Source organism: Pogona vitticeps, chromosome 5 (genome assembly GCF_051106095.1).
Source record: "Pogona vitticeps strain Pit_001003342236 chromosome 5, PviZW2.1, whole genome shotgun sequence".
NCBI lineage: Eukaryota > Metazoa > Chordata > Lepidosauria > Squamata > Agamidae > Pogona > Pogona vitticeps.
Window position 1 is genome coordinate 120995335 of NC_135787.1, and position 72089 is coordinate 121067423.

Sequence of the window (72089 nt, forward strand, 5' to 3'; positions counted from 1 at the left end):
ACTCACAAGTATGTTTTTTAAAACAGAATAATAATCAGAAGCTCACTCAAACTATGAAATTACTGTTTTGTTTTGTTTTAAATTTTGTGGCTGGGTATGACCTCAAAGCAAGTTTTTCCTGGTATACTTATGATTACGTTTACCGAGATTATTCACAAGTCAGTTTACCTGCTTTATTCGCTAGTAAATTAACCCAGTTTACTTGCAAGTATTAATTTTTTTAAAGAAAAACAGAATAGTATTCAACGACTCACTCATTGAAGATGTGAAAATATTGTGTTTTTTTTTTGCTTTGTGACTAGGGATTATTTTAAACAAGGTTTACTGGTTTCCTCACAAATTTACCTAATTTACTCGTGAGTAAGGATACAGTAGTAACAGTATCCAATGGCAGCAGCTATATGAGGGGAGAATATTGGGCTGAAGGTTAGGGAGACATAAGGGAGGTAGGAACCTCCTTTCCCCCCTCCTTTGTCACTCTACATGAGTTACTGATTTCCTAGATGCCCTATCATTAAGAGCTCTGCTCAGATCTTGAAAATAAACATCTCACATTAGGCTGTTCTAGGTTCCTGCTGCCTCTCCCTTTCAGTATTTCATTCTGGGCACTTTTGTTTTCCATGATATGGACATGGTAGGATAGGCCCAGGCTTCTCATGTTTGCTCGTGTGAGAGATCAGGCTTGATGTGCTTGAGCACTCACTTTACTGCCTTTTTTTTGGCTATCTGTAGTATTTGTGCCAACACATTTCAAATGAATTGATTTTTGTCCCTATCTTTCTTCATTATCTTTCTCTGACATAGTATGGATGAGGTTGACCTTCTTTTCCAGTGACGTTCTTGGCTAACACCAACCTCTTCTTCTTCTTCTTCTTCTTCTTCTTCTTCTTCTTCTTCTTCTTCTTCTTCTTCTTCTTCTTCTTCTTCTTCTTCTTCTTCTTCTTCTTCTTCTTCTTCTTCTTCTTCTTCTTCTTCTTCTTCTTCTTCTTCTTCTTCTTCTTCTTCTTCTTCTTCATGTTCTTCTTGGATTGTGGGGATTGTGGGGAGTGGGTTGCTTTCTTCAGTGCTGTTAGGAAGGGAGTTGTCCTCTTCTCTTTTTTCTTCATTTTCTCCTCCTTCTTTAACCGGCAAGGGAGCAACTCTTGTCGTCCTTTTTCTCATGAAGGAGATTACTCGTCTCAGCTTAGGAGAGAAGGTGAGAAAGAGGGTTTACCACTTCCTCTGGTACTAATGTTGTCCTTAGGCTGCTAGATTATAGAAGCCATGTAAAAAAGGAGACATACTTACTTTTTTGCCCATGCTTCTCTTTAACACACGAATAAACAAGATTTTTTAAAAAAAATCAATTAGCTAAAAGTCCTAAATAACTAAAAACCAAATTATTACTACGGATAATTCTGCAACTATAGGAAGAAAAATGATCCTCAAACAACAGGTTGTTTCTCAAAACAAGAGACAAACTGCTCTTGCGGAGTATCAGCACGAATAGTGGCGCTCAGGGTTGCCAGGGGAGCTCTGTCCTTCTGACAGGTAAGCAGGCAGGTCTGGAGGTCACAAAGGAAGATGTGTCATACTGGCTTTGCCAAGATGATTCACTTCTGGACATGATTACTCTTGTTGATCAAGGCTCATCATCCACATTAAATCTTTCAATTTTAGGGTTGTTGTTTTAAATTAATCAAATCGCAACATTCTGCTAGGATTTCATATGTGTCCAAGCAGAATCACATACATTGTCCTAGCTACCTCATGAGGTGCTGGTCATATGTTGATCACATCCCAGCTATGTGGCCCACATGTCATTTAGCCACAATTATTCTTGTTCATGTCTAAAACCCCAACAGGATTTTTACCAATATTTGTGTTTTAATGCAGAATACCTCTACGGTTCGTCAAAGTAGTGGATGAATTAATGTTTGTACGGAATTTTTCTTGAATTAATGCTTTTTAAATTCACACGCTCCCTGAAGCCTTTTTGATCTCTCTCTTTACTCCGATTTTCCCTGAGTTGCTTCACAAATGTATCTACAGCAGAATCTCCTTAGAGAGAAAAAAGAACTGTCTTTCATGGTTAGAGGGAGCACATCTTTATGTGGTTGCTATGTAATCCAGTTCTCTCCAACAAGATGAAAGACGACAACCTAGCCTCTTCTCCCCCCTCTGCAGCGTCCCTTTCTCCACATGGAAAGTGATGTGTCTGCAACAGAGAGGTTCCTGACCAAGAATCCTGATTTTCTAGGGTTCCACCTTGTATGGAAGCAGCCTTTTGACTATCAGTTATTACTGCTGCACAAGTGTGCAGCAATATAGTGTTCTGGCAGCACCATACAACACTCCATAAGCAAACCTAAAGAATATGGATGCCCCAAATAAAAAACTATGAAACTGGACCTCGGATGAGCACCAAATTTGTCATGGATGTAACAGAAGGTCTGTTCGTAGTGTGTGCTAAATTTGGAGATGTTTGGATAAAGGGCTTTGAAGTTATGATTTTAAAAAAGTTAGATTGTTTAACCCTTGCAGAACCATGTGACCTGGAACTCTGGCTGATTTAAGACAGATGAAATTCATTGATAAGACAAAATTTGCATACCTGAAAAACACACCTCTATTTTAGTCTCTCTCTCTTTTTTTAAAAATTACCCGGTAAGGCTCTAAACCACAGATTGAAAAGCTCTGAAATTTACTATTTTAATACTCTGAATGTTCTAAAGCAGTGGTTCTTAACCTTTTTGAAAGAAACATCCCCTTGAGCCATTGAGGAAGTTATCATCGCCCCCCTCCCCGCACTGATATCTTATTGATTGATTGATTGATTGATTGATTGATTGATTGATTGATTGATTGATTGATTTAAGACACTTAAATCCAATGACCCCTGAAAACAAAATTCAATTCCAAGAAAATGAAATGCCCCCAAAAAGTAACATGTAATGATTTAGTTGGAAGTGAATTTTAAGACACAAAAAGAAATATAAAAAGGGCATAAAAACAAACTGTAATGCAGGAACTAAAAATTTCAAGACGAAAACTCTGAAACTAAATTAAGATTGGAGGAAAATATATATTCATGCACACTGTAAAAGGGCTACAGCCATCTTCACAGGTTTGGCTTGCTCCAGCGCCCCCTCCTGCCCCTTTTCGTTTTACCGCCCCCCTGAAAAATGAAATCGCCCCCTGGGGGGCATTATTGCCCACGTTAAGAACCACTGTTGTAAAGCACAAAACTATTTGCATAGCATAGCATTCTGACCAATCAGAATGATTTTGGCCTTAGCCAGGCGACTATGCAGGGCAGGTGTTAGAGGTATGTCATTTTTAGCCCTGCCATTGAATTCAGTGTGAAAAAAAGCATTTAACTCCTTTCTGGCCAAATCTTTTTATTTTTAAAAATTGATAATAATATTCAGTAGCTCAGTCAGTGAAGTTGTGAAATTATTGAGCAAATTAGTGTTTGCTTTTTGGCTGGGGATTATCTCAAAGCTTATTTTACTTAGCTTACTAATAAGTAGGTTAACCTGGTTTACTCAGGAGTAAGCTTAACTGGTTTACTCACAAGTATGTTTTTTTTAACAGAATAATATTCAGAAGCTCACTCAAACGATGAAATTATTGTTTTTTTTTTTGTTTTAAATTTTGTGGCTTGGTATGACCTCAAAGCAAGTTTTTCCTGGTATAGTTATGATTAAGTTTACCGAGATTATTCACAAGTTGGTTTACCTGCTTTATTCACTAGTAAATTAACCAGGTTTACTTGCAAGTATTAATTTTTTAAAGAAAAACAGAATAATATTCAAAGGCTCACTCATTGAAGTTTTGAAAATATTGTGTGTTTTTTTTGCTTTGTGACTAGGGATTATTTTAAACAAGCTTTACTGGTTTTCTCACAAGTTTACCTAATTTACTCATGAGTAAGGATATAGTGGTAACAGTATCCCATGGCAGCAGCTATATGAGGGGAGAACATTGGGGGGAAGGTTAGGGAGACATAAGGGAGGTAGGAACCTCCTTTCCCCCCCATCTTTGTCACTCTACTTGAGTTACTGACTTCCAAAATGCCTTATCATTAAGAGCTAGATTATACAAGCCATGTAAAAAAGGAGATATACTTACTTTTTTACCCATGCTTCTCTTTAACACAGAAATAAACAAGATTTTTAAAAAAAAAATTAGCTAAAAGTTCTAAATAACTAAAAAAAACAAATTATTATTACATAGAATTGTGCAACTATAGGAAGAAAAGTGATCTTCAAACAACAGGTTGTTTCTCAAAACAAAAAACAAACTGCTCTCGCGGAGTATCAGCACGAATAGTGGCACTCAGGGTTGCCAGGGGAGCTTTGTCCTTCTGACAGGTAAGCAGGCAGGGCTGGAGGTCACAAAGGAAGATGTGTCATAATGGCTTTGCCAAGATCACTCAGTTCCAGAGTAACATGGTCACTCTTGTTGATCAAGGCTCATCATCCACATTAAATCCTTTAATTTTAGGGTTGTTGTTTTAAATTAATCAAATCGCAACTTTCTGCTAGGATTTCATATGTGTCCAAGCGGCATCACATACATTGTCATAGCTACCTAACGAGGTGCTGGTTATGTGTTGATCACACTCCCACCTATGTGGCCCACATGTCATTTTGCCGGACTTCCAAAATGCCCTCTCATTAAGAGCTCTGCTCAGATCTTGCAAATAAACAACATCTGACATTACGCTGTTCTAGGTTCCTGCTGCCCCCCCCCTTTCCTGCCAGTAGTGACTTTCCAATTAAGTTGTACTCAGATCTTGCAAACTAACAGCTACGGCTTCCTTTACGAAGTCAACCCATCTCATATTAAATCTTCATCTATTTGTCCACCCCATCTTCCAAACAATATATTTCATTCTGGCCACTTTTGTATTCCATGATATGGACATGGTAGGATAGGCTCAGGCTTCTCATTTTTGCTCGAGTGAGAGTTCAGGCTTGATGTGCTTGAGCACTCACTTTCCTGCTCTATTTGGCTATCTGTAGTGTTTGTACCAACACCACATTTCAAATGAGTTGATTTTTTGTCCCTATCTTTCTTCATGATCTTTCTCTCACATAGTATGGATGATGTTGACCTTGTTTTCCAGTGACATTCTTTGCTAACACCAACCTCTTCCTTTTTCAAAAAATTTCAAATAGCTAAAGGACATATTTTGGAAAGCATGCACACAACATTTCTGTAGAGAATTTGGTCCAATATAGGTTTTCTTCCTCAACCTGCCTAACTCAAAGAAAGAGATTAGAAATTGGAACAGATCAAGTTGGGTATCATCACCAAACTGGTAGTACCAGACCACAAAATTCTGGACAACCTGTTTCAGGTTTTTCATGTATATGTGAAATAGTATGAGGACTCATGGAACCCTGAGAAACTTCACAAGTTAATGGTCAAGTTGTTGAAATGGAGTCTCCCAACATCACTATCATTCACAAAGTGACACTGCACACAGGAAAATCCCAGTGGCAGACTCCTTTTTTCATCAGTTAACCACTTCTCATCCAAACACAAACAACTGTCAAGACTATGTTTCAACTGGTGTGAATGGTAAGGAGTGGAACGGGTGTTTGTAGATCGTCTTGACTGGTACCGTTGGTGTTGTCAGCATTTAGACTTTCCTTTGCTATGTAAAGCTTTTTCCTGCTAACAACGTGGGCACGATATTGTGGAGCAATACTGAGCCATTTCCTGGGTTTTGGAATTGTGGGTACACAAGCACAATACTGTATATCACATTCATAAACTGGAGGGTTGTTGTTGTTTTGAAGAATTAAATTTTTTAAGCTATCCTTAGCCTTATTACACCCTAATTTTCATAACTTGCTTTTCATTATTTCCTGTTCTTTAGTGCAGCAGCTCCATAACTTCAGCTGCTTTAGCATCAGCTATCCTAAAGCAGCTTGTATTTTCAGTGGTAGATAGTGGTAGCCTCAGACATTTTGTTACCCAATTCCAAATGAATTAGTTCTAAGGAAAAATTACATCTCTACGTGCTATGAAGATGTGTTAGGAAAGATAAGATCTGCTGTTGACAATAATAAAATATGGATTTCAATAGATAAATCAACTGATGTAAATGGAAGATATGTAGCTAATGAAATTATTGGCACTCTGAAATGTGACAAGGATGGCAAAGTATTTCTTCTAACATGTGAAACTCTACAAAAAGCAAACAATTCCACTATTGCTGTGCTCTTTGATGATTCTATGAAACTACTCTGGCTAAGTGGTGTAAAAAGGGGAAACATCCTCTTCACGCAGGCGCTCGGGTGTATGTGTGAAGGGGTGGGGGAGCGCTCACACTGGTGCTGGCATGTGTTCTCATGCGCAAATCAGCTGTGGAGAGGGAAGTGCATGCGAGGGAGGGCAGGAGGTCTCATCAGACAGAGATTTTGAACCAGCCTGACCCCAATCTATGTTCAAGGTGGAATTTTGGGTTCCACGGCACAATACTCTTTTTGGGGGGGGGGGGGAGGCAAGGCTGGAGCGATTCCTGCATTGATGGAAGGATCATTTTAAGGAAGATTACTCCCAACAAAGTGGCTCTCCGCAGTATGAACAGACAGGATCCTTTCTTGCCATCCGATCACACCTAAATTAGAAATCCTCCCCATGTGCCATTATAGTACGAATACATTGACATACATCTTAGATGGAACATAACACTGGACAGTGAGGTGCATATAACAAAAATTTATTCAAGATACTATTGCTACACAATACATTCCTAAGAATATTAGAAACTACACATATATTACTGGTTGAATTTCTCTTGTGGCACCTTGGAACAGGAGCAAGAAATGTGGCCTTGGGTAAATCATTGTCTTCCACTAACACCTCGGTCCCGGGATATGGTGGGGAATAAATGAAATAAATGCTTTGGGTTCAGAGCACGACCGTGTGCGTCCTGCCAGATATTCATGGGCACAGCTTCCCATCAGCCCCAGCCAGCCTGACCAGTGGTGAAGGATGAGGGAAATTGTAATCTGGATGCCTCTTGAGAATCCCAGGTTCTCCAGTCCTGGCTTGCAGGGCACATGCTGTGCTGAAAACAAAGAAAGGCTAATTGCTCCTCCTTCAGCCTGGAAATACAATAGAAAAGCTGTGCTCTCTCCCACTTCCATTTGAATCAGAACTACAGATCAGTTTTGCTGAATTCCAAATAGTATACTTTGAGGCAACATGTCCTTCCTTTAGACCTCATAGGCCTCTTGGATCCATGAGCACTTGTGGTGGAAAGCTGCGGCAGATGGGATGTCTTGACAGGATTACCTCTACTAAGCCACAGATCCTTGATTGCATCAGTACCTGTAAACCACTGCTTAAGTGGTTTAGGGAAGCAGAAGGTTAGAACAGAAGATGGGGAATATAACAAGAAGGCAGCAAAACAGGAGATAAATGGAGATTGCTGGAGAACCTTGAACGACATTGTAAACAGAAACACCTGGTGCTTCTAAAATCTATTGAAGATGTAAATCTGGGGGAAATAGACATCATATTAATCTACTGGTGTGATCAGGAACAGTGAATGCATCTTAAACCAATGAGCTTCATTAAAGTTCATGTTTCAGAGTGTGAAATAGGCTGTGATATTATGGAGCACACGTTTTATGCAAACCTCCACACAGTCTCTTTGTCCTCATTGTTGCTACACACACATGCAGCAATATGTTGTGCTGCCAGCACCACACAGCAGTCCATAAGTTAAATAAAAAAAGAGATGCCCCCCCCCAAAAAACTGTAACTATGAAATGGGAGAAAAATTTATAACTATGAAACTGCTTCTCCCTGTTGTCCTGCAGGCCAGGATGGCGCTCCATTCTGCCCTTCTCTTTTCTTGGCCTGTCCCTTCCTGAGATGCTTGAATTGATGCAACTCTTGGGATGTTCTTATGAAAAAGAGGCCCTTCTTGGTCACAACCTAGAAAAAAGGAAGGAGAGAGAAAAAGAAACAGGACTTAGAGCTTCCCATTCTACTACACAACTACACTGAAGTCTGAGGCACTTCAGGTTCTAGATGTTACAACCGTTTAAATGACCATGTGTACCGTGAGAACAATGTCAAGTATAACATATGAATTTACTGTGATGGTCACATCACAATTGGCCCCTCATTTGGGTTCTTAGTAGATCTTTGAGTTTGCTGACAAGCTAGTAAGTATAACTGTAATGTGATTTACCCACTTATGGACAGAAGACTGTTCCTCACAGCCAAGGCCAAATAGGATACAGCATCCAGGCAGAAACCATTATATCAGTTGGAGCTTTCTCATCACAGCTGTTGGGGAGTGGGTTGTCTACTTCAAGGACATTGGGGAGCGAGTTGGCTTTTTCAGAGGTAAAGGGGGATGGATTGCCTTGTTCTTGTTGTTCTTGTTGTTCTTCTTCATGTTCTCCTTGGATTGTGGGGATTGCGGGGAGTGGGTTGCTTTCTTCAGTGCTGTTAGGGAGTGAGTTCTCTTCTTCTCTTTTTTCTTCATTTTCTCCTCCTTCTTTAACCGGGAAGGGAGCAACTCTTGCTGTCCTTTTTCTCATGAAGGAGATTACTCGTCTCAGCTTAGGAGAGAAGGGGAGAAAGAGGGTTGACCACTTCCTCCAGTATGTTATCATTAAGTTGCTAGATTATACAAGCCATGTAAAAAAGGAGATATACTTACTTTTTTACCCATGCTTCTCTTTAACACGGAAATAAACAAGATTTTTTTAAATAATTAGAAAAAAGTCCTAAATAACTAAAAAAACAAACTATTACTATGGATAATTCTGCAACTATAGGAAGAAAAATGATCCTCAAACAACAGGTTGTTTCTCAAAAAAAAAAACAAACTGCTCTCGCGGAGTATCAGCACGAATAGTGGCGCTCAGGGTTGCCAGGGGAGCTCTGTCCTTCTGACAGGTAAGCAGGCAGGGCTGGAGGTCACAAAGGAAGATGTGTCATAATGGCTTTGCCAAGATCACTCAGTTCCAGAGTAACATGGTTACTCTTGTTGATCAAGGCTCATCATCCACATTAAATCCTTTAATTTTAGGGTTGTTGTTTTAAATTAATCAAATCGCAACATTCTGCTAGGATTTCATAGATGTCCAAGCGGAATCACATACATTGTCCTAGCTACCTCATGAGGTGCTGGTCATGTGTTGATCACATCCCAGCTGTGTGGCCCACATGTCATTTAGCCACAATTATTCTTGTTCATGTCTAAAACCCCAACAGGATTTTAACCAATATTTGTGTTTTAACGCAGAATACCTCTACGGTTCTTCAAAGTAGTGGATGAATTAATGCCTGTAAGGATTTTTTTTTCTTGAATTAATGCTTTTTAAATTCACACATTCTCCCTGAATCTTCTTGATCTCTTTCTTTACTCTGATTTTCCCTGAGTTGCTTCACAAATGAATCTATGGCAGAATCTCCTTAGAGACAAAAAAGAACTGTGTTTCATGCATCCGGCAGAGGGCCACAGATTACATGGTTAGAGGGAGCACATCTTTATGTGGTTGCTATGTAATCCAGTTCTCTCCAACAAGATGAAAGAAGACAACCTAGCCTCTTCTCCCCCCTCTGCAGCGTCCCTTTCTCCACATGGAAAGTGATGTGTCTGCAACAGAGAGGTTCCTGACCAAGAATCCTGATTTTCTAGGGTTCCACCTTGTGTGGAAGCAGCCTTTTGACTATCAGTTATTACTATATTATGTTCTGGCAGCACCATGCAGCACTCCATAAGCGAAACTAAACAATATGGATGCCCCAAATACAGTGGTGCCTTGCTTAATGGGCACTCCGTTTAGCGACGAAACCACATACCAACGATGTTTTTTCGATCGCTTTTGCAATCGCTTTGCGATGTTCCCTATGGGGAAAAATTGCTTTGCGATGATTGGTCCCCTGTTTCGCTTACCGATCATCGCAAAATAATGATTTTTAACAGCTGATCGGCGGTTCTGAAATGGCCACTGGGTAAACAAAATGGCCACCCGCTATGTTGCCTCGCTTTAGAGGCACCGAAAATGGCCGCCGCAATGGAGGATTTTCGCTTAAGGTTACTTTTCAAGACCATAGGAACACATTAAAGATGTTTTAATGCGTTTCTATGGGCTTTTAAAGATTGCTTAGTGATGTTTTTGGTTAGCAGCGATTTTTGCTGCACAGATTAACATCGATAAGCTAGGCACCACTGTGAAAAATTTTAACTATGATACTGGACCTTGGATCAGCACCAAATTTGTCATGGGTTTAATAGAAGGTCTGTTCGTGCTGTGTGCTACATTTGGAGATGTTTGGATAAAGGGCTTTGAAGTTATGATTTTTTAAATAGTAAAACTGTTTTACCCCTTGCAGAACCATGTGACCTGGAACTCTGGCTGATTTAAGACAGATGAAATGCATTGATAAGACAAACTTTGCATACCCGAAAAACACACCTCTATTTTAGCCTCTTTTTAAAAAAAATTACACGAAAAGGCTTTAAATCTCAGATTGAAAAGCTCTAAAATTTACTATTTTATAACTCTGAATGTTCTAAAGCAGTGGACCTCAACCTTGGGCCTCCAGATGTTCTTGGACTACACTTCTTAGCAGCCTTCATCACCACCTCTGCTGGCCAGGATTTCTGGGAGTTGAAGTCCAAGAACATCTGGAGGCCGAAGGTTGGGAACCACTGTTCTAAAGCACAAAGCTATTTGCATAGCACAGCATTCTGACCAATCAGAATGTGTTTGGAGTTAGCCAGGCACCTATGCAGGGAGGTGTTAGAGGTCTGTCATTTTTAGCCCTGCCCTTGAATTCAGTGTGAAAGAAAGCATTTAACTCCTTTCTGGCCAAATCTTTTTATTTTTAAAAATTGATAATAATATTCAGAAGCTCAGTCAGTTAAGTTGTGAAATGATTGAGCAAATTAGTGTTTGCTCTTTGGCTAGGGATTATCTCAAAGCTTATTTTACTTAGCTTACTAATAAGTAGGTTTACCTGGTATACTCAAAAGTATGTTTTTTAAAACAGAATAATATTCAGAAGCTCACTCAAACTATGAAATTACTGTTTTGTTTTGTGTTAAATTTTGTGGCTGGGTATGTCCTCAAAGCACGTTTTTCCTGGTATACTTACGATTAATTTTACTGAGATTATTCACTAGTCAGTTTACCTGCTTTATTCACTAGTAAATTAACCCAGTTTACTTGCAAGTATTATTTTTTTAAAAGAAAAACAGAATAATATTCAACGGCTCACTCACTGAAGATGTGAAAATATTGTGTTTTTTTGCTTTGTTACTAGGGGTTATCTTAAACAAGGTTTACTGGTTTCCTCACAAGTTTACCTAGTTTACTCATGAGTTAAGATACAGTAGTAACAGTATCCAATGGCAGCAGCTATATGAGGGGAGAATATTGGGCTGAAGGTTAGGGAGACATAAGGGAGGTAGGAACCTCCTTTCCCCCCTCCTTTGTCCATTTACATGAGTTACTGATTTCCTAGATGCCCTATAATTAAGAGCTCTGCTCAGATCTTGAAAATAAACAACATCTCACATTAGGCTGTTCTAGGTTCCTGCTGCCTCTCCCTTTCCTGGCAATAGTGACTTTTCAATTAAGTTGTACTCAGATCTTGCAAACTAACAGCTATGGCTTCTTTTACAAAGTCAACCCATCTCATATTTAATCTTCTTCATCTATTTGTCCACCCCCATCTTCCAAACAATATACAGTATTTCATTCTGGGCACTTTTGTTTTCCATGATATGGACATGGTAGGATAGGCTCAGGCTTCTCATGTTTGCTCGTGTGAGAGTTCAGGCTTGATGTGCTTGAGCACTCACTTTCCTGCTTTTTTTTGGCTATCTGTAGTATTTGTACCAAGACCACATTTCAAATGAATTGATTTTTCTCCCTATCTTTCTTCATTATCTTTCTCTGACAAAGTATGGATGAGGTTGACCTTCTTTACCAGTGACATTCTTTGCTAACACCAACCTCTTCTTCTTCTTCATGTTCTTCTTGGATTGTGGGGATTGTGGGGAGTGGGTTGCTTTCTTCAGTGCTGTTAGGGAGTGAGTTGTCTTCTTCTCTTTTTTCTACATTTTCTGTTCCTTCTTTAACCAGGAAAGGAGCAACTCTTGCCGTCCTTTTTCTCATAAAGGAGATTACTCGTCTCAGCTTAGGAGAGAAGGTGAGAAACAAGGTTTACCACTTCCTCTGGTACTAATGTTGTCCATAGGCTGCTAGATTATAGAAGCCATGTGAAAAAGGAGACATACTTACTTTTTTACCCATGCTTCTCTTTAACACGGGAATAAAAAAAAAATTAAAAAACAATTAGCTAAAAGTCCTAAATAACTAAAAAAACAAACTATTACTACGGATAATTCTGCAACTATAGGAAGAAAAATGATCCTCAAACAACAGGTTGTTTCTCAAAACAAAAAACAAACTGCTCTTGCGGAGTATCAGCACGAATAGTGGCACTCAGGGTTGCCAGGGGAGCTCTGTCCTTCTGACAGGTAAGCAGGCAGGGCTGGAGGTCACAAAGGAAGATGTGTCATAATGGCTTTGCCAAGATGATTCACTTCTGGACATGATTACTCTTGTTGATCAAGGCTCATCATCCACATTAAATCCTTTAATTTTAGGGTTGTTGTTTTAAATTAATCAAATCGCAACATTCTGCTAGGATTTCATAGGTGTCCAAGCGGAATCACATACATTGTCATAGCTACCTAATGAGGTGCTGGTTATGTGTTGATCACACTCCCAGCTATGTGGCCCACATGTCATTTAGCCACAATTATTCTTGTTTATGTCTAAAACCCCAACAGGATTTTTACCAGTATTTGTTTTTTAACGCAGAATACCTCTACGGTTCTTCAAAGTAGTGCATGAATTAATGCTTGTAAGGATTTTTTTCTTGAATTAATGCTTTTTAAATTCACACACACTCCCTGAACCCTTCTTGATTTCCTTCTTTACTCCGATTTTCCCTGAGTTGCTTTACAAATGTATCTATGGCAGAATCTCCTTAGAGACAAAAAAGAACTGTCTTTCATGCATCCGGCAGAGGGCCACAGATTACATGGTTAGAGGGAGCACATCTTTATGTGGTTGCTATGTACTCCAGTTCTCTCCAACAAGATTAAAGAAGCCTCTTCTCTACCCTCTGCAGCGTCCCTTTCTCCACATGGAAAGTGATGTGTCTGCAACAGAGAGGTTCCTGACCAAGAATCCTGATTTTCTAGGGTTCCACCTTGTATGGAAGCAGCCTTTTGACTATCAGTTATTACTGCTGCACAAGTGTGCAGCAATATTATGTTCTGGCAGCACCATACAGCACTCCTAAGCGAAACTAAACAATATGGATGCCCCATATAAAAATTATTTTCAAGACCATAGGAACACATTAAAGATGTTTTAATGCGTTTCTATGGGCTTTTAAAGATTGCTTAGTGATGTTTTTGGTTAGCAGCGATTTTTGCTGCACAGATTAACATCGCTAAGCTAGGCACCACTGTGAAAAATTTTAACTATGAAACTGGACCTTGGATCCGCACCAAATTTGTCATGGATGTAACAGAAGGTCTGTTTGTGCTGTGTTCTAAATTTGGGGATGTTTGGATAAAGGGCATCAAAGTTATGATTTTTTAAAAAGTTAGACTGTTTTACCTCTTGCAGAACCATGTGACCTGGAATTCTGGCTGATTTAAGACAGATGAAATTCACTGATAAGACAAATTTTGCATACCTGAAAAACACACCTCTATTTTATCTTCTTTTTTTAAAAAAATTACATGAAAAGGCTCTAAATCTCAGATTGAAAAGCTCTAAAATTTACTATTTTATAACTCTGATTGTTCTAAAGCACAAAGCTATTTGCATAGCATAGTATTCTGACCAATCAGAATGTGTTTGGAGTTAGCCAGGCAACTATGCAGGGCAGGTGTTAGAAGTCTATCATTTTTAGCCCTGCCCTTCAATTCAGTGTGAAAAATAGCATTTAACTCCTTTCTGGCCAAATCTTTTTATTTTTTAAAATTGATAATAATATCCAGCAGCTCAGTCAGTGAAGTTGTGAAATTATTGAGCAAATTAGTGTTTGCTTTTTGGCTGGCATGTATCTCAAAGCTTATTTTACTGAGTTTACTAATAAGTAGGTTAACCTGGTTTACTCAGGAGTAAGCTTAACTGGTTTACTCACAAGTATGCTTTTTTTAACAGAATAACATTCAGAAACTCACTGAAACTATGAAATTACTGTTTTGTTTTGTTTTAAATTTTGTGGCTGGGTATGACCTCAAAGCAAGTTTTTCCTGGTATACTTATGATTAAGTTTACCGAGATTATTCACAAGTCAGTTTACCTGCTTTATTCACTAGTAAATTAACCAGGTTTACTTGCAAGTATTAATTTTTTAAAGAAAATCAGAATAATATTCAAAGACTCACTCAGTGAAGATGTGAAAATATTGTTGTTGTTTTTTGCTTTGTGACTAGGGATTATCTTAAACAAGGTTTACTGGTTTCCTCAGAAGTGAGTTTACCTAGTTTACTCGTGAGTAAGGATACAATAGTAACAGGATCAATGGCAGCAGCTATATGAAGGGAGAACACTGGGGAGGAGGTTAGGGAGACATAAGGGAGGTAGGAACCTCCTTTTCCCCCATCTTTGTCACTCTACTTGAGTTACTGACATCCAAAATGCCCTACATTAAGAGCTAGATTATACAAGCCATGTAAAAAAGGAGATATACTTACTTTTTTACCCATGCTTCTCTTTAACACAGAAATAAACAAGATTTTTTTCAATAATTAGCTAAAAGTTCTAAATAACTAAAAAACCAAATTATTACTACGGATAATTGTGCAACTATAGGAAGAAAAGTGATCCTCAAACAACAGGTTGTTTCTCAGAACAAAAAACAAACTGCTCTCGTGGAGTATCAGCACGAATAGTGGCGCTCAGGGTTGCCAGGGGAGCTCTGTCCTTCTGACAGGTAAGCAGGCAGGGCTGGAGGTCACAAAGGAAGATGTGTCATAATGGCTTTGCCAAGATCACTCAGTTCCAGAGTAACATGGTTACTCTTGTTGATCAAGGCTCATCATCCACATTAAATCTTTCAATTTTTGGGTTGTTGTTTTAAGTTAATCAAATGCAACATTCTGCTAGGATTTCATATGTGTCCAAGCGGAATCACATACATTGTCATAGCTACCTAACGAGGTGCTGGTTATGTGTTGATCACACTCCCACCTATGTGGCCCACATGTCATTTCCCCGTACTTGCAAAATGCCCTCTCATTAAGAGCTCTGCTCAGATCTTGCAAATAAACAACATCTGACATTACGCTGGTCTATGTTCCTGCTGCCTCCCCCTTTCCTGGCAGTAGTGACTTTCCAATTAAGTTGTACTCAGATCTTGCAAACTAAGAGCTACGTCTTCCTTTACGAAGTCAACCCATCTCATATTAAATCTTCATCTATTTGTCCATGCAGGCACTCGGGTGTATGCGTGAAGAGGTGGGGGAGCGCTCACACTGGTGCTGGCATGTGTGCTCATGTACAAATCAGCTGTGGAGAGGGAAGTGCATGCGAGGGAGGGCAGGAGGTCTCATGAGACAGAGATTTTGAACCAGCCTGACCCCAATCTATGTCCAAGGTGGAATTTTGAGTTCCACGGCACAAAACTCTTTTTTTGGGGGGGGGGGCAAGGCTGAAGCAATTCCTGCATTGATGGAAGGATCATTTTAGGGATGATTGCTTCCAACAAAGCGGCTCTCCGCAGTATGAACAGACAGGATCCTTTCTTGCCATCTGATCACACCTAAATTAGAAATCCTCCCCATGTGCCATTAGAGTAGGAATACATTGACAGACATTTTAGATGGAACATAACACTGGACAGTGAGGTGCTATAAAATAAAAATTTATTCAAGATACTCTTGCTACACAATACATTCCTAAGAATATTAGAAACTACACATATATTACTGGTTGAATTTCTCTTGTGGCACCTTGGAACAGGAGCAAGAAATGTGGCCTTGGGTAAATCATTGTCTTCCACTCACACCTCGGTCCTGGGATATGGTGGGGAATAAATGAAATAAATGCCTTGGGTTCAGAGCACGACCGTGTGCGTCCCGCCAGATATTCATGGGCACAGGTTCCCATCAGCCCCATCCAGCCTGACCAGTGGTGAAGGATGAGGGAAATTGTAATCTGGATGCCTCTTGAGAATCCCAGGTCCTCCTGCTGTGCTGAAAACAAAGAAAGGCTAATTGCTCCTCCTTCAGCCTGGAAATACAATAGAAAAGCTGTGCTCTCTCCCACTTCCACTTGAATCAGAACTACAGATCAGTTTTGCTGAATTCCAGATAGTATACTTTGAGGCAACATGTCCTTCCTTTAGACCTCATAGGCCTCTTGGATCCATGAGCACTTGTGGTGGAAAGCTGCGGCAGATGGGATGTCTTGACAGGATTACCTCTACTAAGCCACAGATCCTTGATTGCATCAGTATCTGTAAACCACTGCTTAAGTCGTTTAGGGAAGCAGAAGTTTAGAACAGAAGATGGGGGATAAAACAAGAAGGCAGCAAAACAGGAAATAAATGGAGATTGCTGGAGAACCTTGAACGACACTGTAAAGAGAAACACCTGGTGCTTCTAAAATCTATTGAAGATGTAAATCTGGGGGAAATAGACATCATATTAATCTACTGGTGTGATCAGGAAAAGTGAATGCATCTTAAACCAATGAGCTTCATTAAAGTTCATTTTCCAGAGTGTGAAATAGGCTGTGATATTATGGAGCACACGTTTTATGCAAACTTCCACACAGTCTCTTTGTCCTCATTGTTGCTACACACACATGCAGCAATATGTTGTGCTGCCAGCACCACACAGCACTCCATAAGTTAAATAAAAAAAGAGATGCCCCCCCCCAAAAAACCTGTAACTATGAAATGGGAGAAAAATTTATAACTATGAAACTGCTTCTCCCTGTTGTCCTGCAGGCCAGGATGGCGCTCCATTCTGCCCTTCTCCTTTCTTGGCCTGTCCCTTCCTGAGATGCTTGAATTGATGCAACTCTTGGGATGTTCTTATGAAAAAGAGGCCCTTCTTGGTCACAACCTAGAAAAAAGGAAGGAGAGAGAAAAAGAAACAGGACTTAGAGCTTCCCATTCTACTACACAACTACACTGAAGTCTGAGGCGCTTCAGGTTCTAGAGTTACTGACTTCCAAAATGCCCTATCATTAAGAGCTCTGCTCAGATTTTGCAAATGAACAACATCTCATATTAGGCTGTTCTAGGATCCTGCTGCCCCCCCCCCCTTTTCCTGGCAATAGTGACTTTTGAATTAAGTTGTGCTCAGATCTTGCAAAATAACAGCTATGGCTTCTTTTACAAAATCAACCCATCTCATATTAAATCTTCTTCATCTATTTGTCCATCCCATCTTCCAAACAACATATTTCATTCCGAGCACTTTTGTAGTCCATGAGATGGACATGGTAGGATAGGCTCAGGCTTCACATTTTTGCTTGAGTGAGAGTTCAGGCTTGATGTGCTTGAGCACTCACTTTCCTGCTTTTTTGGCTATACTATTTGTACCAACACCACGTTTCAAATGAGTTGATTCAGATTTCTTCATTATCTTTCTCTCACATAGTATTTAACAACGAAACCGCATTATGATGATCTTTTTGGGGTTTTTTCGCTTTGTGATGATCTGTTCACTGCTTCAGGAACCGATTCTCGCAAAACGACAATTTTAAAACAGCTGATGCTATGCTCTTTGATGATTCTATGAAACTACTCTAGCTAAGTGATGCAAAAAGGGGAAACATCCTCTTCACGCAGGCGCTCGGGTGTATGCGTGAAGGGGTGGGGGAGCGCTCACACTGGTGGTGGCACATGTGCTCATGCGCAAATCAGCTGTGGAGAGGGAAGTGCATGCGGGGGAGGGCAGGAGGTCTGTCTCTGCAGACCAGGGGTTGACAACCTCTGACTTACATGATCAAGGCAGCCTTAAACTTTTTTTATTCAAAAATGATCCACATCACATGCCAGAGTGACTGAAGAGATTCGAAGCATCTACCTGGATGTAGGTTAAATAATTTTAATTTGGGGGAAATTGTTCATTTAAGCTCCACTTCAAGTATAAAAGTTCAAAAATATTGCTCCTACTTTGGCTCTTTCTCCCCAACCTGTCATGATGTATTGAGGGACTTGGCTGGTTGTACCTATGTATTGTTTCAGAAATTATGATTCCTTGCAGTGAAGAATTTAACTGTCTTGAAACTTTCTCCATCAAGATTGTGCAAGATTCATTTTCTGTCCTTGGCTGGAAACTCGGCATATATAAAATCTTACTTCAGTCAATTATTAAGAGCAATCACCTGCCTTGAAACAGTAGGAATAGAACTTAGTGATGCACTGAAAATTGTGAAACAAACTGCGGGTCATTTAAAGCAAGCAAACTGCTAAGAGTGTTACAATCTAATCTGGGCTATTCGAGATTTTACAAAATAATTAACATTCTAAATGGACTTGAAGGAAAAATTTAATGACTGAGCCAGAATTTTCTTCATATGAGTTGCTGGTTTTCAAATTTGTTCCTATAACCTCTTATGATGTAAAACAGAATTTTTCCAGATACAGTAACATACTGATGGACAAGAGGAGTTTAGAATTTTATAACTTCAAGATGCACATGATTATCCAATGTAATTCTGCTGTTGATGAAAACTAATCCAGGCATGACCATTTTACTCTCAAAATGTTCATTTGATTCCGTCAGTACTAGATTCCTGCACTGGAATCGAAGAAGAATAAACCTTTTAATTTGTGTGTGTGTGTGTGTGTGTGTGTGTGTGTGTGTGTGTGTCTGTGTCTGTGTGTCTGTCTGTGTCTGTGTCTCTCTGTGTGTGTAAGCACAGATTTTTTAAAAATTGGGTGCTAACTTCAGAAGAATGGTAACGCCATATGTTTTGTTTAATTGGTCATATTTAAATTATTTTAAGGTCATAAATGCTTGCAGATTTTTGACATTTTAGGTCATAGAAATCCTTGCCTTAGTTATATTATTAGCCAGAGGTGTGTCATAACAAATCAGCAAGATCAATTTCTAAACCATTTCACCCACCTTGAAATAAGCTCTTTTTTGTTTCAGCTATATTTCAGGGAGAATGCAAAATGCTGTATGAAGGAAGACAATTAGAGCCCTCTCTTTCTTGAAAGCTCTGCTCTGAGATGCTTTTTTTCCTTTAAAGTTGCAATACAGAATGGCTTCAACCCTTTAAAAATGGCTGCCTCTTCTGCCAGTCATGAATCCTTGTAGCAGTTGAATATCTACAGAAAAGCACACAGCTTTCCAGAGTGGGTGGGCAGTTTTCTTTTTATTCAAGGGGCACAATGTTAAATACTCTTCCAGAGAAAGATGACTGAAGTGGGGCTTGTTAAAACTATACAGTCACAGTGTGTAAATCTGTGCAAACCTATTTTAAACCTGAACTGCTGGGGAAAATTCTTTATTCTTTTGAAGACATATAGAAATTTCTTGCAAAAGATGTTCAATTCAAAACCCAGCCCAAAACTGATGAAGGTGCCCCATGTTGAGGCTAATGGGTCAATAGTACACATGGTTAATCCAAACTAAAACCCTTTATGTTCAGTAGCATTTCATCCCAAGGCAAAGTCACTCAGGTATCAGCAGTAAGATTTCTCCTTAAATTCTTGGGTTAAATTCACATATTTTGGTCATATAGCTTTTTCTCCCCCAGTTCTAAAATACGTGTCATGTTGTATTTATAGAACTCACAAAAGAACCATATGAATTCAAGTTGCTGTGTAAATGAAAATAATAATAATAGAAACATAATGTATTGGCAACTATGAAGGGGCAACTATTGAGATGAATTTAACTTGGAATAATCGAAGGATTTGCTTCTGAAGAGCTCTGTGCCAAGTTGAACAGTAAACTCTAAGCATTTTTCTGATCAAGGGTATCGCTCAGCAGTTGATGTGCTGTATGAGCAGATGCAGAGCCAAAATGACCACCTCTCATTTACCATTTGTAAGATACAGCCCCCACCCCGGTCGATATTCTGTATGAGCTGGTTGCTAAAATTGAGCACATCCACTTTGACCTCTTCAGCTGTCTTTCCATCCTGTTGGTCTCTTCTGGCACCTCCTTCTTCCCTTTCTTTATTTGCTACTAGACATGTGATGATTATCTTGTCCTGCTCTAATCTTTCCATACACACCATGGATTCTCTAGACAATTTCTTCCCTACTCTTTATTTTCGTCTGCTCTTCTCTAAGCTCCTGGATCATGCTTGAAACAGAAAATTGAAGAGAAGAGTGAACTCATTTCCTCCACGAATCCATCTGCACAAATCTATACTTGTATTGGTATCAGAGGGAACTTCAAAACTTCAGAGAAGTGATTTTTTTCAGGATCATAGCAGGGACAGAAAGAGTTAAAATGTCCTTCCTTGTTCTCCACAGCTCCAAATGATTGGGCTACACCATAGCATCAGTAGACCCCAGTCATCTTAAATACAACTCTGTGACTCACATAACTGCAGCTTTGACCTAAGTCTCCTGGACAGCTAGAATCTGAGTTTTAATCTACAAATACTATGGGAAGGCAAATTCTGTCCGATATGGCTCTTCTAAGAAATTCCTAGCTTGCGTTTCTGAGAAGTTTCTCCTACAAAAAGTAGAGGAAGAAACTAGAATATTAGTTATCCTTGACTTGATTCTAACCAATAGAGATGATTTGGTGGAAGAAATGGCAATAAGGGGCACTCTGGTGGAAAGTGACCATGTTCTACTTGAGTTCTCGATTTCAAAGAGAGAAAAAAGGCAGAGTAATATGGCTTCACAAAAGGTTCAGAGAGGACCTGAAAATTAAAAAATGATAGATATAGAAAGTGGAAGAAAGGCCAGGCATCAAAGAAAGTAGCAAAGAACTGCAGGGATGGCGTTAGGAAGGCAGAAGCGGAAAAAGAGCTGAGGTTAGCAAGAGACCATAAAAGCAACAAAAAAGCATCATTCAGCTACATGTGAAGCAAAAGACACAGAAAAAAAGATATATATATATAGTTGCTTTTTTAATTTCCAAATTTGCCGTTGCTTGAACAGAAAAAATAACGCAATCTTCAACGTGAAATCCCCCTGCTCCTTTGGCGATCCTGGAGGTAACAGAATTTGAAATACTGATGTGTGTGTATGTGTGTGGAGTTTAAACTTCTTCCCTCTATGTATTCTGGCAGTGATCCATCTTGGGTTTGCACAAGCTTACTTGAATGCAAAAGAGAAAGGTATCTTCAACTATACACAAATATTTAAAGTTTGTTGTTATGTATCCTCAAGTCACCTCCAAATTATGGCGACATTCGAATCATTCTATCCTTAAGAACCCTGCTTAGCTCTTGTAAACCCAAGCTAGTGGCTTTCTTTATGGAATTAATCCATATCTTACTTGGTCTTCCTTTTTTCTGCCATTTCCCAGCATTGTTGTGTTCTTCCAGCGAATCCTGCCTTCTCATCATATGCCCAAAGTAGGACAGCCTCAGTTTCAACATTTTTTGATTCCAGAGATAGTCCAGTCTTGATTTGATCTAGGACCCACTTGTTCGTCTTTATGGCAGTCTATAAAGTTACAGCAAAGTTACTCTACTATTATTTAAGGTTGTATCTATTTGAGCTCTTAGTTCCACAATCATGAGCTGAGATGGTGCTTTGGCTTGGTCTGAAAATTGGGGTTTTGCATGATGTTTATTCCTTTTCCTTGGAAATATCTTATGTCTGTAGTATAAATTGACGAGCCTAGTGCTTAAAGCTTATCTGCAGTAGAGTGAAAAAGAAATTTACAAAAATCAAATCAGCAGGCTTCACCTTTCACTGTTACACTGTGCTTGTAGCAATTTTCTCACTTCAGAGTTGTGAATTTCTACTGCAATTAGTTTCTGTAACAGCTAATTGGGGGGGGGAGCCATTGATTACTTGAATTCTTTGATGGGTGCATAAAAAGGCGTGCAAGTTTGCTGTCATTATTTTTCAAATGCTATCCCTGCTGTTGTTTTAGAGAGATGATAAAAAGAGAGGACGTTTATGTGGGCTGCATTGGCATGGAAGAGCTCCATGATTATGTCTATAAAAAGGTACAGAGCACTTTCATTTAACATCCCCCCCAGCCACTCCCCCAGGAAAAAAAATGTGAATCACTTTTAGGTGGTTTCCAGAGGAATCAGGTATCTATGAAGAGAGAGCCATTAAAGCTAAAACAATTTAAGTAATGCATTGATGGGCTACTCTGAAATCTCAGTTCTGAAAGGTCCTCTCACAGCTATGGGAAGTGCAGCTTGAGAAAGCAATGCATCTTCCAGGAAATGAATGACTTCTCAGCCTATTTGTCAGTTCAGGTACAGTACATTAACAATCCCATGTTAAAGCTAGAACCACTAAAGAAATGATTTATTGATACTTGAGGCTTGTAAGAACAGGTTAATGTCAATACAATTAGCTCTTGGATCAAGTCAGCCTGTCCAGTGAGAAAGCCGAAACTGTGGCACCTAACCAAAAGGCAACCAACACGAAGCCTGCTGTTTCTTGATTCATATTTATATTGTATTTGTAGTTTGAAAACAGCCTTGGTGTGGTTTCCTTCTGGCATTTCTGAAAGAGAATCTTTGGATACTAGACAAAATGGACAGCTTTTTCTTTTTAGTCAGATATTAGAAGAATGGGTTATCTTAGAGTGAGATAGACAGGCAGCAGGAAGGCATTCAGAAATTAGATGTAATCCTCCTCCGGCTTTAGATAAATATTGTCAGCAAAAGAGCCCAGGAGGTCAGCCCTGCTTGCTAACACTGGGTTCTAATTAAATTGACTGGAAGTAATTCTGCTAGGTAAGCAAATGTTCTCTTCTTCCTTTATTATCGAAGTCAATTATGAAAGACCTGGACACAGAGCCAGTTCATAATATTTTAAAGATCACTACTTAGCATCAGAATTAAAATATAACCATCCATTGGTCTTTTTAAAAGCATTTAAAGGAAGGCTGAAAGTCAAATAATTTTGCTATTGGTGTATGTCCAGACTGATGTCCTTCAACTGCTGTTCTGTAGGTAATTTCAAGCCTTTGTTGTTGTTTATACCTCTTCAGAAAGGAGACAGACTTTTGCCTTGGTCAGGACATAGATTTTGAGATAAAACATTACTAACATCCTGTGGCTTTTGATAGCACAGACTATAGTCTTTTTCTGGGTATGTGGGACTTGGGCTCACCATTTGTTTATGCTTACAGAAGGCAATATTGGGGAGACTGATTGAAATTTGACTTTCTTTTTGTTAGTCCATCTTTCTGAAAGTTTCATTGTGTTCCCCATATCATCTATTACCTTTGCGAAATGGAGACGGTCATATAATTTGGGGTTTCAAAGCCACCAGAGGACCCACATGGGGGGAAGGCTGCATTTTTTAATAGCTGGGGGGGATCCAGAGAGGCCTGCCCCAGGCTATAATACCTGTCACTCTGAGGGAAAACGTGAGGTAAACTACAAGTAAAGCTTGAAGATATATTCCCTGAGTTCTTTCTGAGACAAGGGATTAAGGTATTGATGTAGAGATAAGTATGTTACAAATTTGTTCCAGAACCCATCTTCCACATAATGTTTGGGCCCTCTGTGCCACAGATATATTGATTATGAGGTTGAACTGCTAGATAGCTCAGTGGTTTCGGTCTCTGGTTGCAGAGCCAGAGGTTGGGAGTTTAGTTCCTTGTTTGCGTCCTTAACAGGGGCTGGACTCAATGATCCATAGGGTCTCTTCCAGCTTTCCAGTTCTAAGATTATTATATTATATAAGATAAGACCATAATTCTCTTCATCTAGATCAGAGTTTAAGGACTGACCTGGAGAAAACGTTTCAGTCTGCAGTCTGGTTGTTACTCCTTTTAATCTGGTACACATGGGAATCTATATGTGAAGGATCATCTGGACTGTTCCACAGTTTCTAGTGTCTCACAGTGAATGATACCCAAATTTCTATTCTGTATAACAGGAATGTAGGAGATTCACTGCTGAAGAGTCATTCTCTATGGATGAATAAAGCAACATTCAATGCCACAAGATGGAGGAGTGATATGGGATACACTCTGAGCAAAGGTAGCTTGCTGTTCCCCCCCCTTCTCTCAAAATAACGAGGGCTTAATTGGCTCATTTGCAAATTTAGTAGCTTGTAATATCTGATCAGACCAGCATGCATCTGCTTCTGCTTAGTGCCATCAGCAGGTGGGCAGCAAGCAATCAGGAAAGGAACTGATATTTCTTTAATGCCATAGTAAGAGAAAGCCTAAGGCTGCAATCCTAAACTCACTCTCCAGGAAGTCAGTTCCGTATGAATTAGTGGGATTCACATTTCAACCCTATGCAGTACTCAGCTGAAAGCTCCATTGAATTAAAAGAGAATTAATCCCAAGTAATGTACATTGAATGTCACTCTTATTACTTTGGAGCAGTAGAACGTTCTTGTAATTTAGTAGAAACATCGTACCCACCTGTCCTCCTGAATGAGTTATCATTCCCTCTGTTTTCCAAGCTGAGAGGGATGTGTGGCTCTGTTGTGTAGCCAGAAATAACATTATCCACACAAGAGGGGAGAGCTCTATTTTGCAGAGGTAGAAACAGTTAAGCAACCACAGTACTGTAAAATGTATTGGAACCTCAGATTAGACTGGTGAGGACTGTCCCTGCTCATTGGCTGTGGAATGGTGTCTCACCTGGGGAAACAGGACCCAGAAAAATGGATGGGAATGGTAATAGGATGGAGCCCTATGAAGGAGGCCATACTGACTGACTGGAAGACTGATCAGGAACCCCTGCACAAGGCAACACTGTGTTCCTGGACCCACCTGTACAGAACAGAAGTCAGCTTGTTTCACATAGAAGTCCCGTTATTTTTCTGGAGGGGAAAAAAAAAGATATTTCTTAGAAAACAGCTAATGATGGAAATGTTCACATAAACTGCTTAACATATTCATTAAATGTGAAAAGTTACCTGTTGGCTATTCTTACCTGGCATGAGTAATTCCAGCCTGCATTTGTGGATGTACACAAATCACGCCTCAGGCACCCACATGGAGGGCGTGATGATCAAGAAAGGAACCTTGTGCAACTCCGATGAGACAGGGTTCTTGCTCAAGTGAAGGAACTCTGTACAAAAGCAGTGTGCATGATTAAGGCCCACTTTTCACTAAACCTAAAAAGTTGATAGGTGTGTTCTTAGAATTCTTTCACACATAAATTGAATTGAAGGATAATGTTGTTTAAACCAGTGGTTCTTAACCTTGGGTGACTCAGGTGTTTTTGAACTGCAACTCCCAGAAACCCCAGCCAGCACAGTTGGTGGTGAAGGCTTCTGGGAGTTGCAGTCCAAAACTCCTGAGTAACCCAAGGTTAAGAACCAGTGGTTTAAACAATACTTTAAAGGTTGTACTGTATTATTCAGCTCAATAATGTTAAAGACAAGGTGTATGATGGGGTGAAAAAGGACAGATGGTTTAAATCCCAAAGCATGTTTTCAGAAATTTGGCTTCCTATTGCTACGTATTAGAACTACTTTTCTAGATAGCTGTTCTTTGACATATTCATATGGTTGTCAATATGTGGGACTAAATTGGGTTCTAGAGCTCAGAGAGAGTCTAAGTGCTGTTTTGGTCCAATTCTTGTCATCTCCAGAGGAGAGATCTCAGTGTGAAGAACTGGGAAAGATCTTTGCTGGCTATCACCTGTGACTTGAGGACCAAGCTTGGGGTGGTGGTGGTTGCCCCACCACTTTGGTGACTTCATGCTGCCATTGCTCAACATGTTGAGGGCCAGTTCTAGAACAGAGAGTAGTAGAAAAGATAAGAGTAGAAAAGTAGAAATGGCTGACTCTGAATAAGGCAAAACTGGCACATGATGTCAATGGCACAGAATTATTCAAAAAGTTACAATTTGCCGATCAGTTCTTTTGATGGTGAAGGAGAATGGGGGGGGGCAGTAATCTAGTTATATTGTTCTCCTTCTCAATTGGTTGTTTCTGGTTTTAGCATTTAAATAAGATTTCAGGAGTTGGTGTGGGGAAGCGGACATGCTTCACCTGTTTGTCCATATGAGACGTAGGCACATGTGCTTGCAAGTCTATCTAGCACATTGTTTCCTGTTTTATTTACAATAGATGTGTGAAATGTGCACATGCCTGCTTGTATGATGGCGCAAATTCATTCTCCTGCTAACTTCTTTTCCCACATAGTAGTCACAAATCCATACACGGTTAAAATTGTAAAAGCATAAGATTGAATTTCAGTTTTTATCAGACTGTTCTAGCCAGTGTATTGACCTGTGTAAACCATTTTTAGAGTAGAGGCTACATGAACTAGCCCACTATACAATAGAACGGTGTGTTTCCAGGACTCCTTGTTTGTTCAGGGGCAGATTCATCCACATAAGCCACTCAGTCACACTGTCCAAACTTTCCTGGTGTGGTTGATTTCCAGGGGGACTAAATGTGTTGATGGCTGAGGAAAATCTTCCTATCTGATCTCCTCCTAGCACTCTGAGCCATTCTGACTCCTGACTGTTCCAGGGAGTACCAAAGCTCACAAGGTTGCACACTGTGACTTGCATGCTAACCTCACCAGGGAGGAATACAAAAAATACCCACAATTAGAAAGGGGTACAGTAGATGCTTGAGGCAAGACCTGGATTTACTACCAACAAATGATCTTTTCCCAAAATATCCAGATTGCTGTGAAAATTTCATTATTTTATTAAAGATGTTGCAAAATGTAAAAAATGAAATAAAATTCAAAGTTTCAAAACTTAATTCCAAAGGAATAAAAAACATGAAGCTGATACCCATTCCAAAATATTTAACACTAAGCAATTCTAGAACAGTTCTAGAGAAAATAGGAAAACTAGCTATCCTGCACTAATACTTATAACCCAGCAGAATTGAAACATAGTTCCAGAGCATATGCAGAACACTGACTAAGTAACAAGACAGCAAACTAGCATAACTGTCTCCTCAGAGAAGCTAAGCCAAATTAACTAAATTCATTTTAAAAATTCATTTTCATACCCATCATCCATCTTTCCAGACCTTTTGAGGGTATTATACCAATCAAATTCTCAATTGCCTTGAACCTTCCAAAAGAGAGTAACTTTTCTCAAAGTAACTCCACTCGCTTCCTTCTTGCCTGTTCCTGCTGTTCCGCTGAAACCAGTTTTCACTTAATTAATGTGGTACCATGAGAAAAATGTTTTATGACCTTGGATGCAGCTGTCATGTCTTTGACTTAGGACTGGGAAGATGGCGGCAGCATAGAGGAGCTGCAGTCTTTCTTCTCCTAAAATTGGCAGTTTAAAGGAGTTTAAGGAGCTCAAAGGGGACTCAAAACAGCTTTCCTTCAACCTACGACCCTCTACTGCCACAGAATCGCTTCTCGCTGCTTGTTTCTCCTGGATGCTATCTGAATTCTTTGGACCTTGGATGCAGGCCTTCCCACCAGATAACACCTAAATGTAAATTGTCACCCAATTAGTGGGCAGTCTTTTTCACTACTTCCAGCCACTTCTCTCTGGCACAAATCAAGAGGTCTAAATTTCACAGGGCAATGGAAATCTATTAACCCCTTTTTTACCAATTTCATGACAAGTACATTAATACAGTATATAAAATGCAAAAGGATTAAACATAAAATAGTGGCTAGAATCCTACTTAGTTTTACTTTGGAGTAAGTGAAAGGACATCAATTAATGACAATAAATTGCAGCAAATTAACGAGGTTCTGGTTGAAATGCACAGCTACTTTGCTAATTAGCTGTAATTTGCTGCCACAAATTATGCAATTTCACTTACTCTGAAGTAAAATCTCAGCCATTGAGATAAACCATTCTCCCCAGAATGTGTCCCTTCACTTTATGACTTGGGTGTGTCACACGTAGATAGACATATGCAACTGAGTGGAAATATTCTCTGATCTTGTACAGTATCAGTATTATTATTCATGCATTCTTTTTACCGAGATGGGATTTACTTTTTCTCTTTGTTGCAGTCAGTAATGCTAGATCGGTACAATCAGAGGAAGCAGCCAGAAATCAAAACTAATTGATAATGGCATTTTTATGCTATACTTCTTCCTCTGGAAGCAGCACAATTTCCTCTCTTCTCTCATAAAATAAATTTAATGGGGTTGACTTGGAAATTGCAGTTATAGATTAACATTTGTATTCATTATTTCCCCCTGAAAAGCATCTGCTTAGGGGTAAACAGTCACAATTGTCAGGTCCAGTAAAAGCAGGCTAATACAATGGTGACCCACCAAATTGATTATTGCCCACTATCCATAGATTGTGACTTATCTGTTCTTGACAATCTCCTGTTTTTTTGGTCTTGGACAGATGGCAAAAACCAGGGACTTGGTAATCCTCTTTCAGGCTGCCATGCATGGCTGGTGGATTCTGTTCGGTGTGGCTGAGTGAAAGTTTAAGGTAAAACAACAATTGCAGTATCAGTGCTTCCCTCCCTAGCAAGGAAAATAAGTGTTTGATAAAAGGCAATGATTTGATTGCTATAGGAAGACAGAGGGTGAGCCCAGAACTGGACTGTGGAAACCATAGCCCAAGTTACGACAAAAAACCACTACAATTGTCTACCTCACCAAGGAAGATATGTCTGTATTCAACCTTGAAGGTAATGTTGGCAGCCTGAGGCCAGAAATAGACATTAAAGATAGTGCACAACGAGAAGAGGGAGATTCTTAATTAATGTAAATATCAGAGTGTATCAACATGAGCTTCTGTCACCTCTGGGATTATTCTGTGTCTTTAGTAACATTCTTTGGAGCCCTTAGAATAAGTGAGGCAGTAGCCAGGAGCAAGGCAGATACAACACAGTTGGCTCTGCAAAGACAGGACATCTTTATCGAGAGTAACACCCTCTTCATTCACATACACCGATCGAAAGTCGATCAAAGGGGAAAAGGAGTGAATATTGCGCTAGGCAGGTGCTCTATGAACACCGTATGCTCCGTCCTAGCCACTGTAGCATATTTGACTTTCAGGGGCCAGCACCCATGTTATTTTTTGTGCATAGTGATGGGTCATCGTTGACAAATACCAATTTTGGAAATTGACTGACAAGGCGCTACAGCAGTCTGGTGTAGTGGGGCTATGCTTCAGCATGCATTCATTTAGGATAGGAGCAGCCTCAACAGCTGCTGCACTTGGTTATGGTTCTGAGGACATTAAAAGGTTAGGATGCTGGAATTCTGGCTGTCACAGGTGTTATGTCCGTGTTCTCCTTTTGATTTAGGTTCCTTTCTGGCCTTGTTTCTTTTGTTGCAGGTTCCGAGGTTCCAAGGTAGAGACTCCTCATCTTGATTGTAAGTCATAGTTATGTCTTCTTTCGCCATGCTGCGAAATCATCGTGGGGAAGCAATTTAGGCCTTGGGGTCACAGCCCAACTGGAGTGGTTTGGCAAGAGGGGTATGTGGTGGGATGCGTTCCTACATAGCTTTCCTCCCGATGTGTTGGTTGTCGATGTCGGTGGCAACGACTTAGCTAAACGTAGTGGAAGGTCATTAGTAATAGATATTATATGTGATTTGCATTTGCTGAAAACTGAGCACCCTTCAATGATCATTCTGTGGTCCACAATAATCCCCAGAGCGAAGTGGCGGGCAGATTGCCCACTGCAGTGTATTAATACAACCACAGAAGCATTAGTCTGCCGGGCTGTTGAAAGGGGTACGGTTCGGTACAGTTATTGGGCACCATGACATTTGTTTGAATAGGCCTGAGCTTTACAGGCATGATGGAGTACATCTTTCAAACCAGGGATTAATTCAGGATATTCAGAGGGGCCTGCATGTAGTTATTAATAGTTTGGATGGGCAAGGGACTTACTCATGCTAGTCCCTTTCCCGGGGCTAGTAGTGCGGAAGGAAGTTGGATCGGTGAGTCCTAGTAAGAGCACAGTAAGGTTATAGCTCACCTGACATCCCAGCACTGCAGATTGTGAGATTACAGTGTGCGGGGGGGGGGAGGATGCACTGGGACCTCGCATGGACCAAGGGCCACCAAATGTACAGGGGCTTGAGGCCCAGGTGAGGTCAGTGCCCAGCTGGCCGGGGTTGTGCTGTTTATGGGACTGTGCAGGCTTGGGGCAGAGGACTTGCCCGTATTGGCAAAGGGCCCGATGAGACTCAGTTATTCTTTTCCGCACTACAGCAGCCCCCTCTTATTTGTTATAGTTTAATAAAGCATGGTCCTGGTTTAACCCAACTCTTTTATCTCACGTCATTATTCCGGATGGGGTGGCAATGGTATGCTTTTTTTGCCATGCTGTCAGTTACACACCTTCATGTGACTGCTAAGCTGCACAGGCTCTGCCTAATCTTCTGATTTCTTCTAGAAATGTCTACAAACACCTATGAATAAACACAGCCCTCCCTCACTCTTATCTTCTTGATTGTTGTTGTTGTAGTTGTTTAGTCATTTAGTCATGTCCAACCCTTTGTGAGCCCATGGACCAGAGCACGCCAGGCCCTCCTGCCTTCCACTGCCTTCGGGAGTTGGGTCAAATTCATTTTGGTAGCTTTGGTGACACTTTCCAACCATCTCATCCTCTGTCGTCCCCTTCTCCTCCTGCCTTCACACTTTCCCAACATCAAGGTCTTTTCCAAAGAGTCTTCTCTTCTCATCAGATGGCCAAAGTATTGGAGCCTCAGCTTCAGGATCTGTCCTTCCAGTGACCACTCAGGGTTGATTTCCTTCAAAATGGATAGGTTTATTCTCCTTGCAGTCCAGGGTACTCTCAAGAACCTCCTCCAAAACCGCAATTCAAAAGCATCAATTCTTCAACGGTCCGCTTTCTTTATGGTTCAGCTCTTCCATACATCACTACAGGAAAAACCATAGTTTGACTATGCAGATTTTTGTTGGCAAGGTGATGTCTCTGCTTTTTAAGATGCTGTCGAGGTTTATCATCGCTTTCCTCCCAAGAAGCAGGCGTCTTTTAATTTTGTGGCTGCTGTCACCATCTGCTGTGATCATGGTGCCCAAGAAAGTAAAATCTGTCACTGCCTCCTTATCTTCCCCTTCTATTTGCCAGGAGGTAATGGGGCCAATGGCCATGATCTTAGTTTTTTTTGATGTTCAGACTGTTTTTTGCACTCTCCTCTTTCACCCTTATTAAGAGGTTCTTTAATCCCTCCTCACTTTCTGCCTTCAGAGTGGTATCATCTGCATATCAGAGGTTGTTGATATTTCTTAATTCCGGTTTGGGATTCTTCCAGTCCGGCGTTTCGCATGATGTATTCTGCATATAAGTTAAATAAGCTGGGGGACAATATACAGCCTTGTCGTACTCCTTTCCCAATTTTGAACCAATCAGTTGTCCCACATCCAGTTCTAACTGTTGCTTCCTGTCCCACATATAGATTCCTCAGGAGACAGATAAGGTGGTCAGGCACTCCCATTTCTTCAAGGACTTGCCATAGTTTGCTGTGGTCCACACAGTCAATGGCTTTTGCATAGGCAATGAAGCAGAAGTAGATGTTTTTCTGGAACTCTCTGGCTTTCTCCCTAATCCAACGTATGTTACCAATTTGGTCTCTAGTTCCTCTGCCCCTTCGAAATCCAGCTTGTACTTCTGGGAGTTCTTGGTCCACATACTGCTGAAGCCTACCTTGTAGGATTTTGAGCACAACCTTGCTAGTGTGTGAAATGAGTACAATTGTACGGTAGCTGAAGCATTCTTTGGCACTGCCCTTCTTTGGGATTGGGATGTAGACTGATCTTTTCTAGTCCTCTGGCCACTTCTTGATTGGAAGGGAGAAATGTACATCTGGCTTGACTTGGCAGTGGTAAGACGTTTGTCACCAAGTTTTGTGTGTGTGTGTGTTGTGTGTGCATGAGAGAGAGAGAGAGAGAGAGACCCCACTTAGCTCTTTAACTCCCATCAGTTTTTATTCTTCTGAAATTGGGCGTTCAAAATGGGATAGCTGCAGGTGTTGGTGGTCCATGCCTTGTGTCCTATACTGTAGTGGGATATCATAATGGAATGCTAGAGAAACAGCACAAGAGCAGCCAGGAAATGAGATACATATGCACAATGGAAGCAGCAGTGAGAACAACTTAGGTTGAAGCAGACAGCCAAAAACCTGGGAAAATGCCCTCAGAGTTTCATGACAACTTATATGTGGGGTGGCAACAGAGTGGTCGCAAGACCAGATAGGTGGGATATAAATAGAATAAATAAATAAATACCCCCAAATAAGGGGGTGATGAAAGGTAATTTTTAAGCAATGTTAAAAGGTAGTTTTAAGCAATGTTTTCTGCTGCTATGCAACATACAGTTAGTTTTCCTTGCCAGTTTATCTGAGCCAGGACAAATGACAGCTAAGCTGCAGATAATCACAGGTTCCATGATGGGTGGTGCTGTACATCATTTGGATCATGATCAGAGAATCAGATCATAGTGCTAGCTTTCAGCTGCTGGAACAGGCACATAGCCATCATGTGGATTCCCTCTGTGTCAGCCTTTCCTGTCAGAACATAGGCTCAGCATGCTACAGAGACTTTCAGCTTCTTAACGCATGGCCCTTGGTGGATCCTTAAAAAAAAAACAACTCAACAACCCAAGAATTATTGATCCTAACAGCAAACAACAATAACAAAATACACACATGTAATGTATGTGTTTAAAAAAAAACCCAAATGGACAAAAATAATACAAAACTCATTAAAACAAGAGAACGGAAATATCAAAATAAAACAAAATGAAAAGAAATAGAAAGAGATGATATTTTTGTGTGCCTGCAGGCCTTCACTGATGTACTGTATTTTTCCATGTATAAGATGCCCTCCACTTTTCTAATCCAAAACTAAGAAATCTAAGTGGGGCTTAGCAAGTGTAGGGGGAAAGGGATAAAAGCCCTGCAGGATCACTTTGATCCTGCTTTCCCCTCCACTTGTTTTTGATCTCTCCTCAGCTTACATCCGTATATAAGATGACCCTCAATTTTAGCCTAAAGGTTTTAGACAAAAGTATAGTCTTATACATGGAAAAATATGGTAAGTGTTCCCATGTATGCTGTGTCATTCATAATTCTTTATCTGTGTTTTATTATTATCTTCATATTTGATTATGAGTTATGGTTTAATAATCTCAACTAATCATGCTCTGTGCTTGCCATTTTGGTTTCCCAATGAATGAGACACGGGAGGGCCAAGGAAGCAGATTTCCAAATCTCAATTTGAATTCAGATCAGATCAGGGCCAAAGCATTTATGATTACATCAGGGTCTAGTCCAAATCAGCAAATTAAGCCCTGAACCAATTTATGACACTCACATTGTCAAATGCTTAGCAAGAAGTGTTGGTGCTATGAATGACATAGTTCTTGCTGATCTCCTTTCGCTAGTTCCCACAGTGCACCAGTAATTTATGAGCAACTGCAGCAATAATTGATCAAGGCTCATTTTTATAGATTGATACCCATCTGAGGTTCTGTGGTAGAAAAACCTCTGTTTGGTGGACTATACAGTCGTGCCCTGCTTAACGATTACCCTGTATAATGACGAATCCACTTCACGATGATGTTTTTGCGATCGCAATTGCGACCACAAAACAATGTTTTAATGGGGTTTTTTCGCTTTGCGACGATCGGTTCCCTGCTTTGGGAACGGATTCTTCGCATTACGATGATCAAAACAGCTAATCATTGGGTTTTCAAAATGGCCGCCAGCTGCTCAAAATGGCTCCCCGCTGTTTTTAGGAGGCATTTTTCGCAAGACAGGCACCTGAAAATGGCCACCGTATGGAGGATCTTTGCCGGACGATTAGGTATATCACCCATTGGAATGCATTAACCGGTTTTTAATGCGTTTCAATGGGTTTTTTATTTTGTGTGACAACGTTTTCGGTCTACAGCGATTTTGCAGGAGCAAATTAATGTCGTCAAGTGAGGCACCACTGTATATGTAATATGATATGACCCATTCATCCCCAGTCTTTCAAGGAAAATTTACAGGCATGAGTTTGGCATTTGAGGAGTGCAAATTGGCTTTTATGTGTTATGCAAATCTATGTCAATTTAACTTTTCTAAACCTTGACTTAGGGTTTTCTTTTCCAAAGTTTGCATTCATGCGCAAGAGAATCATGTTGATGAAACTTGTGAAGTGCAAGTAAAACTATTAATAAGGTCATGGAATTGTTGAAATGGGAATACGGACATTGAGTGCTTGGCTCATAGCCCTATTCTCAGTCCAACAGCTGCTACGGCTGCTGTTGCCTCTTCATCAATATTCTCCAATGTGAATTATCCCATTCCATGTGAAATTAGCCTTCGGAATGTCACCAACCTCATTATGAGGAACTCTAGGCCACCCTGAAACATAGTGAAGAGTTAAATGCTTGTAGGCACGAAACCACATAAAGTGGATGGAAGAGAACTATGAATATTCATTCTTCTACCCATCATATTTCATGATTCTACTTTTTTTTTAATTGAACCTTAAATCCATCTGCCATAGGTCTTGGGCATCTGTCATTGTAGGATTTTTATACACACAAAAAAATCTATTATGAACACTTACAAATGCTGTCCCTCAAAACTTTAAGTCTTTTTGTATTTGGCTGTTTTGTTGCTAAACCTACATTAATTACCTATGAGCATATGAACATATAAACCAGGGGTCTCAAACTCAATTTACCTGGGGGCCGCTGGAGGCAGAGTCTGGGTGAGGCTGGGCTGCATCAGATTTTCCACCAAGTGGAGCAAAAGCCCGGGGAAGCCGCTCAGGAGTTTCTTTAGCCTGGCTGGGGCTCCAAGAAGGAGGAGGAGGAGGCAGCACCGCTGGGTGCTGAGGCGGCCGTTGGCCAAGCTGGTGCTGGGGGTGCCTAGAGAGAAAGACAGTCAGAGAGCTGCTTCCCTGGAAGAGGTGGCAGTGACGGCTGCTGTTGGCTGTGCTCTTTGAGGTCAGGCTGGGAGCGAGCTCCGCTCTCAGGCATCGCTTGGCGGTGGCTCAGGCGCTCGGGGAAAAGGGCTGGCAGCATGCCTCGCTCGCCGGCTCTCCCCCAAGACAGTGCCTCTTGCACCCTCCATCCGGAACTGCAGCCTGAAATCCAGCAGACAGGCAGGCTGGCTGGCAGGCTGCAGTTCTGTATGGAGGGTGCAAGAGGCGCTGTCTTAGGAGAGAGCCAGCCAGCAAGGCGAGGCTTTTTTTGACTCTTGATAGCAGAGGACGCGTGGGCACTTTGGGGGTGCAGGCAAGGCGGGGGCCACAAACTATCATCCGGCAGGCCACAAATGGCCTCTGGGTCACATGTTTGAGACTCTTGATATAAACAATTACACATTACATGAACAAAATTGTTTTTGATGAACACTCACAGTAGAAATTTGTAAAATGAATGTATGAGCTACTCAGGACTCAGGGGAGGGATGCTCTGGACTTGGGAACCCCCTGGAGGTTTCTGAACTGAGGTCTCCAGACATGTCCCAGTGCCTTTATAAGTTCTAAAACACTGAGTGCCCTGCAAGTCACAACAAGTGAGAAAGTGGGTAATGAAAACCAGTAAAGGAATTAGAAAAGTAACTAAAATAATATACCTCAGCCCCACTGCTTCACCTTAGGGACAAACTACAGTGGTGCCTCGCAAGACGAACACCTCGTGGGATGAAAAAACCGCAAGACGAATGGTTTTTGCGATTGCTATGGTGCTTCGCAAGATGGTTTCTTCTATGGCTGTGCTTCGCAAGATGATTTTTTTCCCCAAGACCGATGCCTCGCAAGATGAAAAAAATTTCATTAATCTTGTGAGGTTCCCATAGGAATGCATTGCAATGCATTCCTATGGGAAACCGCTTTTCGCAAGACGATTATTTCGCAAGAGGCACCACTGTATAGGATACAGATAGCGTGTTTTCAAATGCAAGAATTCCTTAAGTGCTGAGAGTTGTCTGGTTGTTCTCGAATGAACTTTCATTGCCTCTTTATCTTTTCAGGTAGTTTGCTTTGATTTGTAATCAGTTAGCAAGAGGGAAACAGCCTTTATTTGCAAGCTTCTACTCAACAGAATGGAAGTCTCTGATTAGAAGTTTAGGAGTACTGACTTTACAATTTGTTGTTTGTGACATTCCATAATGTAAACCACTGAGCTATCCATATCTTCAGTCAAAACATTTCAAAAATAATACTGCCTGAAATCTTGCTGTGCAGCTTTGCACCATGCAATGAAGATGATACCATCAACCACTGATGTGCCATGGCTGTTTAGAAGCAATAAACAATTTCATAGATTCCCACCCCTCCCCAGTTTTCAGGATCCCTAGGGACCAGCAGCTGCAATTTTCTGGCTTTAAATCATTGCTTCTCCTGTTCTATAGCTCCTGGGGGCTGCTCCATGATGAATGGGATCCTTTGGGACTCCCAAAACCTGAAGGTGGACACTCTGGGAAGCATTTGATTTCCCTGAAATGGCAGTGACACGGCAGCAGCTGATGACACTAAACCTCACAGAAGAGCACAGCTCTAGGAACAGGATTTCAGCTGTAGATTATGCTATTCATTGTGTGGTAAAATGAATTTTGAGTTGGCTGAAGCTTGGTGGTCAACGGATGAAGTACATAGGTCACACCCAGGGGGAACGGATCTTGTACTTGCAGTCGATACATTATGCTTAGTAGAAGAGTCAACCTAATACAGTGGTGCCTCCCTTAACGATGTTAATGGGTTCCATTAAAAAAATCGTTATGTGAAAACATCGTTAAGTGAAACACCATTTCCCATAGGAATGCATTGAAAACCGGTTAATCCGTTCCAATTGGAACAGATTAATGCTTGCAATCATTAGCCCACCTCCTGAAACCTATGCAAACTTAATTTGGTGTTGTTCTGAGTCGTCGTTAATTTTCTCATTGAAATGCATTGGACGGACAGTTCAATAGAGTTCAATGAGGGAAAAACAAAAAATCACCAAAAATTAACGACTCAGAACACCAAATTAAGTTTGCATAGGTTTCAGGAGGTGGGCTAATGATTGCAAGCATTTAAAACAGGCTTTAAACAGTTTAAGATACTTTTACAGGAGCGAAAAGGGAGATCGGAAAGGGCTCTTTGATCTCCGTTTCCCTTTTAAAGCTCTTTCCGATCTCCCTTTTCGCTCCTGTAAAAGTGTCTTAAACTGTTTGAAGCCTGTTTTAAATGCTTGCAATCATTAGCCCACCTCCTGAAACCTATGCAAACTTAATCTGGTGTTTTTCTGAGTCTTCCTTAATTTTTGGTGATTTTTTGTTTTTCCCCCATTGAACTCTATTGAACTGTCCGTCCAATGCATTTCAATGAGAGGGAAAACAAAAAATCACCAAAAATTAACGACGACTCAGAACAACACCAAATTAAGTTTGCATAGGGTTCAGGAGGTGGGCTAACGATTGCAAGCATTTAAAACAGGTTTCTAACAGTTTAAGACACTTTTACAGGAGCGATAAAGGGACATCGTTAAATGAAATTCCCCCATAGAGAACATTGTTAAACGATGGGGGAAATTCCTCAAAGAAACCCATCGCTGTGTGAATTCATCGTTGTATGAAGCAATCGTTGTGCGAGGCACCACTGTACCTATCTTCAGGTGCTGCTGTATCATAGTTATCAGAATTTAGGATTCTGGGGGAAGCCGTTTCAATATTTAATCAACCCACTTATTTACGTTTGTAACCCTGTAATAATCTGTGCAAAAGTTTTTTGTTTCTTATTGTTTTTCTGATTGAGACAAACGCACTTTCAAAATTATTTGTCACATAAGATTATGTTTGGAATCTTTACTCAGAGAGATCCTTTTGAAACCAGCTGTATATTGAAAGTGGGGTTATTTGAAATGACCACTTGATGTTACTGTTACACTATGAAAACTGAATCCCTCACATATTTCTTTCTTTCTTCCCCAGCCAATAAATCAAGCCTTTCTGAAAAGGCAAATCTGAACAACTGACTCATCTATAGTAATTTTCCCTTCTTCGTTCTCTTTATATGACATGTAATCAATAGTTTTGCCGGTAATAGGTATTCAGTCCTGTCTGTGCAAGTACAGTAGGCTGCTTATTTAATCTGTTGTATACTACTTTTTCTCTCTCACCTGGACTGACTAGTCTACCAGTGTTGATGAAGGTGAGAAGCTTGCAGCTTTTCAGATGGTGGGGGACTACAATGCCCATCTTCCCTCACTATCAACCAGGATGACTGGAACTGATGGAATCCAATAATACCTGGAGGGCCTCAGGACCACTTGTGCTGTGTTCTTTGTGCAAGCCTTAAGTAAGCATGTATGTCCATTTTGTAATCTTCCTCTATAGTGGAACAATGTATACAAAAATTGAATCTAAAATGTCTTTGTTTCCACAATCTCACTTACCAAGTAATTCTTAATTTGGAGTTTCTCTTGGCAGATGTAGGACACCTTAGGAAGAAATGGGGTGGGGAGGGCTTTTAGCCATCAATGGTATTACATGTGATCAATTTAGCAGCACGCAAATTACTGTATTTTTTTTCAAGCTTGAAAAGAGCTTGTAAAATCTCACATTAAAAACAAACATTTTTTGCTTATACCTACTACAGACATATCAGAAGTAGTAACAGAGGCTTTTGGAGATGCATGACTTGTGTAATTTCTTGTGACATTAAGTCAACAAATACAGGTATTAAAATGGATTTGAAACGAGACCCTCAAATAAACATTTCAAAGTTGCAATATCTTCTCAACACTTGTCTCCTTCTTATGATGAGAAAATAGCAAGATGAACACTCAGAGAAGAGCTAAATGTATCTGATGTGGCAGATTGTCATAATGAGAGTAATATTTCAGTGACTCTACAGATGATATGCATGCCAAGCATAGAATAGATGTCGTTGTCACAGCAGCCTTGAATAATTTTCATTGAAGGAAAATGTAGACAGAAAAGTTGCACAGCAAAGCTGCACTCGGAACATCTGTGCATGCTCATTGGTCTGAGCAAGCAAGACCCAGATTTGTACCTTGCATAAACAAAGTTGCCCTCTTCACTTTTGTGATATTTCCCATGTATGTGCCGATGGTGTTTGCCCTTGTGGGCCCCTGCTTGTTTTTCCCTCACAAAAGCTCACGTCGCGTTCTCTTCTTGCTGCCACCAGTGGATTACTTCAACCCACAATTTAAATTACGTACATCAGAACACTTGTCTTGTGAACAGAAACAGAACTTATTTATTGAAGTGAAACAGATTGAATAATAGAAGCTTCTCAGATACACATTATACATGAGCAATTCATCAACAGTTCTCTCAGTACATAGTTCTTTTTGCTTTTAATATCAATACCACCTTTTCTACCTCTTTTCCTAACTAGCTCTATCTCTCTCAGTATCTGTTCCCTCTCCCTCTGACTAACCAGCCCTATCTGACTCCTCCTTCTCCCGCCAAGCCTCAAGCTCTCCAGCCCTCTCATAGGTTCATGCAAATCAGCTCAAGAATATGAATGGCATGAGTGACGTGGGCGATCACCACAGTGCCTTCTGACATTAGAGCAATAGCACCCACTCAACTATTTTATCAAGAAGTAATGTGGCTGTGTTATCTTGCTGATTCTCTTAGATCTCTCAGCTGCTTTTGATACCACAGTATCTTACTGGAATGGAAATGGGAGTCATTGTGCTACAATGGTTTCACCCCTACTTAAAGGGTTAGTTGCAAAGAATGGCATTGGGGGATCTTTGTTTATGACTATTAAGATGTAGACTAACAGAGGGTTCTATTTCTCCCCCCCCCACCCCCTCTTTAACATCTAAATACATGATACATACCTTAGTTACATCCCAGCTGGAATACCGTGATGCAGTCTATGTGGGACTACCTCTGAAAGTGTTTCAAGATTTCAGCAGAAACTTGGCAACCACATTGATAAACTAGGGCTAGTGACAGGAATAAGATAAACCCCATTACAGCAGCTCTACTGGCTGCCGATCTGTTTCCAGGAATAATTCAAAGTGTTGGTTCTTTCTCTTCAGACAAGTTTTCCCTGAGTGACTGGCTGCCTGAGTGGAGTTTTTAAATGGATGATTGTGCCTTACTGCTTTGAATTCATTTTTTGTATTGCTTTTGTTTACTGTCTTATAGTGTGGAATTTGCTTGATCCTTTCTAGTACTGTATTTTGAATACCTAGTGTTTATAGCTTTAAATATTGTCTTTTAATGGTGTAAGCAACTTTGAGTCCCTTTTTAAGTAGAGAAGGTGGGGCAAAAAGATTTTAACTAACTAACTAACTAACTAATTAATTAATTAATTAAGGCTACTTGATGAAGTAATCAGGAATTTTGGAATCGGGTGTTCTCGGTACACTGATGACACCAAGCTCTTTTTCTCCTTGTTGCTATTGTTAGGTGAGGCTGTTTAGGTGTTAAAACAGTATTTGAACGTTGTAATGGTCTGGAGGAGAACCAATAAACTGGAAACTCTTTGATTTGGTGGTTCCCTTGTCCAGAAATTGTGCATGCAACTTGTTCTGCATGGTTATATTTGCTCTGATGGAACAGGTACATAGCTGTCTGACCATTAAGATTTGCTGGGGAAGCCCTCTTCTGTGCCCTACCACTGACTGCTATATATTATGTGGAAAGGCCAGACATAACTGCATCTCAGCTGCAGTGCAATATGACTGGCACCAACGCTGCCTTTATTTCAGCACCATGTTTGGCTATACACCAGAAATTTGGTAATGAGAGAGAAAATGACCTGGTGTTAGATCCTTCACTCTGTTTTAATCTTGCTTTTCTGTTAAAAGTATTTTCACATGGTTTAATTTTTTGAAAGGATTCCAATTAGATGAATTTCTTTAATGTAGTCTTATTGATTGTACCTTCTTCTGAGATCTGTTGATGTGTGGTAGGTTAGAAATACTTCAATCAGTCAATTAATCAATCCACGCTAACAGTCTGAATCTATTCAGGCAACTCCCAGGTTACCTGGCTTTGGAAGAACAGGACAGTCCTTCCAGCTTTTTAAGAGCTTTTTGAGGACCCTGAAAACCTCATGTGCACCAGTTCATCTGAGCTGGGAATCTCACTGTATTACTAACATTACACTTGTGTGTTATCTGCATGGGTCTTGTTCCAGTGCATTCCGCCCTATCATTCTGTCATTAATTTGCCTTATGCGGGGGGGGGGGGGGGAAACCCTGAAGGGTCCCTTTGCTCTTTATTGATATCCCAGCCGATCTTGTCTAAAAAGAAAATCTTAGCTGAGTTCTCTCCTGCTTTCTAGAAGCAATTTGCATTGAGTAGGAATGTGTGTGTATATGTTTGTGTGTGTTTGTGTGCATGTGTGAAATAGAGAGAGAGAGAGAAAGAGAGAGGTATTAAATCTTCCCCGTTAATGGAACTGAGCAGCACACTGGAGCCCAAACTCATGGAAATAAAGCTCCTAACATTTAGGCTGGAACAGAGCAGCTCAGATCAATTTGATTAGGTTAGCTTAACTTAGAGAGAGAATATTTTCCTGTTGACAAGATAATTCAGACAAAGTGGGGATGGAGTGTGCTGCCTACAGCTTGATCAGCCTTCTGTATTTGGGTGCACCCCAGGGGATAAGCACTACTTTTGTCATCTAATTTCCAAGTAATAATATAGCTATCTCTTTTGAAATTGCTGTTCCTTCAGGGTAAGTATTAATCTAATTTAGGATTATTATGCACACTTGGGGATGGGCTGTGGGCACAGCCATAATGGGATATTTGTGGTGGAATAAAGCAATCCATAGATACTTCACCGCCACAATATTTTTCTTATCACAAAAAAAGAGATTACAATGGGTTTAACCCCTTGGGATAGCCACCTGCAGCAAAATATATAAATGTGAGAACAGAGTTAAGTCCAGCTGAAAGGAACTGAAGAAGGATAAAGAGCGTGGTTCAGAGAAGAATGCTTTTGGGATTCATTTCAAATCTTGGACCAAAACCATATCTGCGAAAAGATCAGGGTCGCTACACTTCACTAAATACAAAACTGCCATTGTCCTTGGCAAAAATGGCACCTTGTGGCTGTCTGCTTGAAATATTGGTATAAATCACCTGCTTGTCATTGCCAGTGACTGCCGTTTGAAATACTTTCCCCATCACCACTTTTCAGTTGGTTTTTAGGGCTTTGCAAGTAGTTGAATTGTGGGGAATATGCCATAATCCCTCTTTTTAAAAATAAAATAAAATGGAGAGAAAAAAACACAATTTTCATTATCATGGGTGAGAAATGACAGTTGTCACTTTTTAAACTGTTTTGTAGAGGAGCCAAGAAGCTTCTCATGTCCTCCTGTCATTGGATTGTATGAGTCGGATCACCCACTGTTCTCCATGCTCCAGGCACTGCTCATGCTGAGGGTATAAGAGTGACTGTTTCATTGGGCTGAATTGTTGGTTGCTAAGAGGTTTAGAAAATTCATCAGTTTCTACAAAAATTCAATGGAAAGAAGTTGAAGTTTAGAAAGCAAGCTTATAAGGAACAAGTAAGAGGGTTATGTTTTATCTGAAGAGATCAATAGTGCTAGTAGACGATCAAGTTTTCCCTAGTTAGATCAGGCTAAATAAGGTTGCTTTAAGGTGTAGCATGCTATTTAGAGCAATCCTTGCATTCATATGCAAGCTCCAGGTGGTTTTGTGAGAAGAAAATATACCTCACCTCAAAGTGACCACTATAGCCTGTTCCTCCCACTCTGCCTCTATGCTCCCACATATTCTCCTTTCTTTCCCTTCACTAGGAAGTGGGGGATTTCTTAAACATTCATTTGTAAGTGGCATAGCACTGGATTCCAAGAAAAGAAAAGAAAAAGAAGATTCTCCTTCCATGTCATCTCTTGTCTCCTCCTCTGTGGGTAAATTTTCACCTTGCTCTGCTCAGCAGGAGAGTGGAAGAAAGAAACCAAACTTGAGCAGAGCCATCCTATCCTTGCTAAAAAAAATAGTAGCCCCTGCCAATGATCCAAAATGATGTGGGCAACCATGGAAAAGAGGTGGAGTGGTTTGTGATTGCCTGCATGTTGCGTAGTCACCATGAAACAAATTGAACCTAATCGTCCTGAAAGCAATCCAGAACATGAGATAATTTGCCATGTGTTCTCACCTTAAGAAGTGATACGACAGAAATCTTTAAACATCTGAAGGGCTGACATAGGGAGCAAACATGTTCTCTGCTTCTGCAGAAGAAGGTCTTGAAGCAGTGGATACAAATTTCAAGAAAGGAGATTCTGAGTACCTCTTGTGAAGACCTTCTTAGCAATAGAAAGAAAAGCTTTACAGTGCAATGGACTCTCCTTCACTGTTGCAACCGTCTGTTGCTTTAGCTGTGGATTCCTGTATCAGCAGGTTTGATTCCATTAACCTTGATTTCCTTCCAAAAGTATAATTTTGTGTTGCTATGAAAAAGCATAGGGAAAGTGAAATTGATAGATTGGAGGGCGTTGCCCTTAAAAGCCAAAAAAAAAAAAAAGTTTCTTATCTAGTTGTACTGCATATAGGTACAATATGATCCTTTGCATATGGTACTGTGAATCAGCTGTAACTATTGTATTTGATCAGTGAAAAGGGATTATCATTTCGTTCAGGTCAAAATTCACAAATTTGATATAAGAAAATTGGTAAGCAAGTGCACACTCTCTTTAAGCCAATGCAGAAAACCACAGCAAATTTAAGATATTTGTTCAATTTTGGGGAAGGGGACAGCAGGGTAGAGCAGAGAGTCATTGTTCAGCCCAAGGGCAAAGTAACATCCCAAAAGATCTTGCTCCCTTTAGCCATTCATAGGGCTTAAAAGATGGAAAAGGGAAAGTCACTGTCAATACACTGAATTCCCAGTGTCAAAATGAGAGGCAAATGAAAGCTCATGAAATCCAAAAGGTTCTCTGGATGTTTCACTCAACAGAGGTGTGATGGAGGGCTCAAAGGATATCGGCATGATATATATTTGCTCATGGAGACCAGCAAGGACCCAATTTGAAAAACTTTAGATCAAAGTGGATCAAAGCAGGTTTTGCCCACTGTGTAGTTGCATTCTTAGTTTACATAACTACCTTAGCTTAGTGAATGTCACTGAAATATTATTACTCTATTGGGATTGGCTTTGATTGGATACCTCAGACAATTGGGGTGCTGAGCAGCTTCTTAGGTTATAGCCATGTGTATTTCCCCCTTATTTAAAGGGATGTTTTCTTTTTTCCTTTTCTATAGAGAACCAGAAACTGACATATACTGTCATGGACACTGGATGGAGAAGGTTAGAATTCTCTTAAAAGATACAGCATGAATTGATCCCAGTCTGGTTCCATTAGGAACATGAGATTCAAAATATGTCAATATGTTTACCATGGGAGAAGCCAAATGTCAGATTTGTTACTGCCAACTCTGAGAAAGTGTCTATAGGGATTTCTTAATGCAATTTGTTTCCAAAAATTATGTTGTTTGCCTAACTGCAAAGTGTAATTTCAGCCATTATGATGTAGCAAATACATTCCCTTAATCTCTTCTCATCCTGGTTTTCTAGCATGCCAGTAGAAGATTAAAAGACATTGTCAGTGAATATTCAGGTTTTGATCAGATAACCTCTTTATTATGACTTCTGTAGTTTACCTTCAGCTGTTTAGCTTTACCTGATCCACCTGTTATCACTGATCTGGGTTCCCATCCATATTTATCCCATCCTAGAGAACGCTCACCCTTCACCCTAGATCCTGTGGTTGCTAGATAACAGTAGTTGACCCTGATTACAAATGGTGAATGGTTTTGCCCTGACATCTATACTTCAATTATTTCACTTTTGCTGACTGATCATAAAGTAATATGTAGATGACAGGCAAATCATGCCATACGTCATGAGTTTGTCCTCAAATTGACTACAGTCAGTGTTTGTGGAGACTGGTGGTGGAAAATTGGAACAGTGTTTATTAGTTTCCTGTATCTTGGCTGAGACTATTTTATGCTTTACCAATAAGGATGGGGGTCTATAATAATGCATTAGTAGGTATGGAAAACAGTAATTTCTAATCAGACTGCAAGGAATGGAGTGGTCTTGGGGGGGTTGTAGCAGGTGTGTTGATGAGTCCAGATACCACTTCTCTATCTTCTGAGGGCTACCATGGCCACCAAAAATTGAGCGGAAATGGAGGGGAGGGGAAGGAATTAGCAATAGCTGGTAATCTATACAGTATCTGTTTTTGAAGACTTGAGAGGGTGTTGTTGTTGTTGTTGTGCCACATTGCAAGGATGCCCTCTTGTCCATTTAGAAGACAAATCATTGCTCCTGCAGGTTTCCAGGAGTGACAATTCATCTTTTTTTGGTTTTTTTTTTTCTGGTTTAGTTTTTTAGGCAGTGGGAGGGAGACATACACCGCATGCCGAATATACTGTATGTGGTAATTTTCCTAATCGTGAAAGGCATGAGTTGTCAACTGTGTATGTCCAGTTCAGATCTCAAATTAGGAAAGAAAGATCTTGACAGCTTTTGGGAAGTCAATATTGCAGGATGCTCTAAAATGGAATAATTTACTGGACACATTTTACAAGGTTTTAATATGGCTTCAGGTCTGGGCTTATTATAAGGCACAGCAAGGTGTCCACCCCAAGAGGCAGATGCTGTGAGGTAGTGGTGACAGCCACCTTCCATCTGCCCCCCTCTGTTGGAGAACAGAGCTGTGTATGTCACACAACCTCTCCTAAGTTCCTGTTGCTTCAGGTAAGGCATGGTGGCTATTATGTTTGAACTGTCTCTAATTCATCTCCACATGGGCTCTGTCACTTCCCCATCTCCTAATGGAGTCAGCAGGTTTGCTGTGTTTTTGGCTTTTTGAATGAAGAAAGACATTTTGTTTACTTCTGGGTGCCCATTCATCCATCCATTTATTTATAACTACTGTATATATCGTAAGGTTCAAAATTTTCCATCTTAGTCAAGTTTGTTGTCTAATACTTGCAAAGAACCATCACTGAATTGTGCCCTAGCCCCTAAATTATTTTTCTTGTTAGTCCAGTCTCTGGCTGCTGGTGCCTGTAGCTTTGTTCTCTTATTCTGCTTCTGAACTGCTGGTTTCATTTTATATCATGTTTCTCCCAGATGGAGCCCATTAGCTCAATCTCCTGTGGTGCACTAATAATTTATTTCACAAGTGGTAGCAAGAGGAGGTCAGAGGACTTATTATTAAGGTGGTCTCTGGTGAAATTATATGCCTTTCTTGTGTTGGTGAGGCTCATTAACTAATGCCGATTATGACCACATACAATTAGAGCTGTCATTCTTTCTAAGAATTGCCATATATTGCTCTCTCTACTTTTCAAACGACTTGCCATCAAAGCTTTGTTTTGTCTGATTTGCTAGGTCTCACCCATCTTATTTTACCTTGGATTTATGTGGGGAAGCTTTTTCCTATGGACTGTTGACCCATGGGAAAAGTCATTTGGGGGTCTATAATTGGAGGTATGACCATGTTTTACCCCATCCATGTCTTTCTGTACCAACCTAATTCTCTCCCTCTTTTTGCCATCCCTGTTTCATAGGATCAGTTGAGATTTGATGAATTAACTCCACCATAAGTTTCAGTGATTCAGTGGACCTCTTCTAATTGCTACTTACTATGCTAAACAACAGATTTTTCAGTCTATATTGCCCTGAATCCCCCACAGCACCTTATTTTTCCTCCCTCCCTCTCTGCCATTGGTGTCCTCCCCACATAAAACTGCAATGAATATTGCTTGAAATACAAGGACCATACCCCAGACAGAAATAAAATGAAATGATAAAAACAGGAGCCGGGGGGGAGGGGGGAACACAGCACATGTCGACTAAATCCATATGCAGGTTAAACAAATATTGTTCATTTTATTGCTATACAGTGACAATGTTATTTAGACAAGACGACAGCAGCAGCAACAGATAATACTTTACTATTTAAACTCATGATGAATTGGAAGAGAACATTAGTTTGCAGAATCCTCCTCTGTAAAGGTAGAGGTGATTCTTTGTGGTGATTCCTTGTGGTTCTGCATGGCTTTAAACCGCCTGCCTAGACAGCTAAGTGATAACAATTAAAGGCTACAAACCTAATTACCAGAGACATGGCCTCAGTGTTTTTCACTTAATGTACAGTATATGAGTGACATTAAATTATTTGCAAATGCTCCTGATAAACTGAATAGTCTCTGAAATATAACTGAGACTTACAGTACAGACATCAATGTGAATTTTGGTGTTGATAAATTTGCCATTATCCACATCAAAAGAGAAAATTCTGAGAGGGCACCAGTTATGAGATTACAAAAAAATAGTTTATTCAATGCTTAGAGCAATGGTTCTTAACCTTTTAGAAAGAAAAGGTTTATTTGTTTATTTGTTTATTTGTTTGTTTGTTTATTTATTTATTTATTTATTTATTTATTTATTTATTTATTTATTTATTTATTTATTTATTTATTTATTTATTTATTTATTTATTTATTTATTTATTTATTTAAGACACTTAAATCCAATGACCCATGAAAACAAAATTCAATTCCAAGAAAATGAAATGCCCCCCAAAAGTAACATTTAATGATTTAGTTGCAAGCGAATTTTAAGACACAAAAAGAAATATAAAAAGGGCATAAAAACAAACCGCAATGCAGGAACTAAAAATTTCAAGACGAAAACTCTGAAACTAAATTAAGATTGGAGGAAAATATATATTCATGCACATTGTAAAAAGGCTGCAGCCATCTTCACAGGTTTGGCTTGCTCCAGCGCCCCCCTACCGCCCCCTTCTGCTCCAGCGCCCCCACGCCGCCCCTTTTCGTTCTACCACCCCCCTGAAAAATGAAATCGCCCCCTGGGGGGCATTATCGCCCACGTTAAGAACCACTGGCTTAGAGGAACAGAAACTTTTCAAATATCTGGGCACCTACAAAAGTTTCAAGATAAATCATAAGGAATTTAAAACATTATTCAGAAACAAGTACTTTCATGGAATGAAGGCAGTCCTCAGAAAAGAACTTAGGAAAAAGGAAAAAATGCTATTAATAGCTGGACAACCCCAGTGTTAACATATTCTTTTGGAACTGTAGACTGCATATACAGTGATCTTGACTATTTAAATGGGAAAACCCAAGTCTGCCTGTCAAAACGCTGATGCCATCATCCAAAAGCATGTATAAAGGGCCTTCATTTGCTGCAGAAAATGGCTTGTCAATCTCATGAATCTCTATGTGGGTGTAATACTCAAACTTTGAAGCTGCAGTACTTTCATAGGAACATGGTTCCACTTTATCAGATGATAGCAGAAAACACATCTGCAACTTGAAAATGAGAGCCAACCTATGTTACTAAAAGTTTCATAGGCCAGGGATGCATTGCTTGAGAAACCATTCCATGGGCATCATCCCAGTTACCTCCCAGATGATAATGTCAATAGACAACAATGACTAAAATTAGGCCATCTTCAAACTGAAACTGAGGGATTCATATGCAATTTAAGTCCAAGTTATTTGAACTAGGGGTAAGTGATATGTGAAGGGCCTCTCACAAATTGTGAGTGGCCCCCTGGTCCCCCTCCATGATGACACAACAAGTTGCTGCAGAACTGAAACCTTTTATTAATTAATGTCTAACTTAAAGACCCAACGTGCCTGAACAAGAGAGGATCATACAGGGTGTCTTTACTCCTTGTCTCCTCTTACCTTTAACACAGTCTAATTGATGGAGCACAGTCCTTGCTCCTTGAACAAGTCCAGTACTCCTCACAGGTGGAAAACCAACTGTGTAAGGTAGTTTTGACTCAGAAGTGTGGACTGGCCCAAGGAAAACAAATAAATGTTTTTACTAAGCAGGAATTTTTCCATGAGTCTCTCTCTCCGAGCACTCTAAACACACACTACACTGTTTCTTCAGATCAGTAGTTACTGTACAAATGATACTGAGGCTGAAACCTATTGCTAGAAAAAAGATGCAAACATTTGGATAAAATGAAATTCAAATATTGAAATACAGAACAAAAATTAGTAACTTATATAATTTGTGCAATGTTAGGTGTCCAGGTTTGGAGAACTGGAATATCGCTACAGTGGTGCCTCACATAGCGACGATAATTGGTGCAGCAAAAATTGCTGCAAAGCGATTTTGTCGCTATGCGACATTAAAAAGCCCATAGGAATGCATTGAAACCCCTTCAATGCATTCCTATGGGCTTCAGACTCACCTTTAAGTGAAAATCCTTCATACGGTGGCCATTTTCACTGCCCGGTAAGCGAGGAACCCGTCCCAGAAAACAGCGGGTAGCCATTTTTTTAAACCGGTGGCCATTTTGGAACCGCCGATCAGCTGTTAAAAAAAATCATCGCTTTGCGATGATCGTTAAGCAAATAGCATGTGATGTAGTAACCCTAAAGGCAGAAATAGATGTAATAGATAACCTGTCATAAGAAAAGGAAAACCATTATGGGCTGCTTGTTTGTAAACATTACAGCAGGAGCATCTCTTATCACATGGAGTTTGAAATTAGGTTGTGACTACACAGTTTGGGAAAATATGGTTTGATCCGGCGTGTATTCACAGTTCATCAAATAGAGTTTCCCCAGGGGAATTGATGTAGCCATCCTTGTAGGAGTCAACAGGGCAGAGGCAGAAAGCTCTGTTTGTATGGAGCCCAAACAGTAGAAGCTGGCTAAGGGTGCTAACAAGTTGCTATTTGGCAACTGCCATCTTTTTCCTTTTATTTGGTGCCTTGGTGAAACTCTGTTCCAGTGCTGAGTTGAAACCTTTTTTAAAAAGTGGAAATTAGGGGCACTTGATTGACGAAAACGACACCTTGGTGAGTGTTCCTATGCATCTGATCAGGTGATCACAGTGGCAGAAAGGTGATGCCAACCTAATTCAAACAAATTTAAATTATCCTTGCTGGCTGAAAAAGAAAAAATTCCCCACTCTAAAAAGATCATTCCACAATGTGGTTCCCCGCAATGAGTTTGATGTTGTGTAGTCATCAGGTTTTAGTTCAAATTCATCTGTGTCCAGTCTGATATAAATTGCAGGCTAAATGGCCACTATAGTTATCCTCTTACAGTAGTTTGTTTTCTTTTCTGATTGGACTTTAGACCATAAGCACAACTTTCCTTTTAAAGTCTTATTTTTCAGACATGAAAGTCTGTCTGAATTATGAGTCTTCTGCACTAAAAGATCTTCATCTCTAAGAGCTGTTTAGATATTACTGTTTGTTCCTGAGTCTTTATCCAGTGCCTAGTACTGGTTATAGTATACTGTACAGACAGGACCAAGTAATAATAGTGTTCGTGGTACAGTACATTTATTTCTCTAGGATGTAGTAACTGAAGCCTAGAAATGCTACTTTATGGACTGCAACTCCTCGGAGTTATAGCCCAAAAAACACACACCAACAACCCTATTTTGAAGCTCTGGTAGCAATCTATAAAGTGTAGGGCTGATCTGAGTTTTTGCGTATATGCTTGGATTGGTCTTAGTTAACAACCATTGACATGAATTTGGCTAGTCCTCATTTTTGTTTTGTTTCCTGCATATACTAAGCCAGATGCTTTTGCAAGTGCCATCTGTTTAGAAAGCTCAATAATGAAACAATAGGGGCATACAAAATGAACCATATGTAGACTGAAGCAATAATAACTAGGGCTACAAAAGCTGCTCTGGCTTGCCCTTCATCCCTGCTTGATCTACACTCCCAAAGCACAAGTATGGAGTGGTTAACTCTCTGCATCTCCAGAACAACATAGGATTCGTTTTGTAGAATAACCCCAGTGAGAAAGTGGAAAGTAACTTGGGGAAGGCCTGCAGCACAATGGAGGAGCATACACTCTTTCTGCAGAAGGCCCCATTTTGCACTGGTAAGGTAGGCTTGGGGAACAATTCCATACATGGGCCCCTGTAGAAGTTTTGGAGTATATAGTATTTCCCATCAGCCCCAGTAGCATGGTTGCTGGTAAGGAAGGAGTGATGGATGTTGTAATTCAAAACACTGAAGGGCACCTGTTGAAAGTTGGTGTGGCTAGTACTTATCTAGATGGACTTACGACTTGTCCAGGAAGAAGGTACTCCTTGGAAGGCAAATTACACAAGGAGGGAGGAAGATCTCTTGCTATCTGATTATTTTTGCTGGTCTTTTTATCATCTAATACCAAGACAAAATGACTCATGTGTCTAAACATACCGTATTTTTCGCACCATAAGACGCACTTTCCCCCCACAAAACAGGGGGGTGGAAAGTCTGTGCGTCTTATGGAGCGAAGAAAACAGATTATATTTTCCTGTTTTCTTCTCCTAAAAAATTGGTGCGTCTTATGGAAAGGTGCGTCTTATGGAGCGAAAAATACGGTAATTTTCAGGCCTTTTTGATAGTCAACACAAAGTTGGTTTCTCCTGGAAGTTCTCTCAGAGTTGTTGGTAGCCTTCCTTCCTGCCCTGGAGAAATTGTGTTAGAGGCCCTGAGAAATGTATCTTTTGCTTTGCACGTAGCAGTGTAATTCCTTTAAAGAAAATTAGAACTTTAGCCCTTTAATATCTAGAGCATTAGATATCGGAGGTCCATCATAACCCTTTCTTCTTGGTTTCTCCTTTAGCTGGGAATTGAGAGAAATGCCTCTGCCTCCTTAAAGCCAAGTCTCTTAAGCCTAAGTACTGTATACTATTTGGGTTGTGGATTTAGTTCTGAACAATTCATCTGAAATAGATATTTCTCTTGCCTTCCTGAGGGATTTATTGGTGAAACGAGCCATCTATTAACATTATCTTGGGACTCTGTGCAGTGAGAATAGATACTATAAATCTTAGTTGTATAAAGAGCCAGAAGCTCTAAGGTTTTACTGGCCAGCAAATACAAAACTCCAATAAGTTCAGACCTGTTTATTTTACTTAGGCTGTCACTGGAAGGGCATTGAATGAAGCTTAGGAAGAAATGCACTTTTCAGTAGGTAGCTATTAGGCTGCTCATTTGGTCAGTTTAAGAAACATACAACCTTTGTATGGATGCATTGATTAATTGCAAGGAGGAATTAATTATGCTAGCAATCTTCTATTTGTGTTATATTAGATCTTAATATAAATGTGATGAAATGCAATAGGGTAGTTCAAATAAAAGGTATGTTTATAAATAGAGACATACTGTAAACGAATATCCCTTTCAACTGGAGACACAGTAGCACTAAAACTGCATTTACCTTATCCCATGGTAAGAATTTTCTTTGGTTTATTATTTTTTTTAAGGAAAAACCTGACCAAAATTCATAAATTACTTCAATAACATGACAGAAAGAATTTGAGATTTAAGTTTATTTAAAGAAAAAAAAGGAGAAAAAAACGATACTCATCTAGTGGGCCATGTAGGAATAGAGCTTTATGTACTTAGGTTTTAAAAGCCTGGGTTTAAATCACTATGCATTCAATCTGTTTGTGGTGCTTAATTAGGGCTTACATTCTTTTACCTGACAGGCTCCCAATAGTTCAGAATGACATGGGCAGTAGTTACATGTTGGGATGGTGATAATCATCACTGTTCATATTTAATTGGGTCAGTACAGATGGTTGAGCATTGTGTTTGGTTCATTTTTGCAATGAACTTGGAAAAATTATTATTTCCTTCAAAAATAGGATTCAAAGAAATTGAGATGTAAACATGTGTCAGATTTGTTCACCTCTATGTGGGAAGCTCAGTATGGAGGGACACTTCTGAATAGGAACACATATTTGTGCTGTTAGTACTTCAGAGTGTCAGTGCCTCGAGGCAAGGAATTATTATTAAATACACAGGAAGTCATGTTTATAAAGGTTTTGTTTTGTTAACTGCAGTTTTCCAATGGATTTAAAATTATTGAAATAAACACTGTAGCATATTGGACCATAAACAAATTCATAAATCTATAAGGGTGTAATGAATACCCACAAACGTTCCCATTTTTATTCAAAAAGGGTGTCTTAGCAAATTAAGAAAGTCATTAAAATTGTTCACTTGTGGGAGATTTTATGCACCTGCACAAAAGTTAAAAGGCCACCGTTTCTCTGTCGCAAAAAAGTATTTAAATCTTGCAAAAAGTATTTATGCATCTTTAAAATGCAAAATACAACATTGCCCACCCTACCCCGGAATAAAGATGTGAGACCAGAATTATGGATTAAACATGGGTGACACTTTATTAAAATAATCATTGTGGCCATCCTTTGGCAAAGGGGGGTCCTGCCAGTTTAGTTTAAATGTGAAGCCCAAACAAAATCTTGAGACACTTCTAGTAGGGGATAAATAAAGAATGACCATCAGATGCTCTGATTTTTAACTGTGCAGAAATATTTGACTGGCTTGAGATGAAAAGAAAATAATTGGCAAGATAGACTTGGACCAGACGCAGTTGGGCAATTCTTGTGTTGTTATGCTTAACTTCTATGAAATGTTTTTGTTGTACTTCGTTAATATGGTCCACTGTCTTGTTCTCTTTTCCCTTTGCCTGCTTTCTAAAAGTGCCGAAAGAAAGAGAGTAATACCCATTTGGAAGCCAGGCAGGCAAAAGATTGCATGCAAGACGTGGTTTTAGAGCTGGTCGGTTTAATTCTTTTAACCAGACAGTACTTTATGTCGTGCCTTAATGCTCTGCCACAGGTTTATTAAACCACCGCAGGTAGGAAAAATATTTTCTGCGCCAGTAAGCGCTGAGATTTTTCCTCCCCAGAGTGAATCGGCACAAGGGTTGTTGTGAGCTTTCTCCCCCTCCTCCTCAGCTTGGTTTCTATAGCTGTAATGTGGTGAGGAAATTCAAAGAGCTCAATGACCCTCAGTTCCACCTGCGTATTGTAGTGCTGCTGTGTTATTGCAGTGGTCTATTAAATAAAGCATCCAAAAGCACTAGGAACCCAACAGTCTGTGAAAGCCCTTTCCCTCCTCCTGTGAGATGCTTTCTTCTGTTTCGGTATACTTTCTGTAGTATGTCTTGCAAACAGAGGGTGAAATGCCAGTAGTCATGCTTCCCAGATGGACATTGCTTTCTTAGCCACTGCTTGCTTGTCCCCATTCTGGGGTTGTGGCTGTTGCCCCCATGTCTGCCCCAGTTGCCTCTAACTTTACTGTGGAAAACCAGCTGTGAAAACTTTGTAGCTCATTTTGATCCCTGTCAGCACTTCTTGCTCTCTCCTTTTTTTTCATGACAGTCTGAAAAACAATGGTCCTACACTGTGGTCCCAGTCTCTGCTGAATTCCCTGTGTTAAAGAGCCAGATGAGAAATCGGTGGAATGCAGGTTGACAACAGCAGTTTATTTATTCTTTATTAAGCTATCTATTTGTTGATATACAGATGCATTTACTGGTAACCATCAGTAAGTCTGTCATATGGACCACCAATCCAGGTGAGGTGGTTTCTGTGCTGAACTCGTGTCTGGACCTGATAATGGAATGGATGAGGGTTAATAAATTGAAACTCAATCCAGACAAGACAGAAGTGCTGTTAATGGGTGCTTCACCGGACAGGCTGGAGGGCAATTTCCCTGCCCTGAATGGGGTTACACTCCCCCTAAGGGACAGGGTTCCACAGCCTGGGAGTGCTCCTGGACCCCAGTCTTACTCTGGAAGCCCAGGTGGACTTGGTGGCCAGGGGCACCTTCCTTCAGCTGCAGAAATTGTACCAGCTACGGCCCTACCTGGACGAGCAGAGTCTCATGACAGTTACACACACACTGGTAACATCTCACATAGATTACTGCAATGTACTCTACATGGGGCTGCCTTTGAAGACGGTCCGGCGACTGCAACTGGTCCAGAATCGAGCTGTGCAGTTGGTGAGTGGTGGGGCTGCTAAGGGACACATGAAGCCAATTCTGTTTAAATTACATTGGCTACCAGTTACTGCCCGGGCCCAATTCAAAGTGCTTGTTTTGACATATAAACCCCTAAACGGCTTGGGCCCTGGATACCTGAAGGACCACCTCCTTCCGTATGAGCCTACCTGGCAGTTAAGATCTAGCCAGGCGGCCCTGGCTAGATCTTTTGAAAGAACTGTCCCTCAATGAGGTAAGAGGGATGGCTTGTAGACAAAGGGAGCTGGACATGGGACAGATTGTATTTGTCTTCAGTGTGGAAGAGATTGTCACTCTTGAATTGGCCTCCTCTGCCACACTAGATGCTGTTCCAAGTCCTCCATGCAGAGCACATTACCATAGTCTTTCGAGACTGAAGGATACCTAACCTAACCTAAACTATTTTAGAGAAATAGGATTTTGAGAAATATACAGTAAATCTGTTATTTTTTCATATATACCTCTGTTAACAAGATCTATATCAAAGGTATACCAGTGTTTCCAATGATATACCTTTCTGTGCAGTACTGAAAGCAGTAATGTGTTGTTTACCCCAGAATGTTGGATGTCCTTAAGACTAAAACATATTTTTAGAACACCGAATTGTTGCTAGGGAAAATGTGCCTGTCTCTTTGAGTGTATACATGTACCAGAAACTCACCTGTTCCATGATCATTCCAGCCCCTTCATCTTCAGATCAGTGCCATGAAGGTTTATTTGCAGCTATCAATAAGCAGATTTGTAAGTGGGAATGCACTGTAGTTTTTTTTAAGTGCTGATTGGTTGATTCTTTTTGTTGTTGTTGTCTTTTTCCTTTTAAAGGAAAAAGAAGTGTGCTTAATACTCAATAGCACTCCTGTGTTTGTATAATGCACTCACCTAGATCGGGTCAGCTTTTAAATGAAATCTAGTCCTCACACTGAAAACATACTTTCAGATACCACATGCAATATCGTGGCTAAGCCTTTTTAAAAAATAAAGAAAGAATGGGCTAAAAATTTAAAAATGGCCAGATTGAAAGATGACAGGATGGGATAAGGACTCCTCTGTTTTCTTCCTTCTCACTGTTAGATTAAAGAGAAACATAGGTGGTCAAGCAGGGCTAATATCTGCTAAGGCTGTTCTTTGTTAATAATCATTGTGTGCCATCAATTCAGTTCTGACTTATGGCGACTCTTTTCAAGGTTTTCTAGATAGAAAGTACTGTATTCACAGGTGGTTTACCATTTTGTTCTCCTGGGAGCATCTGGGGACAGGCTGGCTTTTCTGGGATGCACAGTGGGAAATCATGCTCCCAATGTCTGGCTCCACAATTCTTTGTTATCTAGCTATTAAACAAACAAGAATCTGCACTGGGTCACCTGTAAGGCTGTAATGGTTGCTATGTGTCCTCAAGTCTCTTCTGACTGATGATATTTAATAGGGTATTTAAGGTATGTGAGATGTTCAATGAGTGGTTTAATGTTGTTACCTTGCAGTGAGTTTCCAGGGTCAAGCAGGGATTTGAAATCTAGTTTCCTGAGTTCTGGTCTGATGCTGTGTCTGCTGCACCACACTGGATTTCAGGGGTCTGGATTAATGTTATGTTAGGTATTCAAAATGCATTCCAACTGGTATATCACCTGGCCTATGTACAGGGCATTAAGAAAGCATCTTTTTATATCCATATAGCACCAGAACAAAACCCAGAAACCCCTGGGTTCTCCAGGACCATCAGATTACATTCTCCTGCAAAACTCAGCCTTGTCCAATGGAGCTTGGAACTCACTGGCAGTGCCTACCTACCACCTTTCCCCCCAAACTCCAGCTAGAAACAAGTCAGTAATTCTCTAAATCAACAGAACCTCAATGGCACTTTGAATTCAGATGCCAAATTATCTGATGATGTTTTAAAGCTGGTTATCATGGGTTTTGTATTGTATTTATTATTAAAAGTTTCTTTTTTCAACCCCGACTTTCCTCCAGTTTACTCATGGTCCTTCTTTTCCCGCTTGATTGTTGTAACAAGCCAGGCTGAGTAACTGGCTCAGTCAGGATTTAGACCTGAAACTCCATCCCATCAAGTCTCTGTCCAATACTCTCACCACAAGACTAGCCTCACTCAGATATAGGGCAACGGCAAAAATGGTAGTGGTGCTGAGCAGGTGTCACACATGCGTTGTGATGTTATTACATATCCTCTTTGACAGCAGGGACTCAGCCTACTGAAAATGGCTAATTTAGTCTGGCTTTGGGTGAAGTACATGAATGAATATATGTGCTGCCTGTATCCTTAACCACATTTTCTGTGGTCCCCCAAATCCAGGAACTAATGCAGTTATTCCCACAACATAGTTACCATAACATAATAGTATTTAGGTGCTAGCTTGCTGGGCTTTGCAGCCCTAACCTACTTCTGAATTTACTACGTATAAAAGATGTTAATGCAGCTCCCTCTTGTTGCACATTGTACCAAATGGTTCTTATCATTCCCATTTCTCTCCAGTGTGCTCACAGCTCTGATTAGTAATTTGCCACACTGTGCTATAACAGTGAATACTCTGCTTGCTGCTGTTAATTAATTCTGTGTGGGTTACTATTCACTCACAAGAGGATAATCATTTCAGCAAGATGTCAGGCCTTAGGCTTTGGCACTAATGGAATACATGTATATCCTTGAGGTGAGAAGGTACGTATCTGTAGCAGAAGCGTTGGACTGGCTCATTCAGGCCTCAGGAACAGGGGTATGAGGTTGTAAATACAGAATTATTAAGACAAGTGAAAACATCATCAGGAGACCATCTTCTGTGTAAATTAGCAGGACCCATCTTATGCTAGAGATGTAGAAATCTTTAATCCAAACCTTGACACAATTTGCAAGAGTTCAAAAAAGTAGCCAAGCTGGATGGAGGATTCCAGAAACTGTAGTCAAAAAGTTACTTACTCGAGCTCTGCAGCAGGCCACCTGAGGCATCTTTTTGTTGAAAGTAGTAAGAGGGCCTTAGAACACTACAAAATATGCCCCCTGTGTATTGTATGGATTTGAAATGGAACCATTCAGCTTTCTTTCTCACATATTGCTGGCACTCCTACTGTCTGTGGGAAAGGCTGGAAGGAAAGGACATGCCAAGTCCAACAGCAGAATTATGTTGAAATTAATGCCTTTTTTTGAGATGCTATTGGTGATAGGTCAAAAGTGACAGGGAAAACTGAAAATACAAATTAGCAGAGAATCACTGCTCATGGTAGAATTAAATAAATATAACTATTAAGAACACAGTGTTCAATACATTTCAGGGCTATACCTTTATGCATGGCACAAGAAGACAGTAAGAAACATTAAGGTTCCCACAAATACACATCATTTATTGTTATGCAAAGTTATTGCATCACTTCACAATTAATGCAGTTGTCTGACAAATAACTGCCAAAGACCTTGGATGAGTATCACCCATAAGTGCCCACACAGCAGCACCCATGGCTATTATGATGGGAATTACAAAATTGCTGCTGACTTTCTTTGAAATTGCAATGCGCATTTTTCATGAAATTCTGGGTGGATACCAAGGGAGTGGTGCCACTGCAAATAAACAGTCACAAGGAAAATCTATCAAGGCATCCATGAACAACATACAAGAAATGATAGGCTCTGCATTGTTAAAGGTCCTAGGAATAGGGTACTTCTGCCATTTTCTGAATCTGCACCTGATGTTTTGATGCAGATTTGATGAAAATGAGTCTTAATTATCCTGAGAGAAAAGGAATGCTTTTTAAAAAATTTTCTAACCAAGTTACAGAAGAAGGAACCACCTTGCTCAAATTGTATTGCTTGAAGGGTAAAATGCTGAATGTAGGATGATTTTGCAAGTTTCTCATGCATTGTCACAGAAAGATGCTCCAGTGTTATTGTTTTTTTTTCTTTCTGTTAGCATAATGCAGGTGGCAAGAAAACACCAGATACTGTTCAATGAATATAGCATGGCCAGTACTGGAATGTAACAACTGAAGTCAAAGAATGCCTCAGTGTTTATGCATTGGGAAATTTATCCTCCTCCACGAGAACAGCTGTCCTTCAGATAGCATGCTCACGGATGCCTCACTCCAGATCCAGGAAAAATGCTCCTTCCATGTTCTGAGCACACTAAGTAGGTGAATGTCATCACCATTTCCCACTTACCTCTCTCATTTGTCTACATGCAAGGGGGGTGGGTGGGAAAACTTTATCCTCCCCTGCCCCCATAGCAAGCAGATGCTATCATTGATAACCCAGAGAAAAATGGTAGGTGGTATGTGCTGCCCATCTAGCTGAAAGGTCGTCCATGGTTCATCGTCTTACAGAGATCTCACCCAAAGCTGTATTCTTCAAAACATGTGAGGCCAGGACGTTCTGTTTCTATGAGATTTCCCATGCTCGTAACGGCTTGAAACAGAGGTTGCTTTCTAGACTTGGAAGGCCTGGAAAGCTTCCTGATTGACATGCATCAAGGACGTTGCATCACTAAGCTCTGTGTTTCTCCTCCTCTTGACAGACACGCAACGGAAATGAAAATGGCAGGGTATTTTTTTTAACTTGACCTGTGCGAAAACTTTCAGAGGTGATCAGCTGAACCATGTAGGATTATGTATCTTTTTTTTAAAAAAAACATTTGCTCTTTCTTTTCATTAAGAAAGGAAAGAAAGAAATGCAGTTTCATGAAAGAACAAATAGAAGGAACAGCAAAAGACTTTCATTCATTTAGGATGATTTGTGGGGTATAAAAATATACAGTGTACAAAGAAAATGTTCTGGAATAATTTGCCTGTGTGTGTTGTATAAGCAAGACAAATGTTAAGTCAGACTGAACAACGTTTCTGACAATGTTTGCAAATGGGCAAACGGATGAGGGATTTGTTTACTCTGTTCAACAGAATCTGCATTACAGATCCATCAGTCCAACTATTTGAACCTTGACTTTATACCACAGCAAAAATTGTTGATGTCTATCTACAACAGGTAGATAGAAGGAAGGAGTCCCCAGCTCACCATAGGCTCAGCTTGTCAGGGGCAGCTGAGGTAAATAGTCCACCATCTTCTCCACAACAGTGTGGGTGAGTCTGTCAAGGGGCTGCAAGGCTTCCTTCAACTGATCAGTCAGGAAGTGGAGTTCAGCTTTCCTTCAGTTTGCTTAGGGAGCTCGTAAGGGTGCACCTTCCCTGTGGTCATGGCTTGTTGTAAGAGACCTGCCTCCAGGAACCAAAATTATTAATTTTCTTTTGAAACCTCTGTATGGTGCCTGCTCGTTTCTGCTTTTTGTCCCACCTTTGGGGTGAAGTTGTTTGGACTTGAGCCATGGGCAGGATCCAATATGGGTGGGTGGTGCATACATACCTATCTTCTGCATTTTGGGAGATCTGGGACTAAAAGCTTTTAGCTGCATGCCCAACTTAGTGCCTGTCGCTTAACCCCATCCCACCTCTGTAAAGTGGCGTATAGCCATGCACTTTTACTATCATCTCATGATTTTCCTCAGAAGGCAGGCTGGCAGGGCTGACCCATTGGGTAGCAGGTAGTTGCTCTGATGCTTGGATTTCCTGCTCCATGCTGCATCAAGGCTTTTCAGTTATGACAACAAAGTGGTAGCTAAGTTGTTTTCCATCTAAGTAGCTGCTGTGGGTGCTCATTGCCCACATATTGCTCTCTACTTCCCACCCACTCACTAGCTTTACATGACAACCATATAGGTTCAAAATTAATATCCCGATGACCATATGCAGTTACTTGTGGAGTGCAATATAGAAAGTACAAAGTGTTATAAAGACACCTAATTTTCAACTACTGCAGCATGGTGAAACAAGGTTCACTGCAACCCTTTCTTGTATATACAAACATTAACATATCTTAGATCAAAAAGAGTGCTTAAGAAAGGCATTTTCCTTTACATGTTTTTTTAAGCATGGAAAGAGTAACTTGCTCCTATACATTTTTACTCAGAAGTAACCCCAATTGTTATCAATGGTTCTTATTCCTGGGAGCTGTAAATAAAACTGCAACCTTACAGTCAACATACTCTTGAGGTTTAGAGGAAAGATAGGAAAAATAACTTTTTGGACTATAATTCTCTGAATATTTTGGTTTCATCTGAGGTATCCTGGGACCTGTATTTCAAAAAACCAACATCTGTCATCTCTAATTCAGAGGTAATATCGTTGAGAGTTACAACAGTTGTACATTGCAGCTCAGGGAGAAAGGCAGGATATAGGTTTAATAAATGAAGAAATAAATCTTTTCTGCTTCTCAGAACTGTGTATGAAAATAGTGGACACTCAAATGCCTTTAGTTTGGGGCCTTTATGATAATGCTGGAGGCAGGTGTAGTTACCACTGTAGTTAATTTCTGGAGTGAAAACGTAGTTTCATTGAAATTAATGGCAATTTTGCCCATTTCTTGTTGTTTAGTCATTAAGTCATGTCCGACTCTTCGTGACCCCATGAACCAAAGCACGCCAGGCTCTCCTGTCTTCCACTGCCTCCTGGAATTGGATCAAATTCATGTTGGTAGCTTCAATGACACTGTCTGACCATCTTATCCTCTATCATCCCCTTCTATTGCCCTCACACTTTTCCAACATCAGGGTCTTTTTCAGGGAGTCTTCTCATGAGATGGCCAAAGTATTGGAGCCTCAGCTTCAGGATCTGTCCTTCCAGTGACCACTCAGGGTTGATTTCCTTCAAAATGGATAAGTTTCTTCTCTTTGCAGTCCAGGGGACCCTCAAGAGTCTCCTCCAAAACCACAATTCAAAAGCATCAATTCTTCAACGGTCAGCCTTCTTTATGGTCCAGCTCTCACTTCCATACATCTCTACAGGAAAAACCATAGCTTTGACTATGCTGACCTTTGTCGGCAAGGTGATGTCTCTGCTTTTTAAGATGCTGTCGAGGTTTATCATCGCTTTCCTCCCAAGAAGCAGGCGTCTTTTAATTTCGTGGCTGCTGTCACCATCTGCAGTGATCATGGAGCCCAAGAAAGTAAAATCTGTCATTGCCTCCTTCCCAAGGAGTACGACGATCAGTTGTTCCGCATCCAGTTCTAACTGTTGCTTCCTGTCCCATGTATAGATTTCTCAGGAGATAGATAAGGTGGTCAAGCACTCTCATTTCTTTAAGAACTTGCCATTATTTGTTTTGGTCCACACAGAAATCTGCCCATTTAATTTCATCAAATGTGCAGTTTTTTGTGCACTGTCAGTGTTCTGCGTAGGACTGATTAAGAAGATAACCGAAGAACTGACATTTCGGGTTGGTCCAATGGTCCGCTGAGCCCAGTATTCCACCTCTGACAAGGGCCAGCACCTGAGGCTTCAGACAAAATGAATGAGAAATCACAGGGCAGTAATGGAGTGATCCATCATCCCTTGTCGTTCAACCCCAGATTCCTGGAATAAGCAGTTTAGGGATGCCTTGGCAAGGAGGTTGCTCTTAAATCTTTCTGTAGTTTTTACCTGGGAGGACGAACATTTCCAGTTTTGGTCTTTACTTGAAAAGGAATGTTTATGGAAAGTTGCAAATGTCTGACAGGAAAAAAAGTATTGCCAAAGTGACCAAAAGATACAAAGCAAACTCTTTGTTTCATCTTTTCCTGTCACACTGTGGCCTTATTTAGGTATTCCAGATAAAAACTGATTAAAGAGATGAGGACGATGAGCAGGGGATGAGGGCACTAGCCCTCTTGCATGTCTCTGTCGTCCTCTGCGCTGTGGGAGGTGGTGACTCTGATTTCAGCAGCTCAGAAAGCTCCTGTAACTAAACCTCTGAGAAGTTTCACAGCTCCTATGAAACTGGAGTCACCACACTTTGTGGGCTGATGTCCTATCCAGGGCTAGATCCAGTGGGTGAAATCATTCTCTCCTACTTCAGTTACTTTCTGAAGGCACTGTACCTTGATCTTTATTTCCCTTCAGAAAGCTGGACTCTACATATGGTGGTTTGGTGGTAGCACACATATCTCCTTTCCCCTCTCCACCTGTTTATTTAACCTTATTTAGATTTTCTGAATGAGGCTTCTGTATGTCTTTTATTTTGTGTTATATACCAAAGAACATAAATGGACAATTTGGAATGTCATGGATAGTTTTCAATTGATCGTTGATTGCCATTTGGAAGCCTGAGAACTAGATGTCAGCATGTTAATGAAGCTTGTTTGTTTTCCGGTTGCGATGATTGGAGCAAATGTAGTGCTTAAGCATTGGTGACAATGGTTAATTTTATTCTTGACCTCCAACACATTTTGAATTAGATTCTGATTTTAGAGATCCCTTAAAATTAGCACTTTGACCAAACTCCGGGAGGCAGTGGAAGACAGGAGGGCTTGGCGTGCTCTGGTCCATGGGGTCACGAAGAGTCAGACACGACTTAACGAACAAACAACAAATAAATTGGCACAGAACAGGTTTTCAAAGGCCAGGTTGCTCAAGCAAATTGACATGATAACCAAATGAATATATTAAAAAATTGATAAGAGCTGTGTAGTCTGTACAAAATACAATGTTAGATAAATGATACTTTTATTAGACAACTTTAAAAATCATACAGTCTGTTAGCTTTTGTGAATCAGATGCCCTCTCCATCAACCATGCATGCATCAATGTCTTAGAGTCCAAAAGTTCTTGACAGTTGGATTCAGCAAGCACCCTCCTCAGATGTAAATTAGAGAGGATGCAGGCTATATTGGAGTTGTAATTTTAAAACTACAGTTGAGAAAGCTGTTGATTAAATATCATCCCTTCCCCAGCTCCTCATGCAAAGAAACCCAGGCATTATGGATATACTCTTCCACATGGCCTTTCTTTGAAACTTCGGGTTTTTATGTGGCTGGGGAACAGGGCAACATACAAAACCCAAAGTCCTGCATCTGGGGCTTGGGGTGGAAATCTAGTAAACCAATTAGCAGCAGCCAATTGGAGCCAGATTAAATCAAGCCAAATTAAGTCCAATTAATATTACTGAACGGTTAGAAGTATACATACAGACTTTCAATGCATATTTCTGGTACATAGCACCTAACTGGACTTGTCTATAGTGAAAAAATGTAGCTTATGTCGTGAGTTTGATGTGCTCTGAAACAATCCCTTTGATTATTTTCTCATTACTGCCATTTTGTAGAATTATCTCCAGAGGTTCTCCACCCATTTACTGGTGACAGCCTTTTCCTCACTGTCATTGCTACAATGCCCTAGAGGAAGCAAAATGGTGGCTAGATTGCTGCTGTCCCTCACAGAGAAGGGCCAAAATCTGGTAATCTTTTGGGTGAGAAAAAAAAACCCAAAGCTGTGCTATAATTGTTGAAGCTCTCGCCTCTGAGAGATGTTGGAGAATTTCTCCTTACCCTGCGAAATTTGATGGCATTGTCTCTTCATTGTCTTTGTTCAGAAATACAGTGGAGAATTTCAGAAGGAATCACAGTAGTGTTATTGGAAGTAAATTGTATTGCAAGTACTAGAATAACAATGACAAGCAAGATTGGATATCCAAAGATACTACTCAGATGTCAAGAGAAGAGGTCATAGGTGGCTAATCTGTGGGTTTGGTGGGAGATGGTAGAATGCACAATTTTTTTTCAGTTACTAATTTCGCATCCTACCATTGGCATATATATGACTAGTTAAGAACTGCTGCCCCTTCATGGATTGCTGCCTTGTCGTGGCGAAGGGGCTTGAGCAACTCAGAGAAGCTATGGGCTATGCCGTGCAGGGCCACCCAAGATGGACAGGTCATAGTGGAGAGTTCCGACTAAAAGCAATCCACCTGGGGTAGGAACCGGCAATTCCACTCCAGTATCTTTGCCAAGAAAACCCCATGACCAGAAACAAAAGGCTAAAAGATATGACACTGGAAGATGGGACCCTCAGGTCAGAAGGCGTCCAACATGCTACTGAGGAAGAGCGGAGGACAAGTACAAGTAGCTCCAGAACTAATGAAGTGGTTGGGCCAAAGCCGAAAGGACGCTCAGCTGTGGACGTGCCTGGAAGTGAAAGGAAAGTCTGATGCTGCAAAGAAAAATACTGCATAGGAACCTGGAATGTAAGATCTATGAACCTTGGTAAGCTGGCGGTGGTCAAACAGGAGATGGCAAGAATAAACATTGACATCCTGGGCATCAGTGAACTAAAATGGACAGGAATGGGTGAATTCAACGCAGATGACTATCATGTCTACTATTGTGGGCAAGAATCCCGTAGAAGGAATGGAGTAGCCCTCATAGTCAACAAAAGAGTGGGAAAAGCTGTAATGGGATATAATCTCAAAAATGATAGAATGATGTCAATACGAATCCAAGGCAGACCTTTCAACATCACAATAATCCAAGTTTATGCACCAACCTCCATTGCTGAGGAGACTGAAATTGAACAATTCTATGAAGATTTACAACACCTTCTAAAACTGACACCAAAGAAAGATGTTCTTCTCATTCTAGGAGACTGGAATGCCAAGGTAGGGAGTCAAGAGATAAAAGGAACAACAGGAAAGTTTGGCCTTGGAGTTCAAAATGAAGCAGGGCAAAGGCTAATAGAGTTTTGTCAAGAGAACAAGCCGGTCATCACAAACACTCTTTTCCAACAACACAAGAGGCGACTCTACACATGGAAATCACCAGATGGGCAATACCGAAATCAGATTGATTCTATTCTCTGCAGCCAAAGATGGAGAAGCTCTATACAGTCAGCAAAAACAAGACCTGGAGCTGATTGTGGCTCTGATCATCAGCTTCTCATAGCAAAATTTAGGCTTAAACTGAAGAGAGTAGGAAAAACCACTGGGCTACTCAGGTATAATCTAAACCAAATCCCTTATGAATACACAGTGGAAGTGAAGAACAGATTTAAGGAACTAGATTTGGTCGACAGAGTGCCTGAAGAACTTTGGATAGAGGCTCGAAACATTGTACAGGAAGCAGCAACAAAAACCATACCAAAGAAAGGGAAATGCAAGAAAGCAAAGTGGCTGTCCAACGAGGCCTTACAAATAGCAGAGAGGAGAAGGGAAACAAAATGCAAGGGAGATAGGGAAAGTTATAGAAAATTGAATGCAGACTTCCAAAGAATAGCAAGGAGAGACAAGAGGGCATTCTTAAATGAACATTGCAAAGAAATAGAGGAAAATAACGGAAAAGGAAAACCCAGAGATCTGTTCAGGAAAATTGGAGATATCAGAGGAACCTTCTGTGCAAAGATGGACATGATAAAGGACAAAATGGAAGGGACCTCACAGAAGCAGAAGACATCAAGAAGAGGTGGCAAGAATACACAGAGGAATTATATCAGAAAGATTTGCATATCCCGGACAACCCAAATAATGTAGTTGCTGACCTAGAGCCAGACATCCTGGAGAGTGAAGTCAAGTGGGCCTTAGAAAGCCTGGCTAAGAACAAGGCCAGTGGAGGGGATGGCATTCCAGTGGAACTATTTAAAATCTTAAAAGATGATGCTGTTAAGGTGCTACTTTCAATATGCCAGCAAGTCTGGAAAACTCAACAGTGGCCAGAGGACTGGAAAAGATCAGTCTACATTCCAATCCCAAAGAAGGGCAGTGCTAAAGAATGCTCCAACTACCGGACAATTGCACTCATTTCACACGCTAGCAAGGTTATGCTCAAAATCCTCCAAGGTAGGATTCAGTAATATGTGGACCGAGAACTTCCAGAAGTACAAGCAGGATTCCGAAGGGGCAGAGGAACTCGAGACCAAATTGCTAATATGCGCTGGATTATGGAGAAAGCCAGAGAGTTCCAGAAAAACATCTACTTCTGCTTCATTGATTATGCAAAAGCCTTTGACTATGTGGACCACAGCAAACTATGGCAAGTCCTTAAAGAAATGGGCGTGCCTGACCACCTTATCCATCTCCTGAGAAACCTATATGTGGGACAGGAAGCAACAGTTAGAACTGGATATGGAACAACTGATTGGTTCAAAATTGGGAAAGGAGTACGACAAGGCTGTATATTGTCCCCCTGCTTATTCAATTTATATGCAGAATACATCATGCGGAAGGCTGGACTGGAGGAATCCCAAGCTGGAATTAAGAGCGCCGGAAGAAATATCAACAACCTCCGATATGCAGATGATACCACTCTGATGGCAGAAAGTGAGGAGGAACTAAAGAACCTTGTAATGAGGGTGAAAGAGGAGAGTGCAAAAAACGGTCTGAAACCCAACATCAAAAAAACTAAGATCATGGCCACTGGCCCCATCACCTCCTGGGAAACAGAAGGGGAAGATATGGAGGCAGTGACAGATTTTACTTTCTTGGGCTCCATAATCACTGCAGATGGAGACAGCAGCCATGAAATTAAAAGACGCTTGCTTCTTGGGAGGAAAGTGATGAAAAACCTTGACAGCATCTTAAAAAGCAGAGATATCACCTTGCCAACAAAAGTCCAAATAGTCAAAGCTATGGTTTTCCCTGTAGTGATGTATGGAAGTGAGAGCTGGACCATAAAGGAAGCTGACCACCATAGAATTGATGCCTTTGAATTGTGGTGCTGGAGGAGACTCTTGAGAGTCCCCTGGACTGCAAAGAGAACAAACCTATCCGTTCTGAAGGAAATCATGCCTGAGTGCTCACTGGAAGGAAAGATCCTGAAGCTGAAGCTCCAATACTTTGGCCATCTCATGAGAAGAGAGGACTCCCTGGAAAAGACCTTGATGTTGGGAAAGTGTGATGGCAAGAGGAGAAGGGGACGACCGAGGACGAGATGGTTGGACAGTGTCATCGAGGCAACCAACATGAATCTGACACAACTCCGGGAGGCAGTGGAAGATAGAAGGGCCTGGCGTGCTCTGGTCCATGGGGTCACGAAGAGTCGGACACGACTAAACGACTAAATGAAGAACTGCTGCTCTACATCAGCATTGCCCATCAATGCAACACTGCAAAAATATGTATAGATCTACTGATGCTTAATATATGTCCAAGTAAAACCCAACACCCAAATAATCTTGATTAGAGATGGTCATTCACCGGTGGTTTGGTGGTTTGTGCCAGTTCATTTTTTGGTTGAACAGTTGTTTGGTGCTTCCAAACCCCACCTCCTCTGTAGTGCATCCACTCAGAGGCTGTGCACCGTTTTCTCATCCCCACCTCGTCTGGGTGCTGCCTCTGTGTGGGTTCCTTCCAGAAGAGGTGGGACTAGGAAGCGTCAAAACCTGCTCATCCAGAAAACGAACTGGCATGAACCTTCGAACTGGCAGTTCATGCCCGTCTCTAATCTTGATGGGACCACACATGTGATTACATGATTTCCTCCTGGTATTTTATGAATCATGCCTGTGGAGTGAGGGGGCCAAGGAAGATTTCAAGCTGATTGGAAAACCAAGGGAGGCACCAAATTGTACACATTCAGATTTTGGAATTAATTTCAGAAATTCCTTTCTGAGCTCCTGATGAGCTGAATGCAGAGCAAAACAAACCAGAGAAATGAAATAGGAATGAAATGGCAATAATTATCTCATTTGTGTCATTTTTAATTCTACACTGGCAGACTTTTAATCTTGATTAGGTTCTATCTGAACATGAATTTCATAATAAGAAAAACAACTGTATATGTTCAGAATTCTCTAGTTATATACAAAACATGAAGTCTCATTCTATTATTTCACATACTCCATCTAGGACATGGATGAATGGAGAACTGTTTTAGACCTAAATTTCTATTTGGGAAGGATCCTGGGAGCTATATTCCACCTTTGGCCAAGGCAATGGGCACAGAACAACGAGCCAACCAAAGTTTGTTGGACTAGATGTAATTTTTGCCAGCTGGGGCATTTTCCTACCAATCATAGAAAGCACAGCAAAATCCTATGCTTGTCTACTCAGGGGTAAGCCCCAATGCAACAGCTTTGTAGGCTGCAAACCACCCTTAATACTATGCATACCTGGGACAGGTAAGACAACAACTTGCATGATTGCAAACCTGATTTCATTTCATGCAACAGCTTTCCAAGCCTCAAAAAGTCTCTAAACTCTGATCATTGATTGAAGATAACAGCAGTTGATCTCCAGGTGGGATGAATAACCTCATAGACCATGAGATTCTCCACCTCTGGCCTGAGGAGATAAGCATATTTCCATATATGCACAACCAGTTTTCTATCTCTGCTGCACTGCCATTAGCAGGATGTGCATTAGTCATTATGTGCGAACATTATGTTTAAGTGTGACTCTTGCTGGATTTATGCTTATATGCTAGTTTAATTGTGTCTGTCCAAATTTAAACTTATTTAAAATTGTTGACAAAACAAACTTCCATCAGATCACCTACAGAGCAGAGCAAATAAATAAATAAATATCTGTACAATGTGAGCAAATAACGGCAAATAAAAAGACTAATATTATTTTGTTTTTCCTCTTCTGTCAGCCTGCCACTAAATCAAATACGTCGTGGCTATAATGGTTATAATATTTTTCCTTGGCATTCTTTCTCATTGCAACGATCATATTGGATGCTTATGGATTCTGATGTTTTTTCATGGTAATGCAAGCCATAATGATAGTGAATGATGAAGAGCAAAAAATAAATTGATTCGGCGAGATTATGGAAAAGCAAATACATGTACAGAACATTATTACCCTCAGAGCTTTATCCATATGATATAAATAGCTGGACTCCATCAATTGCTATCAGTGAAGGCTCCATATTTACTGCAGAGGTTACACTCTATCCTCTGATGTACATAAAACTAGCCTCAAGGATTGTTATTGCACATCAAAGCTTAGAATATACATGAATTCTCTTAGTGAGCAAGTCAGGAATGTGTTTATTAACCATTGAACTTAGCATCCTAAGTAAAGTAGCTTGAAAAAAAATACTGCAGCAATACTATAATACTGTTATGAGAAAAGTAGGAGGGCTATCTGGTGAATTATTCCTATTGTTAGTTGCCTGCAGGCTGAGTCAACTTCAGATAAATTGCAGCCTGAGGCAATTTACAAGATGGCAACCACAATTCCACGTACAAAAGGAAACTGGACTAGCTGTTGAATTCTGTTTACCACCATACACTTTAAGCTCTGTTTGGGAGAAAAACAGTGGTGGTTTGTCAACATGATTAGGGGGAGTGCCTAGTTCTGTCCCCCTCTGCTATTGTTTTCCACACATACTCAACATTAGGTCTGGAGAGAAGAAGATTCCTCCTCATGTGGAGACTCTCTCTATAAGGAGGAACTGATATTTCTTGGTGATAGGAATAATAACTTCTCCTCTTTAGTCTCTCAGGGAGTGCACAAAAGCAGGCAGCAGGACTAAGCATTCATATCTTTCTGTGTTTATACACTGTAGTTCTCTAACACCTGAAGAGAGATTCTGTTTCAAACAGAGGTTTGTCCTGCAATGGAGAGAAATGGCCAGGAGACTTAGTGGGTGTAGTGGGGTTGTCTCAGACTGCTGAATAGTAGGGCAAATACTAGCTGCAATTCAGGGACACACATGGCCATAGATGAAATTACCCCATGTAAGATCTCACTTGCAGTATAGGAATAAGATGGTTAATACTTCTATTTTGTTCAAAAATTGTCAATGCCATTATCATCTCTTTCCCTTTTTCAGTTAAGCTTACGTATGTACATGCATCAAACACTGACTGATCAATCAAAGAGATATAAACAATACTTCCAGTGTTTCTTCCTTTAAAAAGTCCACAGAGAAGAAAGACATCAATTTGTAGCAGGGAGAGAAATATAGTATTTTTGGTTTGGGGGGAATTTTATTTTATTTTCTGCCTTTATTTGCATGATAGTTTTTCTTGTTTTGGGAAAGGAGGCTGTGTGTTTTTATACTTTTGCTACTTTTTTCTGTGGTGTCTGTGTGTGAGACAGCTTTCCCTGTTTGACTGATTTTTAAAAAAATTGTTATTTGATTAGTTTACTCTGTATTCTGTTAAAGGTGTATATTATGGTAGGGTTTGGATGACTTTTTTGTTTGGTGGTCGCTGTTGTTGGTTGTATTGTTTCCTGCTTTTGGAAACAACTGATTTCATGTTGCTTTTCCTCTGCTTTTTTGGAGTAGTTAATTGATTCTTTAGGGCTTTGGGGGGTAGTTCCAGAAAACACAAATGGGGAAACATCAAATGAAATCACCAGAAAGAGGTTGTTCCCATTCATAAAATACAAAAATGGAAGAGATAACTCCTGAAAAACCCCAAAATGAAACAAGGACAAAGATCTAACTAGATCACCTAGCCAGGTGATCTAGTTACAGGCAAGACACTATGGGCACTAAATTAAAATCAGCCATCACAGTCTGACCGGACTTAACAAAACCCACATGCATAAGGCTGATTGTGCTAGAATTATTTATATCAATCAGAATGGCCTTCAGGTAACTGGTTATGTGATTCATGGCATGACCAATATCACAGCCCATGCATGTAAGGCTATGTGAAAATCTTCAGGTGTGATGGAGGCTGCTATTCTGTAAGTTCAGGTACCTTCTTGTCCTCAGCCTTAGGCAGAAAAATGTCTTGGGGCTTCTGTGTATGCATGCTTGCATGACTGTGCCACCAGCCCCTGATCTGCTGTTATGATTCTCTTAGGAAACAAAAGTTTCAAAAGGCACAGTCTTGTACACATACATATACATATACAAATTCAGAGAGAGAGAGAGAGAGAGAGAGAGAATCTATTGAGACCTTTGTTTCCTAGGAGAATCCTAACATCAGACTTTTTACACAAACACACACACAAAAGTTCACACAAAAATGTGTAAATTACCCTTCTCCAAATTAACTTATCTCTTTCTATGTTGTAGATCTGCAATGTACATTTTCAAATTATGACTTCACTTTGGCACATAGTTACATCTTCTGAAAGCCAGCACGATTTATGAGCTTAGATGGTAGCCTGTGCTTGAATATTCCACAAATGGTATCCACATAGTGTGAAAAATGGACAGATATTTAACACTATCTGAATGTCCATAGTCTGACCTTGTAAATGAATATTGAATTTCTACATAATGTACATTGTGGGATAGGTTCTGATTAAAAAAAAACCCCACTGTAGTTGGCATAATTCAAGATTTTAATTATGAGGTTGCCTTGAGATAAGAGTGGCATTTGAATGTCCTCAGGGAACGTAAATGGTACATAGCCTAGAGATGAAGCAGTTTCTTATCAATGGCTAATAATGCAGATGGAAGACATCGAAAACAGAGGATTATTGAGTTGGCAATGCAATAT

General features: G+C 40.4%; 2 long non-coding RNA genes across 2 annotated transcripts; one reads left to right on the top strand and one right to left on the bottom strand.

Moving 5' to 3' along the window:
• Nucleotides 1-3804: 3804 nt before the first annotated feature.
• On the bottom strand, nt 3805-29132 carry LOC144589537 (uncharacterized). Its single transcript, XR_013545702.1, has 2 exons — nt 11991-29132; nt 3805-8579 (listed from the first exon to the last, which is right to left on the bottom strand). It is a non-coding gene; the product is annotated as an uncharacterized LOC144589537 (long non-coding RNA).
• Nucleotides 24086-45867, top strand: LOC140707769 (uncharacterized). Its single transcript, XR_012087943.2, has 4 exons — nt 24086-24182; nt 28461-28550; nt 29406-29443; nt 38015-45867. It is a non-coding gene; the product is annotated as an uncharacterized LOC140707769 (long non-coding RNA).
• The last annotated feature ends 26222 nt before the right edge of the window (nt 45868-72089 follow it).